The sequence below is a fragment of the Thalia democratica genome, chromosome 3 (assembly GCF_965202585.1).
Source record: "Thalia democratica chromosome 3, ktThaDemo2.hap1.1, whole genome shotgun sequence".
Taxonomy (NCBI): domain Eukaryota; kingdom Metazoa; phylum Chordata; class Thaliacea; order Salpida; family Salpidae; genus Thalia; species Thalia democratica.
This window is the reverse complement of record NC_139167.1, coordinates 65,731,457-65,803,545: the sequence shown is the minus strand read 5'-3', so window position 1 is coordinate 65,803,545 and position 72,089 is coordinate 65,731,457. Positions and strand designations below refer to the sequence as shown.

At 24.4% G+C, this 72,089-nt stretch overlaps 13 non-coding genes across 13 annotated transcripts; all 13 read right to left on the bottom strand.

The window, feature by feature from the left end:
- Window positions 1-28,069: 28,069 nt before the first annotated feature.
- Trnas-acu (transfer RNA serine (anticodon ACU)) lies at window positions 28,070-28,163 on the bottom strand. Its single transcript is given in 2 exon segments — window positions 28,070-28,105; window positions 28,112-28,163. It is a non-coding gene; the product is annotated as a tRNA-Ser (tRNA).
- Window positions 28,164-29,260: 1,097 nt separating this feature from the next.
- Window positions 29,261-29,354, bottom strand: Trnas-acu (transfer RNA serine (anticodon ACU)). The gene is given in 2 exon segments: window positions 29,261-29,296; window positions 29,303-29,354. It is a non-coding gene; the product is annotated as a tRNA-Ser (tRNA).
- Window positions 29,355-31,629: 2,275 nt separating this feature from the next.
- On the bottom strand, window positions 31,630-31,723 carry Trnas-acu (transfer RNA serine (anticodon ACU)). The gene is given in 2 exon segments: window positions 31,630-31,665; window positions 31,672-31,723. It is a non-coding gene; the product is annotated as a tRNA-Ser (tRNA).
- Window positions 31,724-32,820: 1,097 nt separating this feature from the next.
- On the bottom strand, window positions 32,821-32,914 carry Trnas-acu (transfer RNA serine (anticodon ACU)). Its single transcript is given in 2 exon segments — window positions 32,821-32,856; window positions 32,863-32,914. It is a non-coding gene; the product is annotated as a tRNA-Ser (tRNA).
- A 2,275-nt stretch (window positions 32,915-35,189) lies between these two features.
- Trnas-acu (transfer RNA serine (anticodon ACU)) lies at window positions 35,190-35,283 on the bottom strand. The gene is given in 2 exon segments: window positions 35,190-35,225; window positions 35,232-35,283. It is a non-coding gene; the product is annotated as a tRNA-Ser (tRNA).
- A 1,098-nt stretch (window positions 35,284-36,381) lies between these two features.
- On the bottom strand, window positions 36,382-36,475 carry Trnas-acu (transfer RNA serine (anticodon ACU)). Its single transcript is given in 2 exon segments — window positions 36,382-36,417; window positions 36,424-36,475. It is a non-coding gene; the product is annotated as a tRNA-Ser (tRNA).
- A 1,098-nt stretch (window positions 36,476-37,573) lies between these two features.
- On the bottom strand, window positions 37,574-37,667 carry Trnas-acu (transfer RNA serine (anticodon ACU)). The gene is given in 2 exon segments: window positions 37,574-37,609; window positions 37,616-37,667. It is a non-coding gene; the product is annotated as a tRNA-Ser (tRNA).
- Window positions 37,668-38,760: 1,093 nt separating this feature from the next.
- On the bottom strand, window positions 38,761-38,854 carry Trnas-acu (transfer RNA serine (anticodon ACU)). The gene is given in 2 exon segments: window positions 38,761-38,796; window positions 38,803-38,854. It is a non-coding gene; the product is annotated as a tRNA-Ser (tRNA).
- Window positions 38,855-39,952: 1,098 nt separating this feature from the next.
- Window positions 39,953-40,046, bottom strand: Trnas-acu (transfer RNA serine (anticodon ACU)). Its single transcript is given in 2 exon segments — window positions 39,953-39,988; window positions 39,995-40,046. It is a non-coding gene; the product is annotated as a tRNA-Ser (tRNA).
- Window positions 40,047-41,139: 1,093 nt separating this feature from the next.
- Window positions 41,140-41,233, bottom strand: Trnas-acu (transfer RNA serine (anticodon ACU)). The gene is given in 2 exon segments: window positions 41,140-41,175; window positions 41,182-41,233. It is a non-coding gene; the product is annotated as a tRNA-Ser (tRNA).
- A 1,097-nt stretch (window positions 41,234-42,330) lies between these two features.
- Trnas-acu (transfer RNA serine (anticodon ACU)) lies at window positions 42,331-42,424 on the bottom strand. Its single transcript is given in 2 exon segments — window positions 42,331-42,366; window positions 42,373-42,424. It is a non-coding gene; the product is annotated as a tRNA-Ser (tRNA).
- Window positions 42,425-43,517: 1,093 nt separating this feature from the next.
- Window positions 43,518-43,611, bottom strand: Trnas-acu (transfer RNA serine (anticodon ACU)). Its single transcript is given in 2 exon segments — window positions 43,518-43,553; window positions 43,560-43,611. It is a non-coding gene; the product is annotated as a tRNA-Ser (tRNA).
- A 1,094-nt stretch (window positions 43,612-44,705) lies between these two features.
- Window positions 44,706-44,799, bottom strand: Trnas-acu (transfer RNA serine (anticodon ACU)). Its single transcript is given in 2 exon segments — window positions 44,706-44,741; window positions 44,748-44,799. It is a non-coding gene; the product is annotated as a tRNA-Ser (tRNA).
- Window positions 44,800-72,089: the final 27,290 nt, after the last annotated feature.

Below are 72,089 nucleotides of genomic sequence, written 5' to 3'. Positions count from 1 at the left end.
AAAGTTAAAATTTAAAAAAAAACTTTATTTAAGCTGGTTTGTATTTTATTTAAGTAGTCTTTTTATAATAACAGTTTTATTAAGTTATTTATTGTACAACAGGTTTGCTTAATGCCTAATGAATTTAATTACGATAGACTTTCTCTTGAGTTCTTTTTTGTTTAATGTTAATTCAAAATATTTTTAATATTAAAACATGTTGTTTTTTTTCTTTAATTTTAACCCTAGCTTTTAATTTTTCACTAACTTCCTCTGTTAAATTATTATAGGTTGATAGCTAGAAAACAAATTCATTTTTTAACAGAATTAAATAAGCCATCAATAAGACTGCTACAGTTACAAAATTAAATTATAATCTAACAAAAATCTTTTTAATTGATTACCATTTGTTCACAAAATTAACTGTAAAACCTTTAATATTAATTCTTTTATATTTAAATTAAAAAAAAAATTGTTAGGATTAAGGTTTAGTTTTTTAAAGGTTATTCCAAGTCAAAAACTGTTTCATGGTGTACTACGAAACATATAGTTTAAAAGGTTGAAAATTAAATTTTTAACCTTACAATTAACTTGCTTATAATCTCTTTTAGCATTGAAATTAATAATTTTTCTGCATTGACAGAAGCTATTAATGACAACACTTTTCATGTGAGATAATCAACCAGTCAGTCAAACTTCCTAAAACTAGATCAGCAATGATGTTTTAATATTTATTTCATTATTAGTAAAATAAGCTGTTTTTTCTTTTGTAGTTTTGAAATCTATGGTAAAAAAATTTCAAAATATGCCTATTTATAAAATAATTTAAGTACATTGTGCGACTTAAATAAGTAACTTAGCATTCACTTCCAAATGTCCTAAATCCGTTATATAAGAGATTATTATAATGTCAGGTTTCAGTTAAGATTTCAGATGGGTAACATACGGTCCAGATCCAGTAAAATTTCGGCCCGCTTAGTACCTTAAAAACTACTTGTGCAAAACAAATAAAATTTAGCTTTTTGATACTTAAAACTTTGAAATACGCTTTCAATTTAGTATTCAGTTCACAATTGTACTTCCTAGATCACAATATTAGTAAATCAATCTATTACAATTTTGCTCGAGTTTTTTAACTTTCTTATATGCTAGTTTTTAAAATTATGCAGCTCGCAAGTACATTTTTTTAACAAGTCAACACTAGAAAGAATTTTATAATAACAATGACTTGCTGACTACGAAACTTGTCCAGAACTAACCTAAAGGTTTCATTAGTTTCAAAACAATTCATATTTAAACATTATTGGTTACAGATTACAAAAGGCATTTTAATATTTAAGTATTTTAAACACTTTACTGGGCTTATAAGAAAATAACTGTAAACTATTTTTTCAAGCCCTGTAAATTACTTTGAGTACAGCACTAAAGTGCGTACATATGAAGTTCCGGACTAAATTACATTATGAAAACAATTTTTTTGGCTCAAAAGTGCGTACTTAAGAAGAAAAAAATACTTTATAAAATCATGGGGGGCGATTATTTTCAAGTTTCTGAAAAGGAGGCGATTTAGTAATTGAGTTTGGGAAACCCTGCCTTAGATTGTATACAAAAGCTTACGTACTTGGATTGGAGTTTTTCTTAGATTCAGTAAGTTTACAATGCGATAAATAATTTTGTTTAGTAAAAAGGTTTTGATGTGCACAAACACTGTGCAAACATTACATTTTTTTTTAACATGTCAAATTTTTGTAGTTTAGGTAATTGGTTTGACATGTGGTTGAAAAAGTTTTTTTTTATAATTTATATATCACTATATTGAAATTTGCAAATAAACGTTTTAAAAAAATCAAAAATTATTTACTTAAACTTTTTTTTTTATTTTTTGTTAAATTATTTTCTTTTATTGGCAAAACTTTTCAATCTTGGCTTTTTTTACATTTTATAACTTTAAAAACACTAACTGGTTTGATATAACTGATTGTAACTTTTTTGTTTTAAAAAATTTCAACCAAAAAAACTTTAATAGATTATTTAAGTATTTAAGGTGTTAAAAGAAAATTATTGCGCTGTTTAAAATGAAAATAGTACTATATGTTTTGTTTATAGTTTAGTTAACTTAACAAAATAGCTAATACTTTAAATATGTGCTGTGAATGAACTAAATATGTAAAGATTATTTTCAACAACTTAAAAGAAAATATAAAGAAATAATTAGAAGTTTATTGTATAAAAAGTGTAAATATCACATCTGTTTTTTTGGCTTAGTTTTTTTACAAATGTCAGTGAGAGTTGCTTGTAAATGACTACATGAAATGGCTATCTACAAAATGCAAAAGGCTAGAAGAAAGAGAAAAATCAACACTTCATGAAACCGTACTAGAACAGGAAATGAATATCAAATTTCATTATTTGTTTTATTGCATCACTGTGTTTGTAGTTGATTTTTCATTGTAGTGTATGGTGTAAAACTGTATGCTAAACTTTTAAAATTTTCTTAAGTGATGACAAAAAAAAAACATAAATAAACTTTTAGTGTTTTGTAAATATCTGTAAAAATATTTAAAATAATAGAAAAAAAAAAAAAAAAATCATTCATAAAAAATTATATTTTTCTCAAAATCATACTGGCCCGTACGAGCTTCGAACCCGGAATTAATCGAACCCAAAGACATTTGTTCCAGGCAATCAAGCAACTAGACCAACGGACCACTTATAAACATTTAAATGATTGAGTTTAAACAAGTATCACTACATTTAATGCATCATTGATTATAACATCTTGTAACAACTATAAACCAAGTTTAATAGTTTTAAAGCAAACTGGTTATTTTTATATGGATTTTTTAATGTAAATCGGAAACATTTAACTCAGGGGCGGGCAATCTACGACCAGTGAGCAAAATCCAACCCGCCGACCATAAGTCTACTGCTCATTAGCTTCAAATTATTTTTAACAGTTTTCTAATATCTCTTTCAGTTTGATTTTTTTGTAAACAGCTATGCTTGTTGTAAAATCCTTTAACTAAACTTTAACCTTAAAAATTATTGTTTTGTTGTTAATTTTTTCTGAATAGCCTTAGAAGACTTTTTCATGTAAATGTGGCTGAAAAGTTTACCCACTTATACTCCTACAGGACGCCTCACAAATATGTGCTATTTTGATATTGTTTTCCACAAGCTACTTAGATCTTTTTTTGGTATTTGTCGTAATTCAAACTTATTAAATGATTACCTAACAAAATTGTTTTTGTTAAATTTGAACATTAAATCAACAATGAAAAAGACGTATTGGTAAAACCATCAACATAAACCAGCAAATTTTAATATTATAAAATTATTTATTAAAGCATATTGTTGTATAAAAATAAAAAAAGTATATAAGTGTAGGTGTTTCAAAGTTCTATGGATACTTTTTTCATGAACTAAGAAAAAAAAAAGTTGTAATTTGAGTAAATGAAGAATGACCCTGATAAAAAGAGGTGCAACATATTTGTATAACACTTAAACAGATTAAAATTGTCTGCGAGTGCTAAACTAATCAAGTTGAGATGAAAAAAAGATGCGTTAATTTTACTTTAATTAACTATATGTGACAACAAAATGATGAAAAATGTACGGTTTAGAAATTTAATTCTGGAATAAAAATAATTGTTTGCATTTGGATGGGATGAAAAAAAATCGGATAAAAATTTGTGATGTGAAAATTGTTGATTTGAATAGGAATCAATGTAGTAGTATACAGACATGAGCTAATTTTACTTGAATAAATAAACTGATTGAAAAGAAAATTTGTTTAGACTGTCTTGAGCATAAACAATTCAAAAGAAAATGATCAGGTTAGAAGTAGATACTTATTGAAAGCCATTTAAATAGGACTAATCGTATCTTAATTACGTGTGCTGGAAGTTAATTTAAAAGGTACTGATCAAATAGTAAAGTAGTCAGGTTTAGTTTATATGGTACAAATTAAGCCGAATGGGGAATGAATGCGGGTTTAGCTAAGTGTATTCTTGTAATATTCCACACGTGTTTTTTGAAGCCTAACTGAGCAATAAAAGTTAAAAGCAAAGAAAGTTTTATGTATGACACTCACGTTAAAAATTACGATAATTAACAAACTTGAGTATTATGGATGAACAGAGATATAATTGAGTATAAACGAAATCGTTAAACTTTGAAATTCCAAATATTTCTTCAGAAAAATTAGCAAACTTAAAACTGTCATTCTCTTTCATGTTTTTATGCTTATATATAAAAATTGTTTAATAGGTTGAACTCTATAAATTTGTGAATAAATATAGACAAATATATTAGCCTAAATCACTTAACTTAATACACTTAATGTATGGTCACAAACTATTTTAGTATTCATATTGTTCAAATATTTTAAAGTAATGGACTAACTACAAATAATCTTTCAAAAATATAGTTATAATAGAACGTCAAGTATGTTTTTGATATTTGTATACATAAAAATTTCACAATTAAAAATAAAATGAAGTTGAGAAATTATTTGTCTTGGTTCATCAGTCTGACTTGTTCCATCATAGCTTCTAGAATGTTTGGATCTACAACCTGTTTAAAATAAATTAGTTAACTGGAAAAAGTTGTGGTTAAATTTTTTTTATGCAACTGTAAAACTCTATTTTGCTTTTTAGTTATCAATTAGTTTATAGTTTTATCATCATTTAGTAACTTACAAGTTATTTAACATAAATCAAAAAATATTATACCACACAAAATAAAGCTTAGACACAGTTTCAATTACTTTTTAATTCGCAGATAACCCTAATGAAATCTAAATTAGTGTTTTTCAAAGCTAGCAATAACGCCTCTTTTGGAGGAATTATTTTCTATCAGGAGTCTTTAACTAGTTAAGCGATATCTTTAAAGGAAAAGGAGGTTAATTAGTTCATAAGCTTCTGCAAAAGGGGCAATTATAAATATGAATTTGGAAAACTTTTATTCAAAAATAAAATTAAAATCTGGTAGTCGCAGAAAACATTTAAATGTAAGTGCAGTTGTAGATTTCAAATGTTAAGAAAATTCTATTTTTAAAAGATATCGAATGCTTAGAGTTTGAATACTTTGCAAAAATGAAATTAGTAACAAAGTTAAGTTTTGAAATAGTTTATTTATGTCTTAGAGAAGACTTGTGACTAAAATAAAACCTACAAAATAAAATTAAAAGTTTTAAGTAGTAAAATTTTATTTGTGACAAAAAAAAATATTAAATAAAGAATAAAATTATCTATAATAATCAAGCTTTTTTTTGTTTGTTTTGTGTTGGTAAAAGTTGGAATTTTGTTTTGTAGTTTACTTTTTATTTTTACTTATATATATATTTTTTAATTTATTTGTTATTTAACTATCCAATATATATGTATCGATTTAAATATATATCTTCAAATTTATTAATTATTTAATTATTATTAAATTTATTAATTTTAATTTTTTTAATAAATATTTTTTATTTTGAATTTTTAGTTTATTTACTGTATAGTTGTTTGATATTTTAATGCTGACTTTTTTTATTATTATATCTTTTTTTTTGAATATTATAAAATTTCATACAAAATTGACCATTCGTGCAAAATTATTTTTGTGGAAAAGTGCATGCTCGTGTAATCCTAACCGGCCCTGCGCACAAACAAAACCTGTGCAAAATTGACCCACCGTGCAAAACTGACACTTGTGCAAAAATAAACCTTTGTGCAATTTTATCTTTGTGCAATTTTGTTTCTCGTGCATTTTTGTGCTTTCATGTAATGTTGTCCTTTCGTGCAATTTCGTACGCTCCTGCAAATTTGACACCTACCGACAATAAATATACAACCAATTTTTGAACCGCATGAAAATAGTTACTTTTGAGAGGAAGTTGCAAAAAATTTACATGCAACACAATTTCGATAATGATGCTTAGTTTATTTTTTTTTTCCGCTTCCGTTTTACACGCTTCCGAATAAATTAACGTATTGCATAAATTCAAAAAAAAGAAAAATTAAGTAAAATTTATTTTAATAAAAATAATAAGTAATTTTTATCGAACGTTGAATTAATTTAAAGATTTAGTTTAATCCATAGTTCGATTTTATTAGCAGCGCCTGTCCTTTGTTTCTGATGAGTTCTTTTTCAATGTGTTCGATAATTATTTATTTAGCCAGTCTATTATTAATGTGCTTTGGGTGGTTTTTATGTTTAAATTGTTAGTCAATGCACTTAAATATTTGATATTTACCGATAATATTTACTGTACCTTAATTTATTTTTTTTTGTTTTCAACTCTATTAATTATGCCTTACAAATGGAATATAAATAGAAAAAAAAATCGGTTTAACAAATTTGTAGAATCAAATTCTGATAGTAATGATTGGTGTGTCCGCTTGATTATATTAAAGAAAAGATATTGGTCTCGAAATTCTTGTTTCTGTTTGTATATTAAAAGTCTAGTGCGTTCTAGCTGACTTGTACAAAAGTGATCATGTTTTGATAAAGAAATTAGTTATTCACTAAGTTGCCGATTTTTGAAACATAATCAGTGATATGATTGACTTAAGCGTCCAAGTATGTATTTTCTGAATTTTGCAGATAACGTATTCTGTTGGTGAGAGGCTGGAAGATAGTGTTAATGAGGAAACTTGTGGTTATTTTGCTGTTGTTGGATCTGAAGGATCATCAAAAGTGTTAATGATGAAGTGCTTATAAGAAGGATTAAAGACTAAATCGTTCTAGATTAAACCGTAAATACAATATAGGTTCATGTGTTGAAACCTCTTTTATTTTTATGTACATCTATAAAATTGAAATTAAATTGAATTATGTTTTTATTTTAGTTTTAAACGAAATAAATGTTTTTTTCTATTATACAATAAAATAACAAGACACACAACTTCAACAAAATGTTATGTTCAATCTTCATTTTCAGTTCTTTCAGTTTAAGTGGCGTGAAGCATCGTATTGACATTTAACTTGCAATGACAATAACAATAAGAAATTTGTAAAAAAAAGCCTAGATAAGAGCTAAAGAGTTTTTAATATTATAGCAAATTACAGATTATATCAAAAATAGACGAACATATTAGTTTAGTTTTATTATTGTACAAATAAGATCAATATTTAAACATGTTTTCAATTCAATTTAATTTTCCTACGCGTTTGAAATAAATAAATTGTTAATATCTAGACATGACACAGGTCTATTTAAGTAAGTGTAAAACTAAACAAATTTTTTATTTAATTGTTTAGAGCTAGGTTTCCTTTAATAAAAACTGTGTTTGGTTTTATCTGCTTTAAGTATATTAAAAGTCACGTAAGTATAAATGTTTTAATAAACTTTTTTACTTTCAAAGTTTAAAAATAACTTAGAAAGTTCTTATATTTTTGTCAAAGTTATAATTACTACAGCAAACAGTAAACATTTTCTTAAAATCTAGAAAAAAGTTTTTAGGCATTGACTTTTAATTGGTTTACTATTAGTTAAAAAAGTAAACATTTTTATATACTTAAAAAGAAAACGTTAATGTTTCTCATCAAAAAAAACTACTAATAGTACAATTTCAAAACTGGTTAGATTAAAACTTACGTAGTTTTAACAAACTTAAAGCTGAAAAATACAATGCTAAATTTTGAAAAAAAAAATCAAGTTCTATCTAACTAAGTTTAAAATTTTATTAGATTTTCAGTTTAGCAAAATTATTTTTTATCAATAGCCGCTTGCTGCCCACTGTGCATGGGTTGGTTTCCAGTTTTGTAATTCCAATTCCAAGTGTTTGACGGCCTCGTCTTGTTCCCTGGAGCCATCATTATCGTCATCGTCATCAAATTCAAGCATTCCCAGAATATCTTCAGTTACCCCGCAGTCATCATCATCATCTTCATCATCAGTTTCAATCACACCCACATCGTCTTCAGTTTGAGAAGATTCAGGTTTCTCTAGTTTTTCTAGAAGTTCTTGAACTTCTGAATCTTCTTCAATTTTTTCCTGTCTATCATCTACAATGTTTTCCTGTGGAACTTGTAAAATTTGTTCCTGTGGATCTTCTATAACTTGCCTCTTCTCATCTTTAACTATGTTCTCCTGTGTTGTTTTTAGTTCTTCTAATATGAGTGCAACAGCCGCTTCAGTTTCGTCTTTTTCTACTGCTGGTGCTTCTGTTAATTTTAAAAAACTCATTTTGTATATTTTCACTATTTTACGTTTTTGCTAATGTAAAAAGATAATTTAAATTGTTATTATACACCACATAAATTTTAACGTACTAAAAATTAGTTAAAGTAGTCTTAAGAAAAATATGTTCTCAGTATTACTAATGTACTAACCATTGTTAGTTTTAAGGCGTTCGTCTACAAAATGATTCAAGTCGTTGAAAGTTGACTTTTTCATTCTGCGAAAAACAAGTCCGATGTCTTCAGGGTCAATTAAGTCGGGGTTTATCAAGTCTTGTTCACGTTCCTGTTTTAAAATTAAAAGTTTTATACTTTTAATGAAGCTTTTATTATAATATTAAAGTTTTTTTCTTTTACATTAAATTGATTTCTTTATACATTTGATTTTATATCGATTTTTCTTTAATACAATATAGGTTTACCTACAAAAGGTTTTCTTTCCTTATAATTTATTATAAGTTTAAAGTAAGTAACCTGATTTTCAATGAGTAAAAATTATAGAATATAAGCAGGTTAGATAATACTAATAGTATTTGAGATTGTACTGTGTGTTTATTTATTAATACTTTAATACTTACTTTAATCATTTTAACTACTGTTCTCGTATCTTGCATGTTCAATTTCATGCACTTATCAAACAAATCTGTTTTTTCTTTACGAGAGGCAGAATCCACTTGGTTTGTTTTAGGGAGAAAATATTTGTAGTTTTTGAAATAACCGGCCACAGCTGAAACTGGAAACTGCATTTCTCGATTGTCACTGATGGTGTTTGGAGAAACATTGATTATTTATAAAATTGTTAACTAGTTATATACGCATTAATAACGTTATTTGATAGTATTAGGAGTATAAAACTTTTTGTCCAAGGTTAAAAAAAAATCAATTTTAAAAACTCAGTATACTAATAAACATAAAACTGTAAATTAGTTAGACTTTTTTAAAACACTAATACTTTTTAATGAATCGTTACCATAACTTTTTTTGTTAATACACTGTGCAGAGCTTTTTTTAAAAATAGACACATTACACCATAACAGTAGTCTATAAGAGATACAAATAAAATTACCAATTGCTCTTTATCTTCTTTTCAACTACAGTCGAACCAGGTAAAGTTTTAGACAAATTAATTGAGAGGCGTGGTTTCTTCTTTAACGTGTCATTCTACGAATTGAAAGTTAATTATATATTAGAAAATTTTTAACTTAAACGAAGCTGACTATTTTTGAATATGGTATGTAAAATGTGTTTTGCAATATTAATTCACTTCATTTCTCTAACAGCAAATTATAAAATACTTAAGCACTATGATCAATAAACTGTTGTTTGATTTTCTAGTTTTATCGTTTTTTTTTTTTTAAATTAGGCTCAAAGAGAAACAAACTCAAATAATGATAGTAAAATACATATTCGCAGTTTTTAAGAAAATGTGTAAGTTACATAATATTTAGTTAGGGTAATTATACATGTATGTTTAAACGATTACCTTGCAATTATTCTTTCGCTTCATTTGCTTGTTTTCAAGTTTATTTAAATATAAACTGTTTTCTTCTAATTTTTCTTCAGAACTGTTTTTACGTATAATATTTAAACTGTTTTCACTTGCAGAAAATGGACTATTGTTAGCTTGAGTTTCGTTTTTACAGTAATTAGTGCCATATTTCTTTTGAGGTGAAGAAATCATTTTAGTAGTATTTTTTAATTGAGTCGAAGAGCTCTTTTTAGTGGCATTCTTCTCTTGAGATGAAGAAATCATTTTAGAGCCACTTTGCTCTGAAGATAAACAAACCTTTTTAAAACCATTTTTATCTTTTTTTGAAGAAATCCCTTTAGTGGTAGTTTTATCTTTAGAACAATTAAACATTTTAGTGCCATTTTTCTCTTTAGTTGAAAAGATAATTTTATCGCAATTTTTCTTTTGAGTTGATGAAATCTTTTTTGAGTAATTTTTTTTCTGAGTTGAGAAAAACTTTTTGATGCCATTTTTCTCTTTAGCTGAGGAAATCATTTTAGTGACACTTTTCTTTTTGGCTGAAGTAATCTTATTAGAGATAGTTTTATCTTTAGCTGGAAAAATGACTTTAGTGACACTTTTAGCTTTAGCTGAAGTAATCTTTTTATTCATATATTTTTCTTTAGCTGAAATATACTTTTTAGTAGTATTTATTGCTTGTGTCGAAGAAATCTGTTTATAAACATATTTCTCTTTAGCTATTGAAATCTTTTTAGTGCCATTTTTCTTTTGAGTTGAAGAAATATTTTTAGTGAAACTTCTCTTTTTAGTTAAGCTACTTTCACTTTTTACAGGTGCTTTGGTGTCACGGACAAAAGGAAGTTTTGACCATCTGTATTTGCAAAGTTTTAGATAATACTTATATTTATAAACAACCAAATGTTAATTAAAAAAATAACTTTAAATTAATCACGTTTAAACTACTGATTATTAGAATGATATTAAAGCTTAAGATTAAATTGATAATTGCTTTGATAAGTTAAAAAAAACAATAATGGAACTTAAGTTATTAATTATTTAGTATTTTAATGTACTTATTAAATATAAAAACCTTGCATAGAATTCTTTTATCATTGTTTTGCTGCACTGAGTTACAAAGGCTTCTTTTCCATTATAGAGTTCACAGTTAGCAACTATAAGCTTAAAATCCGCTTCAAATTTCTTTGGAGTCTTATACTTCCTGAATTAAAAAAAGTATATCTGACGATTAAACTTCAGTATAGTTATAAACTTTATATTTGTGAGCTTGTTCAAGCTATTTTTTTCATACAGATTTTACAATATTATGCGTTAGTTAACAAAAAAGAACTTTATTTGTTTTTTTAAAGTGTTTATTTGAAAATTACGCAGTGTATAAATTTATACAAGTATTAATTTATTTTTTTTTCATAACACTAAATTGTCAATTTTTACAAAAAAAACAGTTTTATATAAAAAATCGTCATCTTACCCTGCCAGAAGTTTCATTTTCATTGTACTAAGGTCCATCGGATTTTTGATGTTATTTAGATAATCAGAATATAACTTTGTATCCACTGGATTTTTGAAAAAGGTTACCCAAGTCTTAAAATTAATAGTAAATTGTTATAGGTTTTGAGTTTTTTATGTTATAAATATACAATGGTCATAACATTATTTGACTAAAATAATTGTAGAGTTTTACTTTGAAAGAATAGTTTAAAAATATATTTATCAGTAATAATTGTTACAACACATAAATTTCTGCTAAAAATGTCTTCATGTAAAATAAAACATTTATATTTTACAATCCCAAAACTTACTTTGTTTTCCTTTGCATTGAGGTCCTTCAGCAATTTTAAGGCAAATTCGTGCTGCTCCAAAGACCATTCAGTTTTCTTTATAACTTCAAATACCTTTATTTAAACAATAGTTGAAATTACGAATAGTTTTACAATTTTAGAAACTTATTAAGTTCTGCACATTAAACAGAATACAACAGGTTTTAGGATCACGTTTTAGAGCAGTTTGACCACATGCACAAACCTTATTTTTTCTTATAAAAATTACTAAAATTTGATATGAATATGTTTATAAGCAGAGGAGTAGAACTTTTAATCATTGACCATACACAAAATATATATAATTTTAAACATTTACTGAACAAACTTAATACTCTATCTACTTTTTTTCCCCACAGCTTTAAAAAAAAAACTATTCTCAATATAGTTGGTTTTAAACAAAGAAAAGGTGGAGGAAAGTCTCCAGTGCAAATACCCATAGTTTCATTGGAATTTTAACTTTTTGAAATAAACTTGAATCAAACGACCAGGATCATCAGACCTAGATAGCTTTATAAACTCGTTGGTCAGTAACTTAAACGAAAAAATTGTATTTGTTAACTTACAAACTTAACATATTAAAACAAAGACAAAGAATAGTTATAATTTTTCTCTTAACAAGTTTAATTACATTAAGTACAAAAAAAGTCGAGAAATCTGATTTAACTTTAATAAAAAGAAGTTTTGTTTATTTTACCTGAAACTAAACGTTTGATTTTTTGAACTATTAGTACTTTAAAACAACTTTCCAAAACTTTTTCAGCCTATACTAGCCTTATTTCAATTTAATAATGTTGATTTATATTAAATAACTATTCAAAAATATAAATAAAAGCGTTTGTTAACAAAAGATGTTAGCGAAACAAGTTCATGGAAATATATAATAATAATAAATTATACAGTACCGTATACAGAATTAGTGTATAAGGATATATGAATTATACAGTATGTGTGTAATAAAGAGAGGATAATGTATAATTTGTTCTTACTATATCTTAAATATTAACACAATTTTTAAAATGCTATACAGATTTATATTTACTTTGTTTAACTATAAATTATGATAATAATGTTAGATAAATTATGAAATAAAAACACTTCATACTAATAATATTCGACATCATTTTAGTGTTTTACAATAACAACGTAAAATAATATATTGATTAACTAAACTAAGAATGTATAAAATATTAAACGATTATACATTGATAAATTCCATTTAATTATACATTTTTAAATTTTACTAAACAGGAAACTAAAAATCAAAATAAAAAAGTTCATAAAATAGACTAAAAACATTTGCTTTATAACTTCAAAAAACAAATATATTAATACATACCTTTCGCATTTTAGCAACTTCTTTCTTAATAAAGTCTTCTACGGTTTTACCCATTACAAAAGCATCATGTCCTTCCTAAAATATATATCAAAAAAATATTTAAAACTAATAAAATTGAACTTAAAAGTAGTGGCTTAAAAAAAATCATAAATAATTTAAACTTATAACTTTAACAAGATTTAGAAAGTTTAAGGATACTTCATTGTTTTCAAGTTTAATTTGTAAAAGTAGAAAGGTTGTGTACCAATGCATATAAAGCTTTTTGTATTGTAAATATTTTAAAGATATATAACTTTACACAAACTTTGTTGTAGGTATAACAGTTTTTAAACATCAATCTAAAATCTGCAAGACATTCATCTTCACTTGCGTATTGATTGTTTTCCAGTCTATCGCTAATAGTTTGTATACACATTGGATTTTCGATAATATCAGGGTAGTCCTAGATAAAAATTTTTCAAATTTAATATTTCTTTTGTAACTATTAAGTATTAGTATTTATACAATGTGTATTTAGATAAACAAAAATAGTTTAAGTTAGTTTTTTGATTCTTATGAAAGTTTTTATTTTTTGAAGATTATTTTTTAAAAGTTAATTAAAACTATTTAGAAACTTTAAAAAACCTTTATAAAACGTGAGTGTGAACAAAATTTGAAATTAAGAATAAAAACAATTTTTAGACATATGAAATGTTTAAACTTAAAAGCGTTAAAACAATTTTCTTTGTATTAAACCAAATTTTGTCAAAGGCTTAAAGAATTTTGAAATTAAGAGAATTTCGAACTATTTAACACAACTATTACAACCCCTTAAAACTATAAACAAACTAACAGGTACTATAACATGGTCAACGGGTTGGTGAAATGGCCAGCTATACTTGTGTTTCAGTATTTTTGGCACAATATTTGTTCTAATGTAGTCAAGTTTTCTTTTTGACATATTGTTGTTCTCGGTCATTGTTAAGTAATAATCTAAGTAAACTTATTTGTAAAACTCTATACCATAAAATAAAACAAATTTAGTTTTGTAAATAAAATATAACGTAAGGTTGATAGCGTTACAAGTTTTTGCTTGCTTTGTTTAAAATATAATGTGTGAGTTTTTTTTTATGCTGAAGTAAAATAAAGCAGTTACTATAAGTTAAATGAATTAATTTAAAGTGAGTTGTTAAAATTAGTTGATTTTAAAAAAAGTGTTCAGATTTTTATGAACTATAACATTAAAAACCAAACTTAAAAATAAAAAGGAAGTTAAACCAAATATTCATAAAATAATTTAATGATACATGTGAGTTTCTGCCTGAATATAATGATTAAAAAAGTTTACACAATTGAAAATAATTTAAACTAGAAAATTGATTTATATAAACTTTGGTACATAATCAATATTTTTTGTGTTTGTTTTAATATCATGACTTTTAATTTTAGTAATCAGCTAATTATTTTTAAAATGTAAGTAGAATGAACCGCAAAACGATAAATTTTGACTTAAAATACATTTGTATCAAAAATTAATAGTAGAACTAAAAATAAGTCAATCTTATTTCATGTAAGTTTAAATAAAATGGAATGAACTGGCAAAGATTATTTAAATTAGCTTGAGTTTTACTTTTTTTTTGTGTAGTATAAGCACATGTTGCAAACTACTAAATTTTTAAACTAACTATATAAAATGTATGACAATTGTGGCTTTCGACAAAATTAAAATGGCTTTAAAGCTAAGGGATTTTATTTAAAGTAGCGTAATTAACTTTGTGGCATGAAACTTTAACTTGAGTATTAACATAACTAATTAGGCGTAAAAAAATCCTATATCTATCTAGTAAACGACATTCAACATTAAAGAACTGTGTTTTTTTTTTATGAAAAAGTACCACCTCATTTGACAAAACTGTTATTACCAGAAGTATGAAACTTAAAAAAAAAAACTTTAAACGAAAAACTAGATCAAGTAAAAACTAAATGGTAATTGTCAGATTTGTATGAGACAATTAATTACGACAAAGATAAATCGTATTAATTTATTTGATATATTATTTAAAGAAAACAAACATTTATCCAGTATTCAGAATTACTTACTACTGTTTGCCCTAAATCATACTGGTAAAAACTACTAATTAGATTATTCTTTTACATGCTCAGAATATTTTTGCACGTCTAATTTAAAAAATAAAACTCTTCAGTGATTTTAATCAAGACAAAAGTTTAAAAACTAAAGCCTACTAATTTAACTTTGTTTTAAATTTAGATTTAAAAATTAAAAATTTCACTCAGAAAATAATGATATTTGCTCTTTTTTTAGTATTAAAATTAAAGTATATTTAAATATTCTTTTGTTAAGTGTCATTTTTTATTATATGTCAAAACGTCAGTATATTAGTGTCGTGGTCAAGTATTTGAAATGAAAAAGTAACTTCAGTTTTTAAGTTAACTTCAAGAAACAAAATTTAATAACTAAAATCTTAACACAATATTAATGATAATGATTTCATAGTAAATTTTATGGGACTTCTGCTTTAATACAAACTAATTTTCTAATACTTATTTATTTAAGTAAATTAATCTTCGTTTTTACTGTTTTATTTCATTAGTTGACAAAGATTACTTAAATTAGTTAAGGATTCACTTAGTAAAAAAACAGCTAACATTTGTTGTTACAAACACTTGTTGCAAATGATGGAAATTTTATTTGAACAAACTATATACTATAAATTGCATGACCATTGTGGCTTTTCTGCAAAAATAAATTGGCTTTAAAGTCAGGGGTTTCAATACAATATGGGTATAAACTATTTAGTAAAAGGTCTTATAATTATAATTGCTTCTAATATTAAACCAAAAACTTTGTCTCCATTTGATCAAAGTGTTTATAACTGCTTTTAAGTTTTAAATGAAAGCTATGTAGTTCCATGCATTTCAACTTTTATTAAAAATGATAAACAAGTGGTTTAGATAATTAAATTAAACTTTTTGATCAGGTATATAGCTAGTAATAATTTTAATAAATTTTTTTTGGTCTATTACTACTATTACTCATTACTTTAAAAATAAAAATGAAATAAACAAATATATTTTTTAAATACTATTGTTTTTTCCTCCCTGGCCATCTTTATTTTGACACAAACTTTAATTTACTAATCTATATAATCTACTATGTATATATATGACCAAGGTTAAGACTGTAAATAATAATTTTCCCATTCTTTATACAGTAAAATTACATATGTAAAGGCATTGAAAAATTTTACAATGGGAAAAAGAAACAGATATACTTTTTGGTTTTATATGTCCATAATCAGTATCTAAACTTCTTAAGATGTGTACACAATTAAAAATAAAATAAACTGGAAAAAACTAAGGTATTAAACTTTTCTACACCATCACAGTTTTCACAGTTTGTTTTATTAACGTGACTTTTAATTTTAATTATTAGTGGAAAATTTTAAACATCTAAGCTAAAACTAATCTTTTACATATACTACACAATAAAAAAACTAACAGTAGAACTAAAAATTAAAAATATCTTATCTCATGTAAGTTTAGATAAATTGGAATGAGTTGACAAAGATTCCTTAAATTAGTTTGGGTTTTAAATTAAACAAACAGTTAGCCTTTTTCTTTCGTGTGTGTTACAAGCACATGTTGCAAATGATGGAAATTTTATTTGAACAAAATATACATACCATAATTGCATGACCATTGTGACTTTTCTGCATAATAAAATTGGCCTTGAAAGGTATTTTAAAGGTATTTACAGGGTTTTTAATACAATAAAGGTAAAAGTTATTTAAGAAAAGCTCTAAGAATTATAGATATTACTAGTGTTATATATAAAATTAAAAATAATTTAAACTTATAAAATTTTCACAGTAAGTTTAAATTAGTTTAACAAACAACTTGTTTAAATAGTAACCTGATTTAATTCAAATGGTAAGAAAAAAAGTATTAATTTATATTGATCTGTAAATCAATAATAAATTAACCACTGAAAACTGACAAAGTTTACTTATAAACTTTAACTGTATTTAAAGTGGTTTTTGTAATTTGTATAGTTGCTTTATATAGCTCTTTCAGCGATAGTTTTCAAAGTTTTATGAAAATATCGCTACATATTTCTTCAAGCATAGCATTTAAATTATAACAAATATACATTTATTGAGTATTCAAAACACTTAATTTCTGTATTTTTGGCAAAGCTGATCTTAACTTTGAATAGTATGCTTGTATTAAGATGCTATTTAGTTATTAATAATAACACCAAAATATTAAATTTATTTTAATTTTTTTTTTACAAGATTTTTAGATAAAATGAAACTGTTTAAATAATCTAGATAGCTTAAAAAAGCTAAGTTTTTGTTTATACTGTTGTTAATTTTTTTCTTAACAAATGGCAATAAGTTAATTTTCTATTAATTTCTTAAAACAGTCAACACGGTGTAAAAAGTTTCTCTTTATTTTTTAATGTACAAAAAATTAATGTATTACGCTTAAAGTCTAAATTTTGAAAAGCCTTAAATTTGAATAAAATTATTTAAACACATTCTTTTAGTCTTCTTTTAAAATAAAAAAGCACATACAGTTTTTAATATAATCTTATAGTCAATACATATAAGTTTTAGTGTCCAGTTAAAAGGATAAAAATTTTACGTAAATTTAATTTGTATTTAAAAGTAATTTATCCAGAACAAAAATTTTATAAACTTAGTTAATTTCAATGTTATCTATGATCTTTAACAAGGTAGAAATAAACATTGAAGCTAAAATACTACAAATAAAATTGCTGTGTTTTTTTAATATTAACTTAGTATTAAAACTACCGAAAGTATTTCATCATGTAAATGAATTTCGTGTAACAATAATGTATTAAATTTTTTTATATATTAAGTTCATGATGAAAATATTTTATATTTAGTGATATCATTTAAAAAGCTTAGTAAGGCATTTATTTCACAATTAGATGCAAATTAAGAAAAAAATGATCATATCGTATACAGTTTGTTAAATAATGCAGAAATTAGTATTTTAAACATTTTTTACTTATGGTTATCAAACCCATAAGTTAAATTGGTATTAAATACTATTATACACTACAACACCTTAACTGAGTAAGCATAACTATTTTCCTTGGACACTTATTGTCAGTTTTTACCTTAATAAATTTTTATTTGACATTATACGAGCTAATATTAGTTAAAATTAAACTAAATAATTTTGTTAGAAAAGTGAGTACATTTAGTTTACTCTGAAAAAGTTAATAAGTATTTATCTTGGCTTAAAGTAACAAATAAACTTTTTTATTGTATAAGTTATGGTTTACTATAATTTCAAAAATGCAGCTAATCAAACTTGATTATTTCAAACTTCCAACTTATTTTTATTTAATTTTCGAAGTAGTGACAAATTAAACAGCTTTTTATGTATTAATTAATCTAATTTATAAAAACTAAACCCATCTAAATTAATGAAAGATAATTTAGTGTTACGATATTAACCAAATATAACTTTATTGAAAAAAGTTAAGAGTTTGAACTGTTTAATTTTAGTTTGATTAAGTTTGAAAAAATCTAAAACATACTAAAATTTTAATTCATATTAAAACGCAAGTAAATATAATTTTTAGTTTAGCTCTCTTTTATGATCCTTTATTTTTCTTTTAAGCTGCTAAGTTCTTTTGATATTTGCTTCGCATTTTTTTAAGAATAAAAATGTATTACTATTTAACTTTAAGTAAAAATTATTTTTTTAAGTTTAGATGTTGAAAATATACGACTTAAAATATATTTTAGTATAAACTGTTAACATTTCTAAGTAAATTAGAGTTTTCCAAGAACCTATTTATACTTTTAAGAATGAAACGTCTTAATTCGGAAAAATTTAGATAAATATACAGTCGTTTTTAAATAATAAATTTTCATAACACTGCTAAGAGTAGATGTCATTTTGACCCCAAATTTGTAGCCAGATCAAGTATGTTTTTTAAGCAGATTTATTGTAAATAAAAGTTAATTGAGTTCAGTAGTTCTAAATATTATACTTTTTAAAACTAGTTATCTACAAGATCAGAACCCAGCCTATATTTTGCTAAGACTGAAACGAATCCTAATTTTAAAATTAGTTTCGGTCGTTCTATGTTGAAGTATAGAAATTAAGTTTCAAGTTTAATTGAATAAGCAATAATCTTTTTATCATAAACTTATTTTAAAAAAGTAATCACCCTAAACTTAAAACAAATATATCCTCAAAAGACTTCAAACAAACAATTCAGCAAAATATTGGCAGTAAAACTATATTGGACATAAACTATAAAATATAAACTCAACTACATACAAAATAGAAGTCTAGCATTTTTATTTATACTATTTGTATTGGTGTTATGTAATTTTTTTGCATTTCATGTTAATAAGTAAAATACATTTACTTAGCTAATTGATAAATGCTACCTTAAAATTTTCTTGTATTTATTAAACATTATTTATTTTTCAAATCCACGTTTAGTCGATTATATTTATTGGTTAATATTATCAGCCTTCTGAAACCTACTTCAATATAAAGTATTTCCAAGCACTTTTAACCAATATCATCAAAAGACTGGTTCAAATAGTAAACTTTCTGATACTTAATTATAACGATAAAGGTTTTATATTTTGTACAATAAAACTAGCATTCAAAAGTATCTTACGATTATTACTTTGCAAACTACATTTGAAGTATATAACACTTACAAGAACACACGCCGTACGAGGGTCTATGCTACCAAACTAATATTTTACATTTCCATCCCTACAAAGCTCGGCTTAATCATTGATTGCATTTTTTAAATTATGTGCACAACTTTTGAGAAAACTTTAACATTTTATAAATGAAATTTCTTCAATTTTAAATGATTTAAATAATTTTACAGATATTTACAAAATACTAAAAGTTTATTCAAAATTCTTTTTAGTCATCACTTAAGGAAATGTTTACAGTTTAGCAAACAAGAAAAAATTGCCTGCAAATAACCATAAGACTTACACACGTACTTTTTATATATTTAAAATATATATTACTTTTTGAGATATGGTCTCTTAAACATTTTCTTATCTGCATTGTCGGAACATGGTTAGAATAGAAAACAATTTGAATTTTATTTGTTAGCACATAACAAGTTCTTTATCATAGTCACGTTTTGTTATTATTTGAATTGAATCACGTTTTAACTTGAATACGTAAAAATAACCTATAAAATCCACTACAAAAAATTTTAACAATTACCTTAAAGTCATAAAACCAAAAACTTTTATAAAGAAAAAGTGATAAAAAATCTATATACCTTTTATAGTTTGACCTTATTACTCATATGTACTGATTTAAAGAACTAACTAAAGCGTTAAAAATAAGCGAAATGTTAAAAAATAAAAGACTTGTTTTATCTCGGATATAAATGAATTACTCAACTAAAAATGATAGAAATTCAACAAGAAAAAGATAATAATATTTTATGAGCTAAATATTTATTTGTATCATTATTAACGTATATCATTAGTACATATAAAAATATTTAAGACACTTTATCTTAAGAAGTAATATATATTTGAAATATATAAGAAGTACGTGTGTAAGTCTTATTAATATCTACAAGAATTTATTTCTTTTTGCTTAGCTTTAATATTTTCTTAAGTTATGAAAACAAAAATTATACCTAAAATTTTTAGTAATTTGTAAATATCTTTAAAAATATTGTAAGTTAAATAAGTTTTCCACTTACAAAAAATTAGAGTTTTCTTAAAAACTGTGTCCCGTAAGAGCTTCGAACTCGGTCATACCCGAACCCAAAGACATTAGTTGTCAGGCAGTCATACTACTACACCAACAGGTCACTTGTAACTTGTAAATGATTGAGTTTTTATAATCATTATTATATTTAATGCATCATTGATCATAACATCTTACTACAACTATAAACTACGTTTAACAGTTTTAAAGAAATATAAAATAAGTATAGGTTTTTTATTGTGGAAACAAAAAATAAATTAAAATTCTTTATTGTGTTTGATATATATAAACTTTAAATTTTATTATATTCTAATATAAGTTTAATACTATTTTAAAAAATCAATGGTTACATATTAATCTAATATGAATAAAACTGAATATAAAATTATTTTTATTTATATTATTATGTTTTTTACATTAAAAAATGTATTTTAACGTATGGTTTGTTTAACTTTTGATTTAATTTGAATAAAAGTTATAATAACTGTTAAATTTTATTCAGATAAAAACTATTAAAATAACTGTTTTGTGTTAATGTGGATATAAAGGTATAATTAACTTTATTAAAAGTTAAAATTAATTTACATTTCATCATAAAAATTAAGTATTTTAACTATTAGAGTTTAACATTATTAATTTAATCCCAGATACAAAATTTTAACATACAAGACTTCAGTTCAAGTAAGTATAAAAAGTATCAATTTCATCAAACAAAGATTTACCTGCAAATTTGAAAATTTTAAAAATCTAATACTTAGTATAAGTAGAAACATAAATTAACTCAATTAGGGTACAGTACTATCCGTAATGATAGACTAAACAGGATGGAGACGTTGATATTATTTTTAAAAACTATCTAAATTTAGTTTATGTTAAACCTAAAGTAATTTTCTGTTATAGTTTTGATTTTATTTGTTTTAATTTAATTGCACTAAAATAAGATTTTTATGTGTTTATCAATCCAAATTCTTGTTAATCTCTTAAAACTGTTTCAAATATGATCAAGATCAACCTAATCAGACATTTTATTCCTAAGATTTTTCATTTTTACATTCTTGACTACTTCAACTTACAAAATATAGACTGGAATATTCTAAGCACAACATACAATAAATGTTTATTATGCTTTATTAAATCTTTATAGAAAGTATATTTAACAAATTATACACAAATAAACCGTTTTTTTTTTAACTATTTTCATAATTTTACATAAAGTTAAACAAAGTATTTTTTTTATCTGTTTTGTAGCTGAGCATTAAAAATGTTTATAAAGTTATTATTTATAAAGACTTAGTCTTTTTCTAATATATACAAATTAAACAACTACTCTTACCTTTCTCATCAAATTTATTATTTTCTAAAATGACAACATTTTTTACTTAAGCTTCCCAGGTATGTCTAAAGCCTAAAATGGCTTTTTTACTCAAGATACAATTTAGTTACATTTTTTTGTTCACATTTCTATCACTTTATTTAAATATAACTATGAAGGACTTAGGAACTTGGAACACAGTAAAAAAGAAATTAGTTATCTGAAACAGATTATTTTTACTGTTGTATATATTTGTAAAGTTTTAATGTTTTTTTTTAGTATTTATGTTGTTTAAGTTATACTTGTCTTATTTTATATGTATACAGTTATATTAACTATCATTAAAATAGTTTCTGAAAAACTAACAAAACCACTTAGTATTTATAATTAAAATAACTCTACCACTATGTTTGTCAACATTATTATATAATTTAGAATCTTACTTATGTATATAGGTACTTCAGTTTTCTTCAAATATTTTTACATATAAATATCAGGAGTTTTTGTTTTAAAAAGTCAGGTAACTTAGAAAAATAATATTTTTAGTCATTTTATAAAATTATACAATTATCAAGAAACTACTTTAGTAGTCTTTACACTGCTTAGAGATGTAACCAACTGCTTATTTTCAAAGTAGAAAAATGTTAGGTGAGTTGCTAGTTATAAAAGTTTAACTTAAGGTAATATTAAATTATCTTTACCTATAATGTTTTTAAATCTAAATAACATTAGAATAGTTTATAACTTGAGAGGATTTCAAAGTCAATTATATAAGTAAGTGAAGTAAAGACTAATAATTAAATATCATTTCAAAATTCAGGACTTTTCTAAAAATTAATTGTATAAGTATACCTTTACTAGCATGGATACAAAGTTACTTTTATATTTTATTTAGTTTACATTTTTTACCTAAAAGCTTTGTAAAATTTGGTTTTTAGCAGTTTTTAGAATTAATTGTGAAATAAAAGTTGAAATAAAAGTTTTCCTAAATCTCTTTTTTTTATTTGTTTTCAGAAAATTTATAAAATTATTTTTATGTTACCATCTTTTTCAAATGGAAATAAAGTAAATAGATAGTTTAAAGTTTGCAAATTTTATTCTACTGATTTGATAAAAAATCCAGGTACTAAGTTTTTTAAGATCATATAATAGCAACATTAATAACTACTAATGTTAATTAAAGATTAATATAAAAAGTTTGTATTGGAGTTTCTTATCATCTTTTTATAAGTAAATTTCAATAAACTTAATTCTAAAAATTTAATCAGTTACGAAGTTTAGAAATCTTTTTAAATTTTGATGATTTTATTGAAATATTTAATAACATTTTTACAAGTCCTTACACTTCTAAGGATTATAATTAACTAATAATATTTAAATAGAAAAAAAAAATTGTTAGCTGCTAATTCTGAAAGTGTAACAAATGTCCTGTAACCTTGATTTAGCTAAGTTATCAGGTTAGTAGTTAATTCATTGTATCTGTTTTAAAAAGATAGTTATAGTTTTTAATTTACAATTACGTATGTTTTTATAATATTAAATACTTGTTTATTTAAAACAGTATTTTAAAGATTTCTTCAGGAATTCAAGTAAAATTTTAAAAACTATTTAAATATTAAAACGTGTTTATTTTTGTTATTTTTCCAACTCATCTTTTAGTAAAATCAAGGTTGTCATTTTACCTGGAAACCAGTAAAAAACCTAGTATTTGACAATTTAGGCAAAAAAAAAAACCTGGGAAAACCTGGAATTGAGGAAGTTTTGGAAAAAACCTGGAATTTTAACTAATATTACAACTTTCAAATGTTCAATAGTAAAATTTTGATTTTACTCAAAAAATCTATCATATATAAATAAAAAGTTTTTGACATCATCAAAAATATTACTTTTTTCAAATACTTAATCAAAGTAGGTTGACGGTATCTTTTTAAATATTTTTTAACTACTTAACGCAGTTTCTTACCTTTAACTTAACTAAAAATAGACCCAAAAAGCGTACTTTTAAAAACCTTTGAGAAATTTAGAAAGCCTGGAAAATTTTTTGAAAACACGAGTGGCAACCCTGTAAAATTTAACAGATGTTTTTATTTTTAACATCAGTACTAGAAATTTCTTTAGTGTATAAGTTATTCAAAATACAAAATTAGTTTTTTAAAGCAGTGTATTGTTAAACCTAGTTTTACTGAGTTATAACATTTTAATCATAAACCTGTAACATTATTATCATGTTTTAAAAAGAAACTTGTTTTTTATCAAAATCAGAGCTCAAGCAAATAAATTCCCTGGTCCTGTAAAATATTTTATGAAAAAAAGCCATTTTAGTAGCTTACATACCAGTTTGATATTTTTTGGTTAACATTTTACACTCTACATGAACTTCTGGAGCACAATCAAGAATGAGGTAATATTAATGAGGTTATGTTGTTTTTTTTTTGCTTTATAGTATAATATAAATACTTTTACTATTAATGACCTTAAAGTTAAACTTTATTACTGATTACAGAGTTGCTAAACCTAGATCAAACTTGAGCTTGAAAAAATGATTACGTGTGAATTAATGAAAATTTGATTAAATAAGAAAAATAAATCATCAAGTTAAAAATAAATCTGAATCCTTAATTTGTTTAATTTAAAAACACATTTAAAGTAGCTTTAAGTACCACTCAATGCTGTTTTACTATTTTAGCCAGCTTTTTACTATTATTTTAATTTATACTAAAAATAGACCTGGCAAATAATCTTTAAAAAACCTTGAGAAATTTTTAAAACCTGGAAATTTAAATAAAAAACCTTTTACATTTCTGCATTCAAATTATTTAAAACATGCTAACAACTTCAATAATTAGACAAGTATAGTATACATAAGTTTTAAATTTGAAAATAAAAACAAGCATTTCAAACTTTTCTTAGTTTTCATTGTTAACTAATACTATTTAATTTTACAATAACTACCCTTGAATGGTTTCTCAAGTTCATAGAAAAATATTGGTCATAATATGCAAAAGATTCTTAGTTATACAAAAGTCCAGCATTTAAGGTTTTAATAAGAAACCGTTTTTACAAAAACTATCATAAAATAATATTTGAAAAGCCACGTTAAATAAAAACCATAAGAAAATTTTGGTATTGAACTAGCCATACAGATACTATTATATCAATGCTAAGGATTGTCACTATTTTAGCTAGCTCTAATTTTTTTTTGTCAGGAAAAAAACTATTCTTATGTCTTAAAAAACCTTCTGTAAGTTGAAATTTTCTTATAATCTCAGATTGATTCTTAACTTGTTCTATATCAACTAAAAAATAGTTACATATATTTAAAAATGCTTAGACTAAATAAACTTGTGAAGTATGTAAGTGTGTCTATTCTATGCAAGTTATTTTAATTTGTATGAAATGCAACTTTTTTGAATTTTAAAATAATAATTAGAATTATTTAGTTGATTTTGAGTGTGTTAACTTAACTTGAAGGTATTTCAACCTTATCACCAAAAACCTATAAAATACTATAAATAAAAATTTTTGAAGTTATTTCACTTAGAGCTTTAGCAAATAACTTCTCTGGTCCTGTAAAATATTATATGAAAAAAAAAAACATTTTAGTAGCTTACATACCAGTTTGATATTTTTTGGTTAACATTTTACACTCTACATGAACTTCTGGAGCACAATCAAGAAGAAGGAGACAACATTAATGAGGTTATGGTGTGTTTTTTTTTTGCTTTATAGTATAGTATAAATATTTTTACTATTAATGATCTTAAAGTTAAACTTTATTTTCTGATTACAGAGTTGCTAAAAAACTGGAAATCTATATCAAACTTGAGCTTGAAAAACTGCTTATGTGTAGTTAATGAAAATTAGATTAAATAAGAAAAATAAATCATCAAGTTAAAAATAAATATGTATCATTAATTTGTTTAATTCAAAAACACATTTAAAGTAGCTTTAAGTACCACTCTATGCTGTTCTACTATTTTAGCCAGCTTTTTACTATTATTTTAATTGATACTAAAAATAGACCTAGCGAATAATTTTTAAAAAACCTTGAGAAATTTTTAAAACCTGGAAATTAAAAAAAAAATCATTTTACATTTCTGCATTGAAATTATTTAAAACATGCTAACAACTTCAATAATTAGACATGTATAGTAAAGAGAAGTTTTAAATTTAAAAATAAAAACAAGCATTTAAAACTTTTCTTAAATTTTATTATTAACTAATACTATTTAATTTTACAATAACTACCCTTAAATGGTTTCTCAAGTTCATAGAAAATAATTAGTCATGTTTTGCAAAAGGTTCTTATTTTATAGAAAAGTCCAGCTATTAAAGTTTTAATAAGAAACTGTTTTTATAGAAACTATCATAAAATAATATTTGAAAAGTCACGTTAAATAAGAACCATGAGGAAATTTTGATATTGAACTAGCCATACAGCTACTATCATATCAATGCTCAGGATTGTCACATTTTTAACCAGCTCTAATGTTTTTTGTTAGGAAAAAACAATTCTTATGTCTTAAAAAACCTTCTGTAACTTTGAATTTTCTTATAATCTCAGATTAATTCTTAACTTATTCTATATCAACTAAAAAATTGATACTTATATTTAAAAGTACTTAGACTAAATACATTTTTAAAGTACGTGAGTATGTCTATTATATGCAACTTATTTTACTTTGTATAAAATGCAACTTTTCTAAAATTCTAAAATAGTAATTAGAATTATCTAGTTGATTTTGAGTCTATTAACTTAACTTGACTGTATTTTAACCTTATCACCAGAAACCTATAAAATACTATAAATAAAAATTTTTTAGTTATTTTAATTTGAGCTTAAGCAAATAACCTACCTGGTCCTGTAAAATACTATATGAAAAAAAGCTATTTCGGTAGCTTACATACCAGTTTGATTTTTTTTGGTTACCATTTTACACTCCTCATGAACTTCTGGAGTACAATCAAGATGAAGGAGGTAATATTAATGAGGTTATGTTGTGTTTTGTTTTGCTTTATAGTAAAATATAAATATTTTTACTATTAATGATCTTAAAGTTAAACTTTAATTTCTGATTACAGAGTTGCTAAAAAACTGGAAATCTATATCAAACTTGAGCTTGAAAAACTGCTTATGTGTAGTTAATGAAAATTAGATTAAATAAGAAAAATAAATCACTATATCTAGATTTAAGAGTAGCTTTATTCCTATTAAGTGAATTATTAGTTTGTTTGTAGTTTTTAGAAATAGTTGGTCTAAAATGTGTGATATAAAGTTGTTTTTGTACTATTGTAAATGCTGCTGGTTTCTATTGAAACATATCGTCACAAGGAAAATTTAACAAAAACAGCAAACAAAATACGTACAAATGAAAGTTTAATTATTTCATTAACATTATCAGAGCAAAAAAAAGTAAGTAAAATCATCAAGAAGCAACCTTTAAAATATTTCATCAGTGTTCATCGAGTTCAACGTGTATTTAAAAAAAAAAGCTTTAGTACTTATAACGTACTTTGAAACAAACACTTTTTTATTTGAAAGTGAACAAATTAAACATAGCGTTAGTAACAGCGGGGGTACGCTGTAAAGTTTGTCTGAAGTTTAAAAAAAATTATACCACAATTTCATAACTTTAACAATTTTCACGGAAGACTTTACGTTTCCATTCATATCAAAAGAATGCGACTTTTTTTTGGTAAATCTAAAGACATTGCCTGAAAGCTGAGATTCTCAGGAACATTTTAAAATACTTTTTAGCTTTCTACGACTAGAAATGACAAAGTTATTGCACCTTGAAGTTTATAATTGTGTCAAAGTTTTGTTGTTAAATTAAAAAAAAAAGATCTAGCATGAATAATCACAAAAAGTTGCTCATTTGCAGAACGACAAAAAAACAAAGTTATAAAGATTTCTTTTAACTTTCAATTTAATATTCATAACCATTTTACTTCGAGTGAGTTACAATTTTTAAAATTAATTTTTATGTACTAATCGGCAATAATAAAAGTATATATGATAATAAAAGTTAAAAGTTGTTTGTACTTCTTGTTAATGCGGGGAAAATACATAAAATTGATATTTAAGTGATATAAGTTTGAATTAAGAATAAAAAACTAAAACACATTTAAAAAATAAATAAGTAAACTAAATTAAAAATTTTCAACCCATGCTTGAAAGTAGTTAAAAATAAAACAGTTTTATAAAAAAGTGTCAGCAGAGGGGTTCGAACCCTCGCCCACTTGGTGGGACCCAGTAGCCAATCTTAGCTTTTCTGGTGCCTTAGACCGCTCGGCCATGCTGACTTATTGGTACAGAAAAATATAGCATATATGTAAGGACACAGTTTTTTCAACCTGGCACAGCTTACAACTATATCTAGATTTAAGAGTAGCTATATTCCTATTAAGTCAATCATTAGTTTGTTTGTAGTTTTAAGAAATAGTTGGTCTAAAATGTGTGATATAAAGTTGTTTTTGTACTATTGCATTACTGCTAGTTTCTATTGAAACGTGACGTCACAAGGAAAATTTAACAAAAACAGCAAACAAAATACGTACAAATGAAAGTTTAATTATTTCATTAACATTATCAAAGCAAAAAAAAGTAAGTAAAATCATCAAGAAGCAACCTTTAAAATATTTCATCATTGTTCATCGAGTTCAACGTGTATTTAAAAAAAAAAGCTTTAGTACTTATAACGTACTTTGAAACAAACACTTTTTTATTTGAAAGTGAACAAATTAAACATAGCGTTAGTAACAGCGGGGGTACGCTGTAAAGTTTGTCTGAAGTTTAAAAAAAATTATACCACAATTTCATAACTTTAACAACTTTCACGGAAGACTTTACGTTTCCATTCATATCAATAGAATGCGACTTTTTTTTGGTAAATCTAAAGACATTGCCTGAAAGCTGAGATTCTCAGGAACATTTTAAAATACTTTTTAGCTTTCTACGACTAGAAATGACAAAGTTATTGCACCTTGAAGTTTATAATTGTGTCAAAGTTTTGTTGTTAAATTAAAAAAAAAAGATCTAGCATGAATAATCACAAAAAGTTGCTCATTTGCAGAACGACAAAAAAACAAAGTTATAAAGATTTCTTTTAACTTTCAATTTAATATTCATAACCATTTTACTTCGAGTGAGTTACAATTTTTAAAATTAATTTTTATGTACTAATCGGCAATAATAAAAGTATATATGATAATAAAAGTTAAAAGTTGTTTGTACTTCTTGTTAATGCGGGGAAAATACATAAAATTGATATTTAAGTGATATAAGTTTGAATTAAGAATAAAAAACTAAAACACATTTAAAAAATAAATATGTAAACTAAATTAAAAATTTTCAACCCATGCTTGAAAGTAGTTAAAAATAAAACAGTTTTATAAAAAAGTGTCAGCAGAGGGGTTCGAACCCTCGCCCACTTGGTGGGACCCAGTAGCCAATCTTGGCTTTTCTGGTGCCTTAGACCGCTCGGCCATGCTGACTTTTTGGTACAGAAAAATATAGCATATATGTAAGGACACAGTTTTTTCAACCTGGCACAGCTTACAACTATATCTAGATTTAAGAGTAGCTTTATTCCTATTAAGTCAATTATTAGTTTGTAGTTTTTAGAAATAGTTGGTCTAAAATGTGTGATATAAAGTTGTTTTTGTACTATTGTATATGCTGCTAGTTTCTTTTGAAACATGACGTCACAAGGAAAATTTAACAAAAACAGCAAACAAATACGTACAAATGAAAGTTTAATTATTTCATTAACATTATCAAAGCAAAAAAAGGTAACTAAAATCATCAAGAAGCAACCTTTAAAATATTTCATTGTTGTTCATCGAGTTCAACGTGTATTAAAAAAAAAAGCTTTAGTACTTATAACGTACTTTGAAACAAACACTTTTTTATTTAAAAGTGAACAAATTAAACCTAGCGTTAGTAACGGCGGGGGTACGCTGTAAAGTTTGTCTGAAGTTTAAAAAAAATTATACCACAATTTTATAACTTTAACAATTTTCACGGAAGACTTTACGTTTCCACTCATATCGAATGAATGCGACTTTTTTTGGTCAATCTAAAGACATTGCCTGAAAGCTGAGATTCTCAGGAACATTTTAAAATACTTTTTAGCTGTTTACGAGTAGAAATGACAAAGTTATTGCATCTAGAAGTTTATAATTGTGTCAAAGTTTTGTTGTTAAATTTAGAAAAAATCCAGCATGAAGAATTACAAAAAGTTGCTCATTTGCAGAACGACAAAAAAACAAAGTTATAAAGATTTCATTTAATTTTCAATTTAATATTCATAACCATTTTACTTCGAGTGAGTTACAACTTTTAAAAATAATTTTTATGTACTAAATTGGCAATAATAAGAATATATATGATAATAAAAGATAAAAGTTGTTTGTACTTCTTGTTAATGCGGGGAAAATACATAAAATTGATATTTAAGTGATATAAGTTTGAATTTATAATAAGAAACTAAAACACATTTAAAAAATAAATAAGTAAACTAAAATAACAATTTTCAACCCATGCTTATAAGTAGTTAAAAATAAAACAGTTTTATAAAAAAGCGTCAGCAGAGGGATTCGAACCTTCGCCCACTTGGTGGGACCCAGTAGCCAATCTTAGCTTTTCTGGTGCCTTAGACCACTCGGCCATGCTGACTTATTGGTACAGAAAAATATAGCATATATGTAAGGACACAGTTTTTTCAATCTGGCACAGCTTACAACTTTATCTAGATTTAAGAGTAGCTTTATATTAAGTGAATTATTAGTTTGTTTGTAGTTTTTAGAAATAGTTGTCTAAAATGTGTGATATAAAGTTGTTTTTGTACTATTGTATATGCTCCTAGTTTCTATTGAAACATGACGTCAAAAGGAAAATTTAACAAAAACAGCAAACAAAATACGTACAAATGAAAGTTTAATTATTTCATTAACATTATCAAAGCAAAAAAAAAGTAAGTAAAATCATCAAGAAGAAACCTTTAAAATATTTCATCATTGTTCATCGAGTTCAACGTGTATTTAAAAAAAAGCTTTAGTACTTATAACGTACTTTGAAACAAACACTTTTTTATTTAAAAGTGAACAAGTTAAACATAGCATTAGTAACAGCGGGGGTACGCTGTAAAGTTTGTCTGAAGTTTAAAAAAAATTATACCACAATTTCATAACTTTAACAATTTTCACGGAAGACTTTACGTTTCCATTCATATCAAAAGAATGCGACTTTTTTTTGGTAAATCTAAAGACATTGCCTGAAAGCTGAGATTCTCAGGAACATTTTAAAATACTTTTTAGCTTTCTACGACTAGAAATGACAAAGTTATTGCACCTTGAAGTTTATAATTGTGTCAAAGTTTTGTTGTTAAATTAAAAAAAAAAGATCTAGCATGAATAATCACAAAAAGTTGCTCATTTGCAGAACGACAAAAAAACAAAGTTATAAAGATTTCTTTTAACTTTCAATTTAATATTCATAACCATTTTACTTCGAGTGAGTTACAATTTTTAAAATTAATTTTTATGTACTAATCGGCAATAATAAAAGTATATATGATAATAAAAGTTAAAAGTTGTTTGTACTTCTTGTTAATGCGGGGAAAATACATAAAATTGATATTTAAGTGATATAAGTTTGAATTAAGAATAAAAAACTAAAACACATTTAAAAAATAAATATGTAAACTAAATTAAAAATTTTCAACCCATGCTTGAAAGTAGTTAAAAATAAAACAGTTTTATAAAAAAGTGTCAGCAGAGGGGTTCGAACCCTCGCCCACTTGGTGGGACCCAGTAGCCAATCTTAGCTTTTCTGGTGCCTTAGACCGCTCGGCCATGCTGACTTATTGGTACAGAAAAATATAGCATATATGTAAGGACACAGTTTTTTCAACCTGGCACAGCTTACAACTATATCTAGATTTAAGAGTAGCTATATTCCTATTAAGTCAATCATTAGTTTGTTTGTAGTTTTTAGAAATAGTTGGTCTAAAATGTGTGATATAAAGTTGTTTTTGTACTATTGCATATGCTGCTAGTTTCTATTGAAACGTGACGTCACAAGGAAAATTTAACAAAAACAGCAAACAAATACGTACAAATGAAAGTTTAATTATTTCATTAACATTATCAAAGCAAAAAAAGGTAACTAAAATCATCAAGAAGCAACCTTTAAAATATTTCATCATTGTTCATCGAGTTCAACGTGTATTTAAAAAAAAAAGCTTTAGTACTTATAACGTACTTTGAAACAAACACTTTTTTATTTGAAAGTGAACAAATTAAACATAGCGTTAGTAACAGCGGGGGTACGCTGTAAAGTTTGTCTGAAGTTTAAAAAAAATTATACCACAATTTCATAACTTTAACAATTTTCACGGAAGACTTTACGTTTCCATTCATATCAAAAGAATGCGACTTTTTTTTGGTAAATCTAAAGACATTGCCTGAAAGCTGAGATTCTCAGGAACATTTTAAAATACTTTTTAGCTTTCTACGACTAGAAATGACAAAGTTATTGCACCTTGAAGTTTATAATTGTGTCAAAGTTTTGTTGTTAAATTAAAAAAAAAAGATCTAGCATGAATAATCACAAAAAGTTGCTCATTTGCAGAACGACAAAAAAACAAAGTTATAAAGATTTCTTTTAACTTTCAATTTAATATTCATAACCATTTTACTTCGAGTGAGTTACAATTTTTAAAATTAATTTTTATGTACTAATCGGCAATAATAAAAGTATATATGATAATAAAAGTTAAAAGTTGTTTGTACTTCTTGTTAATGCGGGGAAAATACATAAAATTGATATTTAAGTGATATAAGTTTGAATTAAGAATAAAAAACTAAAACACATTTAAAAAATAAATATGTAAACTAAATTAAAAATTTTCAACCCATGCTTGAAAGTAGTTAAAAATAAAACAGTTTTATAAAAAAGTGTCAGCAGAGGGGTTCGAACCCTCGCCCACTTGGTGGGACCCAGTAGCCAATCTTAGCTTTTCTGGTGCCTTAGACCGCTCGGCCATGCTGACTTATTGGTACAGAAAAATATAGCATATATGTAAGGACACAGTTTTTTCAACCTGGCACAGCTTACAACTATATCTAGATTTAAGAGTAGCTTTATTCCTATTAAGTCAATTATTAGTTTGTAGTTTTTAGAAATAGTTGGTCTAAAATGTGTGATATAAAGTTGTTTTTGTACTATTGTATATGCTGCTAGTTTCTTTTGAAACATGACGTCACAAGGAAAATTTAACAAAAACAGCAAACAAATACGTACAAATGAAAGTTTAATTATTTCATTAACATTATCAAAGCAAAAAAAGGTAACTAAAATCATCAAGAAGCAACCTTTAAAATATTTCATTGTTGTTCATCGAGTTCAACGTGTATTAAAAAAAAAAGCTTTAGTACTTATAACGTACTTTGAAACAAACACTTTTTTATTTAAAAGTGAACAAATTAAACCTAGCGTTAGTAACGGCGGGGGTACGCTGTAAAGTTTGTCTGAAGTTTAAAAAAAATTATACCACAATTTTATAACTTTAACAATTTTCACGGAAGACTTTACGTTTCCACTCATATCGAATGAATGCGACTTTTTTTGGTCAATCTAAAGACATTGCCTGAAAGCTGAGATTCTCAGGAACATTTTAAAATACTTTTTAGCTGTTTACGAGTAGAAATGACAAAGTTATTGCATCTAGAAGTTTATAATTGTGTCAAAGTTTTGTTGTTAAATTTAGAAAAAATCCAGCATGAAGAATTACAAAAAGTTGCTCATTTGCAGAACGACAAAAAAACAAAGTTATAAAGATTTCATTTAATTTTCAATTTAATATTCATAACCATTTTACTTCGAGTGAGTTACAACTTTTAAAAATAATTTTTATGTACTAAATTGGCAATAATAAAAATATATATGATAATAAAAGATAAAAGTTGTTTGTACTTCTTGTTAATGCGGGGAAAATACATAAAATTGATATTTAAGTGATATAAGTTTGAATTTATAATAAGAAACTAAAACACATTTAAAAAATAAATAAGTAAACTAAAATAACAATTTTCAACCCATGCTTATAAGTAGTTAAAAATAAAACAGTTTTATAAAAAAGCGTCAGCAGAGGGATTCGAACCTTCGCCCACTTGGTGGGACCCAGTAGCCAATCTTAGCTTTTCTGGTGCCTTAGACCACTCGGCCATGCTGACTTATTGGTACAGAAAAATATAGCATATATGTAAGGACACAGTTTTTTCAATCTGGCACAGCTTACAACTTTATCTAGATTTAAGAGTAGCTTTATATTAAGTGAATTATTAGTTTGTTTGTAGTTTTTAGAAATAGTTGTCTAAAATGTGTGATATAAAGTTGTTTTTGTACTATTGTATATGCTCCTAGTTTCTATTGAAACATGACGTCAAAAGGAAAATTTAACAAAAACAGCAAACAAAATACGTACAAATGAAAGTTTAATTATTTCATTAACATTATCAAAGCAAAAAAAAAGTAAGTAAAATCATCAAGAAGAAACCTTTAAAATATTTCATCATTGTTCATCGAGTTCAACGTGTATTTAAAAAAAAGCTTTAGTACTTATAACGTACTTTGAAACAAACACTTTTTTATTTAAAAGTGAACAAGTTAAACATAGCATTAGTAACAGCGGGGGTACGCTGTAAAGTTTGTCTGAAGTTTAAAAAAAATTATACCACAATTTCATAACTTTAACAATTTTCACGGAAGACTTTACGTTTCCATTCATATCAAAAGAATGCGACTTTTTTTTGGTAAATCTAAAGACATTGCCTGAAAGCTGAGATTCTCAGGAACATTTTAAAATACTTTTTAGCTTTCTACGACTAGAAATGACAAAGTTATTGCACCTTGAAGTTTATAATTGTGTCAAAGTTTTGTTGTTAAATTAAAAAAAAAAGATCTAGCATGAATAATCACAAAAAGTTGCTCATTTGCAGAACGACAAAAAAACAAAGTTATAAAGATTTCTTTTAACTTTCAATTTAATATTCATAACCATTTTACTTCGAGTGAGTTACAATTTTTAAAATTAATTTTTATGTACTAATCGGCAATAATAAAAGTATATATGATAATAAAAGTTAAAAGTTGTTTGTACTTCTTGTTAATGCGGGGAAAATACATAAAATTGATATTTAAGTGATATAAGTTTGAATTAAGAATAAAAAACTAAAACACATTTAAAAAATAAATATGTAAACTAAATTAAAAATTTTCAACCCATGCTTGAAAGTAGTTAAAAATAAAACAGTTTTATAAAAAAGTGTCAGCAGAGGGGTTCGAACCCTCGCCCACTTGGTGGGACCCAGTAGCCAATCTTAGCTTTTCTGGTGCCTTAGACCGCTCGGCCATGCTGACTTATTGGTACAGAAAAATATAGCATATATGTAAGGACACAGTTTTTTCAACCTGGCACAGCTTACAACTATATCTAGATTTAAGAGTAGCTATATTCCTGTTAAGTCAATCATTAGTTTGTTTGTAGTTTTTAGAAATAGTTGGTCTAAAATGTGTGATATAAAGTTGTTTTTGTACTATTGCATATGCTGCTAGTTTCTATTGAAACGTGACGTCACAAGGAAAATTTAACAAAAACAGCAAACAAAATACGTACAAATGAAAGTTTAATTATTTCATTAACATTATCAAAGCAAAAAAAAGTAAGTAAAATCATCAAGAAGCAACCTTTAAAATATTTCATCATTGTTCATCGAGTTCAACGTGTATTTAAAAAAAAAAGCTTTAGTACTTATAACGTACTTTGAAACAAACACTTTTTTATTTGAAAGTGAACAAATTAAACATAGCGTTAGTAACAGCGGGGGTACGCTGTAAAGTTTGTCTGAAGTTTAAAAAAAATTATACCACAATTTCATAACTTTAACAATTTTCACGGAAGACTTTACGTTTCCATTCATATCAAAAGAATGCGACTTTTTTTTGGTAAATCTAAAGACATTGCCTGAAAGCTGAGATTCTCAGGAACATTTTAAAATACTTTTTAGCTTTCTACGACTAGAAATGACAAAGTTATTGCACCTTGAAGTTTATAATTGTGTCAAAGTTTTGTTGTTAAATTAAAAAAAAAAGATCTAGCATGAATAATCACAAAAAGTTGCTCATTTGCAGAACGACAAAAAAACAAAGTTATAAAGATTTCTTTTAACTTTCAATTTAATATTCATAACCATTTTACTTCGAGTGAGTTACAATTTTTAAAATTAATTTTTATGTACTAATCGGCAATAATAAAAGTATATATGATAATAAAAGTTAAAAGTTGTTTGTACTTCTTGTTAATGCGGGGAAAATACATAAAATTGATATTTAAGTGATATAAGTTTGAATTAAGAATAAAAAACTAAAACACATTTAAAAAATAAATATGTAAACTAAATTAAAAATTTTCAACCCATGCTTGAAAGTAGTTAAAAATAAAACAGTTTTATAAAAAAGTGTCAGCAGAGGGGTTCGAACCCTCGCCCACTTGGTGGGACCCAGTAGCCAATCTTAGCTTTTCTGGTGCCTTAGACCGCTCGGCCATGCTGACTTATTGGTACAGAAAAATATAGCATATATGTAAGGACACAGTTTTTTCAACCTGGCACAGCTTACAACTATATCTAGATTTAAGAGTAGCTATATTCCTATTAAGTCAATCATTAGTTTGTTTGTAGTTTTTAGAAATAGTTGGTCTAAAATGTGTGATATAAAGTTGTTTTTGTACTATTGCATATGCTGCTAGTTTCTATTGAAACGTGACGTCACAAGGAAAATTTAACAAAAACAGCAAACAAAATACGTACAAATGAAAGTTTAATTATTTCATTAACATTATCAAAGCAAAAAAAAGTAAGTAAAACCATCAAGAAGCAACCTTTAAAATATTTCATCATTGTTCATCGAGTTCAACGTGTATTTAAAAAAAAAAGCTTTCGTACTTATAACGTACTTTGAAACAAACACTTTTTTATTTGAAAGTGAACAAATTAAACATAGCGTTAGTAACAGCGGGGGTACGCTGTAAAGTTTGTCTGAAGTTTAAAAAAAATTATACCACAATTTCATAACTTTAACAATTTTCACGGAAGACTTTACGTTTCCATTCATATCAAAAGAATGCGACTTTTTTTTGGTAAATCTAAAGACATTGCCTGAAAGCTGAGATTCTCAGGAACATTTTAAAATACTTTTTAGCTTTCTACGACTAGATATGACAAAGTTATTGCACCTTGAAGTTTATAATTGTGTCAAAGTTTTGTTGTTAAATTTAGAAAAAATCCAGCATGAAGAATTACAAAAAGTTGCTCATTTGCAGAACGACAAAAAAACAAAGTTATAAAGATTTCATTTAATTTTCAATTTAATATTCATAACCATTTTACTTCGAATGAGTTGCAATTTTTAAAAATAAATTTTATGTACTAAATCGGCAATAATAAAAATATATATATGATAATAAAAGTTAAAAGTTGTTTTTACTTCTTGTTAATGCGGGGAGAATACATAAAATTGATATTTAAGTGATATAAGTTTGAATTAAAAATAAGAAACTAAAACACATTTAAAAAATAAATAAGTAAACTAAAATAACAATTTTCAACCAATGCTTATAAGTAGTTAAAAATAAAACAGTTTTATAAAAATGTGTCAGCAGAGGGGTTCGAACCCTCGCCCACTTGGTGGGACCCAGTAGCCAATCTTAGCTTTTCTGGTGCCTTAGACCGCTCGGCCATGCTGACTTATTGGTACAGAAAAATATAGCATATATGTAAGGACACAGTTTTTTCAATCTTGCACAGCTTACAACTATATCTAGATTTAAGAGTAGCTTTATTCCTATTAAGTCAATTATTAGTTTGTAGTTTTTAGAAATAGTTGGTCTAAAATGTGTGATATAAAGTTGTTTTTGTACTATTGCATATGCTGCTAGTTTCTATTGAAACGTGACGTCACAAGGAAAATTTAACAAAAACATCAAACAAAATACGTACAAATGAAAGTTTAATTATTTCATTAACATTATCAAAGCAAAAAAAAGTAAGTAAAATCATCAAGAAGCAACCTTTAAAATATTTCATCATTGTTCATCGAGTTCAACGTGTATTTAAAAAAAAAAGCTTTAGTACTTATAACGTACTTTGAAACAAACACTTTTTTATTTGAAAGTGAACAAATTAAACATAGCGTTAGTAACAGCGGGGGTACGCTGTAAAGTTTGTCTGAAGTTTAAAAAAAATTATACCACAATTTCATAACTTTAACAATTTTCACGGAAGACTTTACGTTTCCATTCATATCAAAAGAATGCGACTTTTTTTGGTAAATCTAAAGACATTGCCTGAAAGCTGAGATTCTCAGGAACATTTTAAAATACTTTTTAGCTGTTTACGAGTAGAAATGACAAAGTTATTGCATCTAGAAGTTTATAATTGTGTCAAAGTTTTGTTGTTAAATTTAGAAAAAATCCAGCATGAAGAATTACAAAAAGTTGCTCATTTGCAGAACGACAAAAAAACAAAGTTATAAAGATTTCATTTAATTTTCAATTTAATATTCATAACCATTTTACTTCGAATGAGTTGCAATTTTTAAAAATAAATTTTATGTACTAAATCGGCAATAATAAAAATATATATATGATAATAAAAGTTAAAAGTTGTTTTTACTTCTTGTTAAAGCGGGGAGAATACATAAAATTGATATTTAAGTGATATAAGTTTGAATTAAAAATAAGAAACTAAAACACATTTAAAAAATAAATAAGTAAACTAAAATAACAATTTTCAACCAATGCTTATAAGTAGTTAAAAATAAAACAGTTTTATAAAAATGTGTCAGCAGAGGGGTTCGAACCCTCGCCCACTTGGTGGGACCCAGTAGCCAATCTTAGCTTTTCTGGTGCCTTAGACCGCTCGGCCATGCTGACTTATTGGTACAGGAAAATATAGTATATATGAAAGGACACAGTGTTTTCAATCTGGCACAGCTTACAACTATATCTAGATTTAAGAGTAGCTATATTCCTATTAAGTCAATCATTAGTTTGTTTGTAGTTTTTAGAAATAGTTGGTCTAAAATGTGTGATATAAAGTTGTTTTTGTACTATTGCATATGCTGCTAGTTTCTATTGAAACGTGACGTCACAAGGAAAATTTAACAAAAACAGCAAACAAAATACGTACAAATGAAAGTTTAATTATTTCATTAACATTATCAAAGCAAAAAAAAGTAAGTAAAACCATCAAGAAGCAACCTTTAAAATATTTCATCATTGTTCATCGAGTTCAACGTGTATTTAAAAAAAAAAGCTTTCGTACTTATAACGTACTTTGAAACAAACACTTTTTTATTTGAAAGTGAACAAATTAAACATAGCGTTAGTAACAGCGGGGGTACGCTGTAAAGTTTGTCTGAAGTTTAAAAAAAATTATACCACAATTTCATAACTTTAACAATTTTCACGGAAGACTTTACGTTTCCATTCATATCAAAAGAATGCGACTTTTTTTTGGTAAATCTAAAGACATTGCCTGAAAGCTGAGATTCTCAGGAACATTTTAAAATACTTTTTAGCTTTCTACGACTAGAAATGACAAAGTTATTGCACCTTGAAGTTTATAATTGTGTCAAAGTTTTGTTGTTAAATTTAGAAAAAATCCAGCATGAAGAATTACAAAAAGTTGCTCATTTGCAGAACGACAAAAAAACAAAGTTATAAAGATTTCTTTTAACTTTCAATTTAATATTCATAACCATTTTACTTCGAATGAGTTGCAATTTTTAAAAATAAATTTTATGTACTAAATCGGCAATAATAAAAATATATATATGATAATAAAAGTTAAAAGTTGTTTTTACTTCTTGTTAATGCGGGGAGAATACATAAAATTGATATTTAAGTGATATAAGTTTGAATTAAAAATAAGAAACTAAAACACATTTAAAAAATAAATAAGTAAACTAAAATAACAATTTTCAACCAATGCTTATAAGTAGTTAAAAATAAAACAGTTTTATAAAAATGTGTCAGCAGAGGGGTTCGAACCCTCGCCCACTTGGTGGGACCCAGTAGCCAATCTTAGCTTTTCTGGTGCCTTAGACCGCTCGGCCATGCTGACTTATTGGTACAGAAAAATATAGCATATATGTAAGGACACAGTTTTTTCAATCTGGCACAGCTTACAACTATATCTAGATTTAAGAGTAGCTTTATTCCTATTAAGTCAATTATTAGTTTGTAGTTTTTAGAAATAGTTGGTCTAAAATGTGTGATATAAAGTTGTTTTTGTACTATTGCATATGCTGCTAGTTTCTATTGAAACGTGACGTCACAAGGAAAATTTAACAAAAACATCAAACAAAATACGTACAAATGAAAGTTTAATTATTTCATTAACATTATCAAAGCAAAAAAAAGTAAGTAAAATCATCAAGAAGCAACCTTTAAAATATTTCATCATTGTTCATCGAGTTCAACGTGTATTTAAAAAAAAAAGCTTTAGTACTTATAACGTACTTTGAAACAAACACTTTTTTATTTGAAAGTGAACAAATTAAACATAGCGTTAGTAACAGCGGGGGTACGCTGTAAAGTTTGTCTGAAGTTTAAAAAAAATTATACCACAATTTCATAACTTTAACAATTTTCACGGAAGACTTTACGTTTCCATTCATATCAAAAGAATGCGACTTTTTTTGGTAAATCTAAAGACATTGCCTGAAAGCTGAGATTCTCAGGAACATTTTAAAATACTTTTTAGCTGTTTACGAGTAGAAATGACAAAGTTATTGCATCTAGAAGTTTATAATTGTGTCAAAGTTTTGTTGTTAAATTTAGAAAAAATCCAGCATGAAGAATTACAAAAAGTTGCTCATTTGCAGAACGACAAAAAAACAAAGTTATAAAGATTTCATTTAATTTTCAATTTAATATTCATAACCATTTTACTTCGAATGAGTTGCAATTTTTAAAAATAAATTTTATGTACTAAATCGGCAATAATAAAAATATATATATGATAATAAAAGTTAAAAGTTGTTTTTACTTCTTGTTAATGCGGGGAGAATACATAAAATTGATATTTAAGTGATATAAGTTTGAATTAAAAATAAGAAACTAAAACACATTTAAAAAATAAATAAGTAAACTAAAATAACAATTTTCAACCAATGCTTATAAGTAGTTAAAAATAAAACAGTTTTATAAAAATGTGTCAGCAGAGGGGTTCGAACCCTCGCCCACTTGGTGGGACCCAGTAGCCAATCTTAGCTTTTCTGGTGCCTTAGACCGCTCGGCCATGCTGACTTATTGGTACAGGAAAATATAGTATATATGAAAGGACACAGTGTTTTCAATCTGGCACAGCTTACAACTATATCTAGATTTAAGAGTAGCTTTATTCCTATTAAGTGAATTATTAGTTTGTTTGTAGTTTTTAGAAATAGTTGGTCTAAAATGTGTGATATAAAGTTGTTTTTGTACTGTTGTATATGCTGCCTAGTTTCTATTGAAACATGACGTTACAAAAAAAAAATTAACAAAAACAGCAAACAAAATACGTACAAATAAAAATTTAATTATTTCATTAACATTATCAAAGCAAAAAAAAGTAAGTAAAATCATCAAGAAGCAACCTTTAAAATATTTTATCATAGTTCATCGAGTTCAACGTGTATTTAAAAAAAAGCTTTAGTACTTATAACGTACTTTGAAACAAACACTTTTTTATTTAAAAGTGAACAAATTAAACCTAGCGTTAGTAACGGCGGGGGTACGCTGTAAAGTTTGTCTGAAGTTTAAAAAAAATTATACCACAATTTCATAACTTTAACAATTTTCACGGAAGACTTTACGTTTCCACTCATATCAAAAGAATGCGACTTTTTTCGTTCAATCTAAAGACATTGCCTGAAAGCTGAGATTCTCAGGAACATTTTAAAATACTTTTTAGCTTTCTACGACTAGATATGACAAAGTTATTGCACCTTGAAGTTTATAATTGTGTCAAAGTTTTGTTGTTAAATTAAAAAAAAAAGATCTAGCATGAATAATCACAAAAAGTTGCTCATTTGCAGAACGACAAAAAAACAAAGTTATAAAGATTTCTTTTAACTTTCAATTTAATATTCATAACCATTTTACTTCGAGTGAGTTACAATTTTTAAAATTAATTTTTATGTACTAATCGGCAATAATAAAAGTATATATGATAATAAAAGTTAAAAGTTGTTTGTACTTCTTGTTAATGCGGGGAAAATACATAAAATTGATATTTAAGTGATATAAGTTTGAATTAAGAATAAGAAACTAAAACACATTTAAAAAATAAATATGTAAACTAAATTAAAAATTTTCAACCCATGCTTGAAAGTAGTTAAAAATAAAACAGTTTTATAAAAAAGTGTCAGCAGAGGGGTTCGAACCCTCGCCCACTTGGTGGGACCCAGTAGCCAATCTTAGCTTTTCTGGTGCCTTAGACCACTCGGCCATGCTGACTTATTGGTACAGAAAAATATAGCATATATGTAAGGACACAGTTTTTTCAATCTGGCACAGCTTACAACTATATCTAGATTTAAGAGTAGCTTTATTCCTATTAAGTGAATTATTAGTTTGTTTTTAGTTTTTAGAAACAGTTGGTCTAAAATGTGTGATATAAAGTTGTTTTTGTACTATTGTTTATGCTGCTAGTTTCTTTTGAAACATGACGTCACAAGGAAAATTTAACAAAAACAGCAAACAAATACGTACAAATAAAAGTTTAATTATTTCATTAACATTATCAAAGCAAAAAAAGGTAAGTAAAATCATCAAGAAGCAACCTTTAAAATATTTCATTGTTGTTCATCGAGTTCAACGTGTATTAAAAAAAAAAGCTTTAGTACTTATAACGTACTTTGAAACAAACACTTTTTTTTTTAAAAGTGAACAAATTAAACCTAGCGTTAGTAACGGCGGGGGTACGCTGTAAAGTTTGTCTGAAGTTTAAAAAAAATTATACCACAATTTTATAACTTTAACAATTTTCACGGAAGACTTTACGTTTCCACTCATATTGAATGAATGCGACTTTTTTTGGTCAATCTAAAGACATTGCCTGAAAGATGAGATTCTCAGGAACATTTTAAAATACTTTTTAGCTGTTTACGAGTAGAAATGACAAAGTTATTGCATCTAGAAGTTTATAATTGTGTCAAAGTTTTGTTGTTAAATTTAGAAAAAATCCAGCATGAAGAATTACAAAAAGTTGTACATTTGCAGAACGACAAAAAAACAAAGTTATAAAGATTTCATTTAATTTTCAATTTAATATTCATAACCATTTTACTTCGAGTGAGTTACAACTTTTAAAAATAATTTTTATGTACTAAATTGGCAATAATAAAAATATATATGATAATAAAAGATAAAATTTGTTTGTACTTCTTGTTAATGCGGGGAAAATACATAAAATTGATATTTAAGTGATATAAGTTTGAATTTATAATAAGAAACTAAAACACATTTAAAAAATAAATAAGTAAACTAAAATAACAATTTTCAACCCATGCTTATAAGTAGTTAAAAATAAAACAGTTTTATAAAAAAGCGTCAGCAGAGGGGTTCGAACCCTCGCCCACTTGGTGGGACCCAGTAGCCAATCTTAGCTTTTCTGGTGCCTTAGACCACTCGGCCATGCTGACTTATTGGTACAGAAAAATATAGCATATATGTAAGGACACAGTTTTTTCAACCTGGCACAGCTTACAACTATATCTAGATTTAAGAGTAGCTATATTCCTATTAAGTCAATCATTAGTTTGTTTGTAGTTTTAAGAAATAGTTGGTCTAAAATGTGTGATATAATGTTGTTTTTGTACTATTGCATATGCTGCTAGTTTCTATTGAAACGTGACGTCACAAGGAAAATTTAACAAAAACAGCAAACAAAATACGTACAAATGAAAGTTTAATTATTTCATTAACATTATCAAAGCAAAAAAAAGTAAGTAAAATCATCAAGAAGCAACCTTTAAAATATTTCATCATTGTTCATCGAGTTCAACGTGTATTTAAAAAAAAAGCTTTAGTACTTATAACGTACTTTGAAACAAACACTTTTTTATTTGAAAGTGAACAAATTAAACATAGCGTTAGTAACGGCGGGGGTACGCTGTAAAGTTTGTCTGAAGTTTAAAAAAAATTATACCACAATTTTATAACTTTAACAATTTTCACGGAAGACTTTACGTTTCCACTCATATTGAATGAATGCGACTTTTTTTGGTCAATCTAAAGACATTGCCTGAAAGATGAGATTCTCAGGAACATTTTAAAATACTTTTTAGCTGTTTACGAGTAGAAATGACAAAGTTATTGCATCTAGAAGTTTATAATTGTGTCAAAGTTTTGTTGTTAAATTTAGAAAAAATCCAGCATGAAGAATTACAAAAAGTTGTACATTTGCAGAACGACAAAAAAACAAAGTTATAAAGATTTCATTTAATTTTCAATTTAATATTCATAACCATTTTACTTCGAGTGAGTTACAACTTTTAAAAATAATTTTTATGTACTAAATTGGCAATAATAAAAATATATATGATAATAAAAGATAAAAGTTGTTTGTACTTCTTGTTAATGCGGGGAAAATACATAAAATTGATATTTAAGTGATATAAGTTTGAATTTATAATAAGAAACTAAAACACATTTAAAAAATAAATAAGTAAACTAAAATAACAATTTTCAACCCATGCTTATAAGTAGTTAAAAATAAAACAGTTTTATAAAAAAGCGTCAGCAGAGGGGTTCGAACCCTCGCCCACTTGGTGGGACCCAGTAGCCAATCTTAGCTTTTCTGGTGCCTTAGACCACTCGGCCATGCTGACTTATTGGTACAGAAAAATATAGCATATATGTAAGGACACAGTTTTTTCAACCTGGCACAGCTTACAACTATATCTAGATTTAAGAGTAGCTATATTCCTATTAAGTCAATCATTAGTTTGTTTGTAGTTCTAAGAAATAGTTGGTCTAAAATGTGTGATATAATGTTGTTTTTGTACTATTGCATATGCTGCTAGTTTCTATTGAAACGTGACGTCACAAGGAAAATTTAACAAAAACAGCAAACAAAATACGTACAAATGAAAGTTTAATTATTTCATTAACATTATCAAAGCAAAAAAAAGTAAGTAAAATCATCAAGAAGCAACCTTTAAAATATTTCATCATTGTTCATCGAGTTCAACGTGTATTTAAAAAAAAAGCTTTAGTACTTATAACGTACTTTGAAACAAACACTTTTTTATTTGAAAGTGAACAAATTAAACATAGCGTTAGTAACGGCGGGGGTACGCTGTAAAGTTTGTCTGAAGTTTAAAAAAAATTATACCACAATTTTATAACTTTAACAATTTTCACGGAAGACTTTACGTTTCCACTCATATTGAATGAATGCGACTTTTTTTGGTCAATCTAAAGACATTGCCTGAAAGATGAGATTCTCAGGAACATTTTAAAATACTTTTTAGCTGTTTACGAGTAGAAATGACAAAGTTATTGCATCTAGAAGTTTATAATTGTGTCAAAGTTTTGTTGTTAAATTTAGAAAAAATCCAGCATGAAGAATTACAAAAAGTTGTACATTTGCAGAACGACAAAAAAACAAAGTTATAAAGATTTCATTTAATTTTCAATTTAATATTCATAACCATTTTACTTCGAGTGAGTTACAACTTTTAAAAATAATTTTTATGTACTAAATCGGCAATAATAAAAATATATATATGATAATAAAAGATAAAAGTTGTTTGTACTTCTTGTTAATGCGGGGAAAATACATAAAATTGATATTTAAGTGATATAAGTTTGAATTTATAATAAGAAACTAAAACACATTTAAAAAATAAATAAGTAAACTAAAATAACAATTTTCAACCCATGCTTATAAGTAGTTAAAAATAAAACAGTTTTATAAAAAAGCGTCAGCAGAGGGGTTCGAACCCTCGCCCACTTGGTGGGACCCAGTAGCCAATCTTAGCTTTTCTGGTGCCTTAGACCGCTCGGCCATGCTGACTTATTGGTACAGAAAAATATAGCATATATGTAAGGACACAGTTTTTTCAACCTGGCACAGCTTACAACTATATCTAGATTTAAGAGTAGCTATATTCCTGTTAAGTCAATCATTAGTTTGTTTGTAGTTTTAAGAAATAGTTGGTCTAAAATGTGTGATATAATGTTGTTTTTGTACTATTGCATATGCTGCTAGTTTCTATTGAAACGTGACGTCACAAGGAAAATTTAACAAAAACAGCAAACAAAATACGTACAAATGAAAGTTTAATTATTTCATTAACATTATCAAAGCAAAAAAAAGTAAGTAAAATCATCAAGAAGCAACCTTTAAAATATTTCATCATTGTTCATCGAGTTCAACGTGTATTTAAAAAAAAAAGCTTTAGTACTTATAACGTACTTTGAAACAAACACTTTTTTATTTGAAAGTGAACAAATTAAACATAGCGTTAGTAACAGCGGGGGTACGCTGTAAAGTTTGTCTGAAGTTTAAAAAAAATTATACCACAATTTCATAACTTTAACAATTTTCACGGAAGACTTTACGTTTCCATTCATATCAAAAGAATGCGACTTTTTTTGGTAAATCTAAAGACATTGCCTGAAAGCTGAGATTCTCAGGAACATTTTAAAATACTTTTTAGCTTTCTACGACTAGAAATGACAAAGTTATTGCACCTTGAAGTTTATAATTGTGTCAAAGTTTTGTTGTTAAATTAAAAAAAAAAGATCTAGCATGAATAATCACAAAAAGTTGCTCATTTGCAGAACGACAAAAAAACAAAGTTATAAAGATTTCTTTTAACTTTCAATTTAATATTCATAACCATTTTACTTCGAGTGAGTTACAATTTTTAAAATTAATTTTTATGTACTAATCGGCAATAATAAAAGTATATATGATAATAAAAGTTAAAAGTTGTTTGTACTTCTTGTTAATGCGGGGAAAATACATAAAATTGTATTTAAGTGATATAAGTTTGAATTAGAATAAAAAACTAAAACACATTTAAAAAATAAATATGTAAACTAAATTAAAAATTTTCAACCCATGCTTGAAAGTAGTTAAAAATAAAACAGTTTTATAAAAAAGTGTCAGCAGAGGGGTTCGAACCTTCGCCCACTTGGTGGGACCCAGTAGCCAATCTTAGCTTTTCTGGTGCCTTAGACCACTCGGCCATGCTGACTTATTGGAAACTTAAAACTCAGTAAGAAAATTGCAATTTTAAATTAAACTTCTAGCGATTCTTTATTATCATTTGATTATGTATAGACTCAGTATTGACAACATAAAAATTATTTGTTTATTGAAACGGGTGGATGAATAAATAAGAGCTTTTTGCTCTACAATTTAAGTTTGATGACTTGTTAAAATAAACTAGAGTATCAAAAATTTTGAAGTAACTTAGTATTTTTAGTCTTAATTTGATAAAAACAGTTTATAAACTGCAATAAATTGTGACAAGAGCTCTTTTATAAGTAATTAGTTTTAATATAAAGTTAATAAAAGTACACTTACTTATCCTCTATTAATAAAAACAGACACATCTCAAAAAATATTAAATAATTTAAAAATAAAAATACTTTATTAATATTCAATAAATTTTAATTAAATGAGTTAAAATTATATTTGATAAACTTTGATTGATAGTATTTGATTTTAAAAAAATGTTGATATCAAATATCTATGTTCAAATTATGTTCTATAAATAGTTAAAAAAAGACAAGTATTGTTTTAAAAGACTTAACTTAAACTTTTTAAGTCTAAATGTGGAAGTTAAAATTTGAACGTGTATTTATATTAATTTTTATGTTTTTATCAACTAAAGTTGTTTTATTTTAAAAAGAAACACTTTCAAAGAACTTTTTGGAAAAATTTTACAAAAGCAGTGAGGCTCGAAGTTGTTAATTACTCTTTATTACAACTGCGAAAACAGCAAAGTTTCGAGTTGACGCAAAACAAAACCTAACATAATTTTGCGACAAAAACTTCAAAATTCTAAAGCATCTTGTGACGTAATGTATGAAATATCGGTAAAATGCGTCAAGTTAAGATTATAAATATTAAATCATGTTGTTTAACCAATTGTTCCTTGATAGAAATCAAATAATGATTGTTTTTTTAGCAAGCTGTTTAACGCAGCTACAAAGCTTTTTTTATAGCAGATACAACTAATCTAAATTTAAGTAGTCAAACTTTAAATTACTTGATTTTAATTAGTTTATTTTTTAAGGGTTATAAACATTTTAAACTATTTATTTTAGAGCTTATATAAAAAACTTACAATGTTTTTTTTTCAGCTACTTTAATTACATTATTACTTCCTAGCCTTTAAATTCTTTACCTACTAGTTTATCATTAAGCAGTTTTCAAAAAAAAACTAACAATTTTAAAATCAATATGATATAGATTTTAAAAGAACAATTTCATATTTTGACTATTACAATTAACTTTAAATTTAGTGTATAAAAAACAATTAACTTTATTACAAAATAAATTTAATTCAAAAGTTAATTAAAAATTAAATCAACATCATCTAAAGTATACCCTTTTTTTTGAAAAAAGTTTTTTTAGAAAAGTTTATTACAGTTTTAATCAATTTGATTTTACAGGATTTGGTATACAATCTGGAGATTTATAACTCTATTTATAGCTTTTAGCTTAAATCTACGGCATTAGTGATTTTTTAGAAATTAGGATCAATTTTTTTAAATTAAAACTTAGGGTTTATATTTAACTTCTAAGTAGTAAAAATAAATTGAAGTGTTTTCCGCCTAAAAGGTGCGTACTTAAGAAATGTATAACAAGTCTTAAAGCTACAATAACAAAAAATTGTGCAAATCCAGTAACAAAAAAAAAGACACGTACTGACACAGATACAAAACAGAAGTTTAACATTAGCTTTCAAAGTTAAAAGTAAGAACAAGCTTTTATTTTTATTTATTTTAAATTTTCGCAACCTGAAATAATCTTATTATTAGTATATTTGCAATAGCTATTTTTTTAAACGTTTAACTTGTATCGGCAGTCTATACTAACAATATTAAACTAGTTTTATAATAAAACAATCTTTATTAAATAGTAAAATTCAAAAATGCATTCATACTCAATAAAAAATCATCTAAAAAATATGTTTTAGTTGTAAAATAAATATCAGCAATGATATAAAAACCTATCATTAAAATTTGCTATTAATAAAACACAAATTTATTTAGAAGTAAAAATTCAAATTTTTTAATAACTTATAAGTGCCTTTAAATTCTTATTTATACTAACTAGGCGCGCATACAAATATGCAAATAAGCACAGATAAGGTTTATTAAAGATGTTTGAATCATATTTTGATAAACTTTGCTAAATTTTAGTGCATTCAACTTTGATTTTTGGAGCTTAACAAATTGCAATCATACTAATTTTCACTCGCAGCAACTAATTTCGCAGCTTAGTGTATAAACAAAAAAAAAAATTAAATTGTTTAATTTATTGGTATTTACTCATTTCTGATAGAACTTACTTATTTTAACGCAGTCTAAAAAACTGTAAACAATAAAATCAGTTTTAGTTTCTAGAGTAGTAGAAAAGTAAATAACTTATAAAAACTTTAGAATTAAAAAAAATATACTGCATAACAAAAATAAAATGTAATTTAACTACCTACAAGTAAATAAACTATTGACAATAGGTTTAAAATAATTTTTTAGACGAACAAATTAAAAGTTATTAATAAGTATAACTTAGCTAGAAGTATATAAATTATTTTTAAAGTAATAATATTCAAAAAAAAATGTATATCACGTTTTAATTAGTTTTAAACTTCATTAAATAACCCTTTATCTTAAAATTTAGCAACAACTTCTAGTATTATATTAGCGTTGTTAAAAATATACTCATATGACTTCATTGCAACTCAGAAAAAAACCGAAGTATTTTTATATTCAAACTAATTTTTATATATCTAACAATTCTATTGTTATTGATACTATCTATTTTAAAACAGCGTTAAATATCTTCTCAAGCCAAAATTGCTTCTATCTACATTTTATGTATGTTTTAGTTTTTACTTATAAAATTACATTGGAATCATCAAATTCTGATATATTTGAAATACTATAACAACATTGAGTTAAATTAAATAGTTTACGTTTTTTTTTTGTTAAAATAATGCTTCTATGCCACTAGCAAAAATATGTGATATTTTATGTTAAAAGATTAATATTTAGTTACTAAAATTGATAATTTGGATAGATTGATATTTATTGTATAACTAAATACAATATAATATATATAATGAAAACTTAGTACAAATAAATAATTTATTATAATATATCAACAATAATAAATAATTGTTTTTAAATAATAGTTTTAAGTATATTATTCATTATCTTTTATTATGATCTATGTGACGTTTTTAGCGTTAACCTGTGACAAGAAGCTTCACATAGTTTTAAAATATAAAGTATTTGAACAGTCAGTTTTATTTTTACACAGCTTACAGATATATATAAAATAGCGTATTTATAATGCTTCTTTCATATGTTTTTTTTATTTTAAGCTAAAAGATTTCTTGATTACTTTTTTTTTTGTTTTCGTCTACGTTTCATATCAGAAACTTTAAAAAGCTTTTTTTTTAATGTGATAAATTTTTGTCAGAAAAATAGGCAATGCGTGATTTTTGTAACTTTATAAGTTTAATTTTTGCAAAAAGCTTAGTAATAGCAAATAAATCAATAAACGAGTAATTGAAAACATTGATTAACTGCAGTAGTTTTTTTTTTTTTTAGTTAAAAAATAATAAAAATATATAAATTCTTATTTGTAAAAAAAAGGAAATATATGTATACAAGTTTTAAAATATATCTAAAGTATTTTGGTAATTTTTTTTCTGGAATTTTTTAATTAAAAAACCAATATTTAATAACATTTTTTGTTTCTAATTACACTTAACATACAAATATTTAAAACAAAAAACATTAATTTTTTTTTAGTTAAAAAAGTGTATAAAATCTGCAAAATTAAAACAAGCTTTGTTCAATATTTTGTTACATACTGTTGTTTAAAACAAAAAAAAATTTTTTACAAGTTCAATACACTGATAGCTTATTGTTATTATATTAATACAAAAAATAAAGCTAAAAACATTTTTGAATATGAAATTTTAACGCATCTTTTTAGATTTTTACGGCACAAAACGCTTAAAAAGGCAGGAAAATATTTATTCTGTTTTTGCTTCAACTATAAATTAAGCAGCTTGTTTGATTGATTACTTAAAATAAAAAAAATAGCTGTCTTACATTTTGTTTTTGTTGTTATAAAAAGGTCGGAAAAGTTACCAGCATTACATTTAAGTAATATTTCGAAAAATGTTTTCTTAGTGACGTCATCAACTGTTAATAGAAAGACATTTATGAGCTTGTTTGATGTTTTAACACTTTTGTAGGTTTAAAATGTATACAACTTATCTTAAAGTAAACATAAACGATAATTTAAACAATTTAATATTAGTAATAAACTTAATCAACAGAAATCTTTTAAATTTTACCAAAAGCATAATCTAACGAAAATTTTGCAATTAGAATAATTTATCAGCTTTGAACATCAAGCTAGCTTGGTTTTAACTGTAAAAAAACATAACACTTTGATCGCATGAGAAATTTATATAGACTTAACACGTTATATGACTTTTGATTTTATTATCTTTATTTCTAAATTTTTGGTTAAAAAACAAGCCGGATAATATTTTGATATTAGCTCAGTAAACGACTCAAAAAAATTGAATATCAATTTTATTAAAAATATAAAACCTTGTTAAAACAGCATAGTTCAATTTTTTTCACAGTTATTTTATAAACTGCTGCTACAAGTATACTTTAAAAGCTAAAACAAAACAACAAAATGAATTTTATTGTATGTATTTTATTTTAAATAAAACCTACATAAAAGATTATTAATATTAGTTAAAATATCTTAAAAAAAAACTTAAGTAATAAGTATAGTGTAAATATTTTTAAAGTATAATAAATAGTTTTTTATTTAAGTTTTAAATAAAGTAATAACATTTTTAAAGTTTGATAAATCTTGTTCAGTGTATAACTTTATAAACTGTTGTTTAAGACTTTTAAAAATAAGTGTTAATTCAAAGGAATAAATGATTATTATTAGAAATAGTACACAAAAATATAATACTTTTATTTTAATTAAATAAAGCATAGTAAAATATTTAGATTAAAATAGTCATATTTTTTATTGTAAAATAAATGCATTAATACTAATATTTAAAAATTTTTTGTTAATAATGAATAATATTTCATAAAATAAAAATTAAAAAAATTAACTAGCGCTTACTGACGTCACCAGCAGTAAATAGCAATATTTAACTTGACAAACGTATATTCAATAAATATCAAAAGTAATAATTTAATATTAGTACAGTGTAGAAGCCAAAAATTTAAAACAGCATGTTCACGCTCTATTTAATTAACTTTTAGCTCGGTTTTTAATGTTTTTTATAAGGTTTAAAAGTGTATGTAAAAGTTTATAAACTCTTATTTAATTTAGAACATGGTATTTAAATTTCTTATTAGTTTTCATATAACCCAAAAAAGTTTAAAATACTTTAAACTTAGTGAAAAGCTCAATTAGTATAAAATTTAATATTTAGTTTTTAACAACTTGATTTTTAAAGGTTTTTAAATTGGTTTATATAACTTTAAAACTAAAACTAGAACTATGAAAAAGTTTAAAGTAGAAAGTTAGCTAATTTAAATATCTTATTTTTTTATAAAATATTCGACTAAATTTATAATTTATATGCTAAATGTTGTTTTAATATTTGTAATCTTTAATAATTTTATAAGTAAAGAATTTTCTTAGATGTATTATTTGTTTTACTAATGCATATGACCATGGTTAAATAATAATCACAAATTAAACAAAATCCTTTTATTATCTCAATAACACATGTTTCTTTGCTAAAATAAAATAAATACTGTAAGGAAAGAATAGAATCTAAAGTAGGTATTCTAGTATGTTGCTTCTGCTCTTAGTATCAACAAACATCATAAAAAGATACTCAAGTTATTTGCATTGAAAAACATAATGGATATAACCAACAAAAGTCATATTTGTATTATCAAGTCTAGTTTATTTTAGCAAGTTTAATTAAGCTAAATGAGAAATAGATTCTCTTCAAGTGTAGAAGACTAAGATTTATAAGAAAATTGTAGCACTTTTTTATAATTGCATCTAACTTATTGTTTAGCAAAATGTATAACTATAATGTTTAATGGAAATTAATTAGTATGAAATGAATGAAAAATTAAAGATATAATACTAAAAACATGTGTACTGTACTTAATAGTTTTATTTTAGTAAAACAGAAAAATAAATTGCACAATTTTATAAGCTAAAATGTAAGAGCTTGGAAAACAAGTGTAGTGTTTTTAATAGATTTGTTTTAATAAAACAGTTCTGAACGTTTTTACACTAATGTTTAGCAATAAAAAAGTTTTTATAATTTTATTGAGAAAGTCTCACAAACTTATAGACTGAAACTTCACTTTGTGATTATTTTGTTTATGTATTTTACACATAAAGTCTACAACCGATGACATTTAGTCTCATATTATCAAACATTATTTAGGACCGGAGGTTTAATTAAAACATATTTACAAAAGGTTTTATTCTAAATGTAGATGAGGAAATATATAAGTTAACTTTTTAGTTGAATTTTTGTCTGTTAATTTTGGTAGATAAAGTTCATTGTTAAATTACCGTATCAATTTAAAAATAGTTGAATATAATTTTTAAAACAAATGATAGAGCTTTGACCAAATTATTTAAACAAAACAGCACAGTTTTTTAGAAAAATCTTACAATCTTTGAACTTATATTTTGTAGAATAAAAGTTTGTTAAATTTTGATGTAACTTTTAACTCATTATCTATTTATCATATACGTAGTTTATTTTAGTGTAAAACTAACATAAATTTCTATACATAAATAAGTATGTTAGTCTATTTTTTTTAGCACAGTGATTTAAAAGTTTATAAGTCACAAACAAGACTATGACTAAATTAATTTTTATTCAGTATCAATCGTTCAATATGAACACAGAGTTTTTATACTAAGCAGTACAAAATTTTGTACTTTTTTTTGTGAAAGTTTAACAACTAATTAAACTAGTAAGTTAAATAAAAACTTAAAATTTTAGTTATTTTTTTTTCATAAAACTTTAAATAAAAAAAAAGTTTTATTTCATTAAGGTTGCTTTACTTTCAGAGGTTTAAAAAAGAAGTCTCAACTAGTATTTAGATAGAAAAATATTTGGGCAAAATTTTATGTCTGATTCAAATTTACTTTCAGTAAAATATAACTTTTAACTTTAAGCATCTAACTTTGAACTCAGGTTTTTAAATATAAAAAAGTTAATCATAGTACTTTAACAAGTGTATCGGCTTTTCAAGCTTATTAAAACAAAACAGAAAAATTTCTTACAATCTTTATACTAACAATTCGGAATCTAAAAATTTAATAAATCATATTATTTTGAACTCTTAAAGTACTAATGACGTAATGACGTTTAATTTCGTTTTAAAAATAAATAACTTTTATTTTTATAATAATAAGTTTGTCAACATTGACAAGATTTTTTTAATAGCATTTATAGGTAACAAAACTGTGACTAAATATTTTTATAAACAACGTTGTTTTACCATTTTAGTTTTATATATTTTAACACCAGATTAAGCAATACTTTAATAAACTACATTGTTAGTTAACCGATTGACCCAATATAAAATACCACTGTTTTAAAAACTACTACTATTGATATATTTCACTGTCTTATATAATGTTAAAAATGGATGTACACTTATAATCTAGTTTGTTATAAACAAAAATTTACAAAAGTATAATAATAGTTTTATTAGATTATTTTATAAAAATCTTGTTTTAACTTTTTGTAAACAAAAAAAAAAATTGAAAGTTTGGTTCCTTTGTTAAGTACGTAATTTAATTGAAAGTTGTAGCTAAGTACAGACAACTTGTTAGAAATAATTAAATTTGTAGTTAAGTGTATTTTAAAAACATAACAGTATTGCGGTGCTATATTACTTAAAGTAAATTTATTTTAATATCTAATTTTTTATACAAGCTTTAGTAATATTGAAATAAACTTCTTTCTAAACTATTTTTTTACAAATTATAAAACACCATGATTTAATTACTAGACAATTTTATAAAGTATTTTAAATGGGTTTATCTTAATATAATTTGATTAACAATAATTTGTTAAAATATAGAACTTTTGCTTTAGTGTTGTAGAAAAAAAATAAATAAAGTAATTAGATCTAAATTACTTTCTTCGGCTTTGTTTCGCAAAATTTAGTTTCTTTTTAAATGTTATTTTTTAAAACTTTTTGAGAAGGATTTATATTATTTGTATAAAACGGAGTAATTTTTGTACAGTTTTAATATTAACGTCTAGCAGTACATTTAAATATTTGTATAGTTTTTAAAACAGTTAAAATGAAACTTTACATTGTGATTGTTTAAGTTTTGTTGTTATCATTAAATGTTAAACAATGTTATCAAACTTTAAATAATTCCACAAGACATATTTCATTTTTTAAATATTTAAGCACACTGTTATGTTTAGTTAAAATGAAATTTAAGTTAATTTAAATAAACAAAATTAACTTTCAACATAAATCGTTAACCGTTAACCTCTGACTTTAAATAGAAGTAAAAAATATAAACAGTAGCATTAAGAGCAAGTGTATCGACTTTACAAACCTTGTTTAAATAAAACAGAATAGCTAATAACACTCTTTATACTAATGTTCAAGAATAAAGTTACTTTTAAATAAAAAATGTTTCACACTGATGCTATTTCTGACGTGTAAGCTTATTTTTGTGCAAAAATTACAAACAACCTTATATTTAATTTAGTAAAATTGTTAAACTTCTCCGCCAAATAAGTTCTAATTTATTTCTATAAATAACGAGAATGTGACTATAAATATGTGAAAAAAACTATAATAGGTGAGTTGCATTCTTTATATTGTAAAAAAAGTGTTATATAATTAGCTTAACAAGATCTTGTTTAGACTTTCAGTAATTGAAAAACATGTTAATACTTTGCATACTTTTGTTAAGCACATGCTTTTATTTTATTATTTCTCTTCGGTTTGAATATGATTAAAATATTATAAGTACATAAGTTTATAGTTGCGTGTAAAAGCATATAGCATTAAAATGATAAATGTAAATATTGCTAAAGATGAATTTATTTTAGTGCCAAAATGTGAGAAAGCCCTATGAGATAGTAATTCAATTTTAAACTCGTTATGCAAAAAGAAATTTGATAAAGATCATAATTTTTTCCAAGTAGTAGTTAAAACTTTAAGCATACTAAGCTTAAAGCTTATACTAAGCATTTTACTCACCTAGTTTTAAACTATTTAGTTATATCTAAACTTAACATTGAATTCTTGTGGTTTTATTTTGACAATTAAAGTTTAATAAGCAATACAAGTTAAACTTATACTATTAAATTTACTTAAGTATTAGAGGCTTTAGTTAGGCATACTTACATGTCACTTTGAGAACATATAGAACATAGAGAACTAGATAAATGCTATGTTTGATTTTATTGGAACTTAATTTACTCCTTATAGGTAAGTTTATTTTCAGTGTTAATTTTTTATTCTGATAGTAACAAGTAATGAAAAAATATAAAGTTTACAGACTTTGACAAACTAGTTTTAACAAAACAGATCAATTTCTTCTATCTTTTTACCATAATTTCAAAACATAAAAATTTGTTAACTTTTATCTATAATATTTATAACGTATGTAATTTATAGTCGTCAAAATATTCATTAACTCTCTTTTTAAGCTAGTAAGTTAATATCAAATAAGTAAGACCGTCAAATATTTCTTTAAGCAACAGTACAGATAATGGTTCAATCTAATACTAATATGATGGCGCAAGTGGAACCTTTTTAGTCAATATTTTATTGCTGTAGTATCAAGCTATTAATGACGTATGTAGTTTAAACTTGTGTAAAAAAATTCTTAAACTTTCTATTTAAACTAGTAAGTTAAGTAAAATATGTAATAGATGAAGCTGCAAATTTGTAAGTCATAAGATTGTGACTATTTTAATTTTATAAAATATTTATTAAGTAATTGGTACATTTTTGTTGGTAATTAGTTTAAAAAAAGTATTTAAATACAAAATCATTTACTACTGAATTTGTTATAATAAAAGAAAATATAGTAAAATTTAAATTTAAATTCTAACACTCTTGACAGTAACTTTAACAATATTTAGGATTAATACGAAATAATTAAATTATAAATGAACAGCAATTTATAGTAAAACATAATGCAACACATTGTTAACTTTTATGTATTAAAGAATGATAAAAAGTGTATACATGAATCTTTCGGTTATCGAGTCGTAAATTGATAACACAGTTTAAAGTCATTATCTAGGACAATTAGTAAAAACAATCTAGTTTAACTTGTTAAAAAAAATAAACACGCTTTTTCTGCATTTTTTTATTGATAAAATGTAAGTCACTATCAAAAACTCTTTTGTAGTTAAAGTCTTGAACCAGATTCACTAGATAAAGTATATAAAAACTTGTCGTTTTTTGTCTGGCTCTATATTCAAGATTCATACAATGAATAATGCAAGTAGTTGCAGCATTTTATTACAACTTTTTAAGCAAATTGTAAACCTTGATTGAATAAAATTGTACCCAATTTTCGTTATTTTAAATTTTAAGTGACTTTAGTCAACATAAAGATAATAAAAAACTAAAATAAAATAATAAGAGCATGTGCAGTAAAGTTTTACTTAATAGACTTGATTTGATAAATATAGCTAATGTTTGTTGTTATATTGTGCAATAAACTTAACAAACTTTTGTAAGTATATGAGGTTTAAGTGAACAATTTTACATAATTTTTTATTTAAGTCTAACTTCATATCATTTCAGTAAATAAAACTTGTTTTCAATTTTAAGCTTTAATTTAAAAAAATAAAAGGTAAAAATATTATTTAAAACAAGTGTATCGGCTTGGAAAAGCTCGTTTTAATAAAACAGAAACAATTCTTTTTAAATTTAGACTAAAATTTATGTATAAGAATTCGTTAATTTTTCTGAATATTTATGACGTAATGTAGTTTATTTTTTGTTAAATACTTATATTTTCTATTTAGATTATTAAAATATTTCAATGATATTGAACCAAAGAAATAAAAACTTATTGGTCACAAGGTTGTGACCAAAACGATATAGTTATAATAAAACAGTGGGAGCATTTTAACAGTAATTACTTTATTAACAGGTTTAATTATGTTTACATAAACTCCTTTCTAAATTGGCTACTTTTACAAAATATTTTTATATCATTATAAACAATAATTAAGCTAGCAGTTTTTGATTGTTGATATATATTTTTGAGTTTTGTTTAAAAGGATTTTATTAAAAACTATATTTTATTTGCTTTTTTGATATTTAATTATGTTTTAAATATTTGTTTAAGTTCTTGACATGCATTAAATCTTGTTTTTTAAACAAATCTAACAAATCTTTCAGAAAAGTGATATTTTAAAGTGGATCTAAGTTTTTGATTTGGTAAATAAGTCTTGCTTTAAACTTTGCTTTCAATAAGTTTGTATTTTAGTTTCTTGCTTTGAAAAAACCTGTTTTGATAGAAGAGAACAATTTCTGAACACTTAAGTTTAAGTTTATAAAGTTTTCAAGTGTTTTCGCTTTGAACGTATTTAAAACGTAATGTTTTTTATAACAGTGTCAAAATCTGTTAAATTTTATATCTTAACTAGTAAGTTAAAATTCGTTTAATAGGTACAGTACTAACAAATTTATAAATAAACGCTATGACTAAATAAACGTTAACAAATATAAAAGTGAAAATTGTATCATTTTATTGGAAAGTTTATAAATAGATTCAGTCATATTGAAATAAATAGCCTTCTTAATTAGCTGTTTGTACTATAAAGTATCATTATTTGAGAAATTATAATATTGAGGTACCTGAATATTCTATATAATGTTTATAATAGATATATTTTGTTTATTTAGCTTTTTTACATAAGTTGTTTTAAAAAGCAAGAAAATATAGAAAATTATTATGTTCAGTTTTGAAGTATTAAAGAAAAAAAAAGTTTAACTGAAACATTCAACACTAAACTAATTTCTAAGAAAGCTTCACGTTATTCGGCTTTGCTTTGCAAAATGAAGTTTGTTTTATTTGATACAAAAAATTATATAGTTATATCTTGTTTTTTTGAATTAATATTTAATTTCAATAAGTATGTATTTTTATTTTTAAACTTAAAGTAATTTAAGTTAATATAAAAAGAATTAAAATCTTAAGATATAATGATAAGAACGTGTGTTGTGTAATTGATGTACTTGTTTTAACGAAACAAAACATTTTTATAGTACTATTTGGCAATACTAAAGTTTGAACCATTTTTGTTTGAAATTTAACTTCTGAAATATAAAGTTCTCTTTACATGACGTATTGAAGTTTATCCCGAAGTAAAATACAAATTATTATTCTATTTAAACAAGTAAGTTTTTAAAAAGTTACTAGTAGATGCAGATGAAGTATTTTTAAGTTACAAATTTGTGACTAAATCAATATAAAACATATGACAATGAAAAGTGTACCTTTTTAATTTTAAATAATTTACCCGTCTACTCGACAAACCCACGGGAATTAAATCGTAAATAGTTTAAAAACACCTTCAGCCATACTGAAGTACTTAGTAAACTGACAAAATATTAAATATCACTTTTGATAAATAGTTTTCTAGTTTTTTTGACGTATTTTTTCTGAAAAACTGTATCAAGATATACAACTGTTGATTTAGTTTTGTTGTAATAAAAGAAAAAGGAATTTCTGTTGAGAGAAAACATCCAAAGATGAATTATCTTCTTAAAAATCTTTGTTTTCTTTGACTTTGCTTCCTAAATGTGTTAAATATCAATTGTAACAAAATAAATCTTTTAAGCGAGATTTTTCTAATGAAAATTATTTGACTTTTAATGCAAGTGTGTTATATATACATATATGAACTTTTAGCGAATTTAATTTAACCAGGAGAAATTAAACACATAACACTTATTACTAAAAAACGTCTAGTGAAGGCTAATTGATTGACTTAACTTTATAAAACTGAAAAATGTTGCATGTTTTAACGCTTATATTTATCAAAACACTATAATGTTTTGGATTAGTAAGTTATATTTAAACTTCACATTGTCGTTAATTTTGGTTTCCTTTATTGCACTAAACGTTAAAAAATCAACGTTTTTATTTATATTAGCGAGCTAAATATAGTATCATTGACTTGACAATACATCGTCTTTTTCCAGACGCACATGTAACACTAAATAACAGCATGTAGCACTGTTTAGTTCTATTAAAGGATTTAAGTTTGATATCAAAACAAAAACGTAAGATATGTTACTAAGAACATATGTAGTTTATTTTTGAGTTGACTAAATGAAATTAAAGAATGAGATTAAAAGAAAAAAATTAAAATATACTAAACAACTCTATACTTAGAAAATTATTTTAGCCATCCTTCCACATGAGTTTAATGATTTTCATAAAAATTGTATGCGTTAATTAAATCTATATACGTTTATTTATTTTATTTCTAAATGTGTTATATTTAGAGTAGGCCCTTTGAAATATTTAATAAGTTAAATGACAATTTAATAAAAGCAGGAGTTAATTATTTTGCAAAAATGATTTATAAATTGAGATATTGAATAAACAACCAGTTTGAGAAACAATTTAAATAACTAATTACTTAAAACAGCAGATACAATAAGCTGTAGTTAAGTTTTATTTAAAAAATATCTTTTTTATGGTTTCTAGAATTAGCTTTAACAATAAAAATAACTGAAAGGGCATTAATTTCTTCATCCTTAATTTTTTAACTATATTGTTATTGCTAATTACGTTTCGGAAATGAAACTTATATTTTTGTTTGTTGCATTCTTATTTAGATTATGACGATAATACAAAACAATTTGATGATACAATATGTAAGTTCATATTCTTTTTGTTTTAATTTATTAAAGTTTTATACACTACAATAAACAAATATAATATTTTTCTATTATTATTTATATGTTTTAATTTTATTTCTAAGCAGAAAAGGCATTTAAAAAACAGAGTTTGTCGGCTAAAAATTGCGTAGTACGCACAATGCGACTTAATAGTTAAGTACTTTATTCAAGTAGAAAGGCATCAAAGCTAGCAGAACAAACATTTGATATCAATATAGACTTTTGATAATATAGTAAAGCAAGTTTTTAGTATAAGACTTTATCGAACTTTGTTTAATAAAATAAACAAATTTTACGCTTTTTATACTAATATTTTCAAGGTATAGATTTGTTAGTTTTTTAAATACTTGCACTAAAAACCTTTATATGACGTGTTTAACTTATCTAGGTTTGAAATTTTTATATAGATCAATATATATGTATTTAATTTAATTATCTCAACTTTATAAGGACCTAAAAAACAAAAAATTTATAAGTCACTAAAATGTGACTGAATCTATGTTTCAATTCTTCAACAATAGAATTGAAAATAATTAGCTGTAAATACTTAATAGTTTAATAACAGCTTTAAACAAAATAAAATAAACTACCTCTTAAATTGGCTTTTTGTACAAAGTTTAAGCCATCATTATTTTAGAGGTTATGTTGTTGATATACTTATTTGTTTTAAATATTATTTTAAGTTGTTGTATCTAATAAATCTAGTTTGTCTTAGTTACAAATTTCAAAAATTTGTAACGATATGTAGAATTATTGGTTTAGTTTTGTAGTAATAAGGAAAGATAAAAACTTCCTTTTAAACAAAAACCTAAAAGCTTAATTACATGCTTCGCAAAACGAAAATCTTCTCAAAATTAATCAACAAAAATTTATGGATAAGTTTTAAAAGTGTTTCTTAATGTCATATAGTTTGCATTAATAAACCATGTTTACTTTTGACGACTTTAGTATTCAGAACTTAAGATAAAAAAATAAGAACATGGACTTGATAGACTAGTTACAACAAAAATAGAACAATAATGGATTTTTTTCGCAATATAAAAGTTGTATAATATTGTTTGAAAATTTCAATAACTTTTAAATTACAACGCTAAATAAAAACTTCCCATTGTGATTTTTTTTACTTTAGCTTCTAAACGTTAAGAAACAGTTAAAAATGAAAAAACATAACTCAGTATTATGTTATCCAATTTGATACAGTGCTAAAGATTGAAAAAAATAACAAATTCATAAAAATTATCTAAGCAAGTGTAAATGGAGATTCGTATTGGCAAACTACTTTTTTAGTTTAAATGCTTAATAAAATATTCTTTTAGTTTTAAGCGTTTAACTTAAAGTTCAAATGAGGAAATTATAAATTTAGTCATTGAAATATTTGTATCCGCTTTGACAAGCTTGTTTGTAACATAAAAAGTTCTTACACTCTTTACACGATTATTTTGCAACAAGTAAATTTATTAAATTTTACTAATTTTACCAGTTATGAATGACGAACGTACTTTAGTTTAAACCAAAAATTACATTGCATACTATATATTAATTTGTAAATTAATCTGTCGTAAGAAATAACATAAAATTTTTGAAGTTACAGTAACCTCTCGCTTATTTACGCACATTGTGTCCACAGAAAAAGTGCGTAAAGATATGAGAGATCGTAAAGAAACGAGATGTACCAAATATACTCACTATAATGGCTGTTTTTAATACTGCTTCTAGTTAAAAGCAGACTGGGTACTTTCCCACTTTTAACTATTTGTTTACTTCATTTATAAATATGAAAACAACAGATAAAACTATACACATAACAAAAAATAGATTTGAATTTCTATAAAATAATAATAATACGAGTAAAAATAATTTTACTATTTTAATACTAAGTAGAAAATATCTTTATCTTTATTTATATGTGACATTTATATTCTATTTTACTTAGCAAATACAAATTATAATTAAGCATTTTTTTACAATTATAAAGTGGTGTTTATTAATATATAGGGCAAGAGAGCTGTATTATTTCTTTGTGTTTTAAACTCTCATTATTCCATTATACTTTCATTATTAAACACAGTCATGTTTATTTCAGAATTTTGATTTAATCTCTTATTGTTAACAAAATTTCTGATATAATGAGGTATAACTAAATGTTTATCAATTAGTCAAGGAACATTAATTTACAAAGTCTAAAGATATAGAGAGGTGTGTTAGCATTCAAAAACATATTTTATTTTAAAAATGTACATTAAACCTAATTTGAGCAATATTAAAAAAATATTTTTTTTTATTTTCTAAATTTTTTAGAATTCTGAAATGCGTAACTAGACGAGAGTGCGTAACGTCACGAGTGCGTAAAGATCCGAGAGGTTACTGTACAAAACTGTGACTAAATCAATGTGATAAAATTGTATTAGTTAAAGTTTATAGAGGTGTAAGTTGTAACATTTCAATCGTAATATATATTTAATTTAGCTACATTTGAATAAATTGTAATGTTTTACTGCGTTTGCTAAAAATCCTTGATAATATTTTTTTTTCTATATCAAAATAAAACTGATTGTACAATCACTAATAAACAAACATACTAAATGCAAGTCATTGTAAGTTAAGAACAGAGATGATTTTTGTTGATATAACTTTAGTTAAAATTAAATCCTTGATACCTGATTTGAAGATAAACTTAATGATTATTTGTCCATAAGTTTGAATTTAAGGTGTTGATAGTGTTTTAGATTTAAATCTCTTAAAAATTAATTTCCTACAAAGCTTGATGTTTATTTGTCCATAAATTTGCATAATTGGTTTTGAGTAGTTGGTTTTAAATTCAATTCATTAATAAATAATTTTCTATAGTATTAGTATAAAAATTTTTAACAAACTATGCAAGTTAATTGAGATTAATACTGATTTGAGTTGTAAAGTGTTATAATTGATTAATTGCAAATATTCTTGTTCGTATTAACTTGTTATGTTTTTTATTCTAATTCATTATTATTATTATTATTATTAATTTTTTATTCGTTTTTTAATATCGCTTGCTTGTCTTGATTATATTCTAGTAGTTGAAGTTGTCTTAAATTTAAAGTTAAACTTAGAACAGTTACATAATTCAAGCTTAGATTTAGCTAAGCTACCTACCACAAACATTTCACCGCAGTTTAACATTAATACTAATGTGACCGCCCATCCAAATTACATCCCCCCCAGGAAATTTAATGTCAATTAATTTATAAATATTTTTGCATAAGCAAACTGTTTTGTTTCATTAAAATAGAATGTTTAACTTCCAATTTTAATCGTTTAACTTTAAACACTACACAAAAAAAATAGTAAGAACTAGTCTAACGGCTTATGACAAGCTTGTTTCAGTTAAACAAAGTACTAACTTAAATATATTTAAAATTGTTCTTTATTATTGACACAAGACTATCAAATACTTTATACATGTTTTTAGTATGACATCTTTAGCTATTAAATACTTTTATATATTACTAAAATATTTCCAAATATTTCCAGACTTTAAGTAAAAATGTTAACTCAAAGTAAATTACCTAAAAAAAAAAACTGTAAAATTTTCTTATAAAATTATTTTGTAAACTTCTCTAAGAATACTCATAACGTATTGTAGTTTATGTTCGTATAAAAAACGCATAAATTATCTATATAACCTACCAAGTTGATGAAACGGTAAGTATTGATGTAATATTGCTGTTTATAAGTCACAAAGCTGTGACTGTATAAAAATTAAAAACTTTATAACTGTAAAGTGATATGTTTAAGTTAAAAAAACTAAATGTAGTTTTTGCTTCTACAAGCTTGTTTTAATAAAATATCAGAGGCTTAAGGTAAGACATACTTAAAGAACCTACTGTATGGTTTGATTCAAGTGGAACTAAGTTTACTTTTAATAAATATAACTATTTTGAACTTTAAGCGTTTTACTTTAAGTCTTACTTAAAAAAAAATATATATTATTTAAATAAGTGCATCAATTTCGATTAACTTTTTTTTAAAAGCCAAAGCGATTTAAAAGGTCTTTAGACTATAGTTTTATAATATTTTTATTATTAATGTTGTTAATAACACTGTTGTTATTAATGAATAAATTTGTACACTATTTTTGACGCTTGTGTTTGTTTTTTGTGTAAAAAACAACATTAATTATCAATAACTACTAGTAAGTTTAATAAAAACCTACTATTTGGCAAAAACTAATATATTTAAGTCATAAAAATATGACTAAACCGTTGATTGAAAAGAATTTTAAAAGTCAAAGCTTTTTTTTTTTTTTTAATTGAGAAGTGTTTGATACCAGTTGTAGCCATATTAAAATTAAGTGATTCTAAATTGACAATTTTTACAAAACTAAGATACCAATGTTTTAAACCTATTTCTATTGATATATTTAACTTAATTTCTATTATGTTTCAAATAGACATATCTTGATAATTCAGTTTGTTTTACATAAAATTTTACAAAACTATAACAAAATGCATAATGATCCTTTTAATTTTAAAGGAAAAAGAAGTTCCGTTTTAACAAAGCATTCAAAGCTATACTACTTTGACTAAATATTTTTTTAATGCAATAAAATAAACACTCAGAGCAAACATTATAGCTTGTTTTTAGTGTAACACATTTCGCTTTTAGTAAGCATGTATATCTTTAAACTTAATTGATTTAAATCAATTTAAAATAAATTAAAACCTTAAGGTACAGTGTAAAATTTATGTTTAATAGTTTATGATAGACTTGTTTCAACAAAACAGATTATATTTGCACATGTAATAAACTAATACTTATCACTACAAATTGTGTGTAATTTTTTGTAAAGATTTGAAAAAATAAGTAGTAAGTTAAAATTTTTATATTAATTATTATGTTTTCTGTTTTTTTCTAGTAAACGTTTAAAAATCAACAAAAGTTATTCTTTTATTATAAAATTTACATTAGTGTCAGATGTTTAAGTTTTAAGATGATATCAAACATATCTAAAGTCTCTTTTTAAACGTAGATAAGAAACCATAAATGTGTTTTTTCTTATTTTACTATCAGTAACTAAAACTTACTTTAACCTTTAGAGGTTAGCTTAAGCTCTTATACTTTCAAAAATTGTTAATTATGGTATTTAAAGAACCTAGATTTTGAAAACCTTGTTTAAATAAAACACAGGAGTTTCTAACATTACTTATACTAAAACTTGTAACATAAAATTTTTAATCAACTGATGAATATTTACACTTTTAAGTAATTTATGACGTATGTACATTTTTTTCGTGTGAAAAATATATAACGTTTTTATCTAACAACAAGGAACAAGGAACTAATAGGTCAAGTTGTAGTAACAAGGTTTTCAAGTCATAGAAATGTGACAAATCTCATGTAATAAAAGTAAAAGTTGTACCTTTTTTACTTTAATACCAGCATTAGCTGTATTGAAAGAATCTACTTTTTAAATTGGCTGTTTGTAAAAATGTAATTTACCATTATTAGATAAACTAATTTTATTAGTATAACTGACTGTGTTTTGTTATATTTTAAATGCGTTTATTTATTAATCTTTTTTTTTTAACAATTACATAAAAAAATGTAAAACTGAGATTTATTGTTTTACTATTGTGGTAAGAACGAATTGTTGAAATTTAGCATTTAGTGATAAACTTATTTCTCTACAATATAATATAATTTTCTGCGGGTTTTCTTTACAAAATTTTAGTTCTGATAAATGAAGCATAAAACTTAATAAGCAAGCTTAAAGCTTGTTTTAAAAGAAACTAATTGATTTAAGTAAATATTTGTAATTTTAAACTTTAACTGATTTTTATTTTATATTTAAAGAGTCAAAAGCTTAAAATATACGATTAAGAACATGTGTAATGTATTTTATAGACTTCCAGTTTTTTCAAATTTTTGTGTTTAACAATAAAAATATTTGTATAATTTTTGTTTAAAAATCTCGCAAACTTTTAAACAAGTAATATGGTCGAAAATGTCACACTACTGATTTTGTTGTTTCTTACACTAAACCTTCAATAGTTGCTAGAAATTTTACTTTTAATATAAAACTTGGTTTAATGTAAAAAATTTAAGAAACAAATTTTTTATTTAAACATAGATAAACTCATATAATCAAACTGTAATATTTATCTAAAGAGAACTAAACTTACTTTTACTTAATATGTATTTTCTTTAGATATGAACTAAAAATTCCAATTCGAAAAGTTTCTAAAATATAGCATAAAGAACAAGTGTATTGGCTTTAAAAAGATTTTTTTATTATAATACAGAACAGTTTTTTACACTATTGATACTAATATTATGCAATAGGCAAACTTAATGATTGTTTTATTATTTTAAACTAAGTCGCTATCTATGACGTAACTAAATGAATTTTATTTTTAATCAAAACATTTTTATTTATATACAAGTAATGTTTTAAAGTTAATTAGATTTATAGTCTTAGAATATTTTAAAAGCCACAAAACTGTGACTAAATTACAAATAAAAAAGAAATTCAAAAAGTTAAACCTTTTTTTTTTGATTGTAAACTTGTTTAGTTATATTTCGATAAAATTCTTTTAAAATAGGTCATTCGTAAAAATTATAAGATATTACTATTAAAAAAACTATTTTATATGATGTACTGTTTTACAAAACCTTTCAAAGTAGTGTATATTATTAATCTAGATTGTTTTAGTTTAACTTTAACTAAAAAAGCAATTTAATGTAGAAACATTGTTTAAGTTTTGTGTTAATAAAGTAAAAAAAAAACTTCTGTTTAGTTTAGCTTTTAAAGCTAAATTACATTCTCAAAAAAGCTTTCTTCTGCTATACTTCTTTTTAACGGTAATAAAAAATATAAAGGCAAACTGTATAACTGTATAACTGTAAAACTGGTTTTTAATGAATCTTTCTTTACTTCAGTAAGCAAATTTATCTTTAATTTGAATATGATTTTAGTTACTACAATAGTATTTAATACTTCAGTTATATTACCAAAAACAATGTAGTGTCTTTAGTAATTTTATATTATTGTATCTAAGCAGTTTTGCACATTTAGAAATAATATTTAGCAATAATTTTTATTTTTGAACTAGCAAATTTTTGAACCAATTTATAATATAAAAACTTAACACTCTTATTATTTCTGTCTTTGTTTTTTATTTACTAGGTTTAAAAACCTATAGAAGTTCTTTATAATCAAGTTTTCTTGGAACAAGACGTTTAAATAAGACATACTTACAAAGTGTATCTTGTAAAATTTACATAAGAAATCATTTAGGCAAACTTTTGGGCTTATATTTTGTGGTATTTAACTTAATTAACTTAAATAAAAAAATAATTTTTCAGTTTAAGTGTTTAACTTTAAGCTCTGATTTAAGTAAATAACAGTACTAATTTTGCAGCAAGGTTATCGGCTTTGACAAAACTGTTTTAATAAAGAAAACAATTTCTTATACTTTTATTTTTGCATTATGCAAATTAATTAAATTTTGAAATAATTGCACAGTAAATCTATTTATGATTTTTGTAGTTTTTTCTTTACAAAACTACATAGATTTTTGTATAAAAAACTTTATTATCAACAACACAAAATTTCTAACAAAATAATTTCATAACTGCAAAACTGTGACAAATCAATGTTTTAAAGAAAGGGTTAAAGTTCTATCTTTTAATAGTAAATAATTTGACAACATTTTATAAAAATAATAAAAAATATACTTAAGCTAAATAATGTCTGATTGTTTAAACTATTTTTAAAAAGTATTTTTGAAATTATTTAATGTTTCTTATTCAAACTAATACAACTATTATTTCAGTGTTTATTTAATTTATTAAAATGGACAATTTACATTCAATTAAAAGGGCACTGTAAATTAAAAAGTGAAACTTTAAATTCAAATTAAACTTTAAATAGTTATATAAAATTTTAACAAAAACTTGCTTTCCATTAATTCGTGTTTAACTTTCTGGTTTTGAAAAACAGTGCATCTGAATATTTTCAACTATAAAACATTAAAAAAGTCGATAAAACTAAAAATAAAGTTCTTACCTTAATGTTAGTAAAGCAACAAAAACGTTTGTTAAATTATCATGAAGATAAAAACAGATATAAGTTTGTTAGAATATTGTTATTGAAAATAATTAGTAAACAAAAAAATTTTTATATCTTTTAGTCGAATTATTCATTAACAAAAGCAAATCATACGTACAAGTAAGTGTGTTTGTTGATAGCCTACTTCTTTCTTAAAAACTTAGTAATTAAAATTTTTAAAATAGTCTAACAACCTCAGAAAACTCTAAAAATCGTCTAAATAATTTGCTTTTAATAACTAGAAACTTTAATTGAAGTTTTAAGCTGTGTAAAAACAAGTTATTAGAAATAAATAAATTTTTAGTTGAATGTAAATTTAAAACTCGATAGTATTTTTGTGCTAACTATAAATGTTACTTTAACGTAAATTTATTTCAATGTCAAAATGTTTATACCAGCTTTAGTTTTATTGAAATAATTGTTTTCTAAATTATTATGTTTTATAGAATATAGAATACCATTCCTTGAGAATCTTTTTTAAATAATTAGACTGTAAAATAAAGTATTCTACATAGGTTGAGTTTAGTCTAATTTGATATAAATACAACAATAAAAAGTTTATTAAAGTATAAAATTTTTGTTTTAGTATTGATGTCATAGAGGAAAATAAAGAATAAATAAAGCGGACTTTACTTTGCAAAATTAAATTTCTTTTTAAATGATATTATTAACAAAACTTTGAGAAAGATATATATTATATGCACAGTAACCTCTCGTTCATTTACGCACATTGTGTCCACCAAAAACATGCGTAAAGATACGAAGTATTATAATGACACGAAAGGTAACAAGTCTACTTACTATAATGGCTGTATTTTGATATTGCGAAAAGAAAACTGGGTACTTCCTATAATAATTTCTTTACTTGATTTATAAACATTAAAACAAAAGACAAAAATATACATATTTTAAAAAAAGAGGATTTAATTTTATATTAAATAAAAATACTTGTGGAAAAACTTTACTAACTTTAGAAATAAGTAGGTTTTTTATTTATGTTTATTTATATTTGACTTATTTGATACTTAATATTTTTATTCTCTTTTTCTTAGGAAAATCTATTTATAGTAAAGCATTTGTTTACAATTAGGAAATGTTGTGGTCTCTTTATTAAAATTTATTTCTATAGCCTTTTACAAAAATATGCATTTGGTGCTGCAATTGATTTCATCTTTTGAACAAAAATATAAAAAATATAAGAAAATTTTTAATATAATTTTTTTATGTTACCCTTGCCCACATAAGGAGAGACTTGTCTTGCACTGTATTAAAGATATATTAAAGGGTTTTTTAAGTAAGAATGAAATTTCATGCAATAAGAATTTTAAGGAAATTAAAATTAAATTTTTACATTTTGAATTCTAAAATGCGTAACTAAACTAGATTATGTAATGTCACGAGTGCGTAAAGATGCCAGAGATTACTGTACAAAACTGAGTAACCTCGCAAAATTTTCATAACAAAATTTAGCAGTACATAAGTTTGAATAGATTTTAATAGTTTAAATCAACTCTATACATTGTGAGTGTTTATGTCTTAATTATTTTCACTAAATATTTAAAAACAACAAAAAATATTCTTTTCTTATTAAACTTTATATAGTTTCACAAGACGTCTTAAAGTATTAACTTTTAAATAATATATAAGGAACCATATAAGCGAAATGTTATTTTTAGTATAAATTAAACTTAAGTTTTATTAATTAAATAAAGTTTACTTTAAACTTTAAACGTTAACCTTTAAGCTCAGATTTTAAATATTAAATTAACAATAATAATAGTATTTAGAACAACTGTATTTGCTTTGAAAAGCTTGTTTAAATAAAAAAGAACATATTCTTAAAATTTTTATAGTAATGTTTAACTTTTTTCTATTTTAAATTTGCACTCTGAAGATATTCATGAAGTGTGTAGTTTATTTTTGTCTAAAAATTACAAAGAGTCTTATATCAAACTTGGTAAATAGATTACATATTCATTAAAAAAGCAAATATAAAAAACAATCAAACAATGTTTTGCTTAGTTTTTGTTTATAATGTTATAAAAATGTTTTGTAAATCAGCCAATTTAGAAAGCAATTTAGCTAAACATGTCTAAAGCTAGTAATAAACTAGTTACACCTATAAAAAACAGCTTCGACCGTTTTAAATTAATTATGTTGAATTGGTGACAGTTTTGAGTCCTATAAAATCCAAACTGTTAAAATTAACTATTATTACCTTTTTAAATAATTTAAATCAAAAACTTACGCTTTTTTAACACAAAATAAATTACAGTACGCCATAAGTAGATTTGGAGTGGAAATATCTATAAATGTTAACACATTTTTGTAGACCAATTATAGTCTAAAGAACGTAAGAAATAGTTGTATATAGTTAAAACGAGCTTTTCAAAGTCTATTCACTTGTTTAAATACTATATTTATTTGTTTTATTTTTTAAAATTAAGCTTAAAGTTAAATATTAGAATAAATGAAAAATTATGCCAATATAATTTGCAATCTACATTTGTAAAGAGATTTTCTGTAAAATTGTCGAACTTAAACTTTATATACTAACGAAAATTAGATAATAAGAGTCATTGAGAAAAAAGTTTAGTTTTAAATTAGTTGATTAAAGTTACAGAAAATTTTACAGCTGAAAAACATACCAGAAAAAATAACTTGCGCATGTTAAATATGTCTAAACATGATTTTGGTCAGTTATATACTAAATATCAAATAAAAAAACAAAAAGCAAGCTGTCAATAAAACAATGATTAAAAAAACTAATTTGTGCTGAAAATCTAACTAATATAGCCAATTAAAAAAAAAGTAGTAAGAAAGTAATTTGCATTTTTTTAAACTGTTATAAGTTAAAAAGTATGTCGACAGTACGCTTAATTG